This window comes from Lygodium microphyllum, chromosome 21 (genome assembly GCF_053477565.2).
Source record: "Lygodium microphyllum isolate KBCC chromosome 21, Lygodium_microphyllum_v1.1.10, whole genome shotgun sequence".
Lineage (NCBI taxonomy): Eukaryota > Viridiplantae > Streptophyta > Polypodiopsida > Schizaeales > Lygodiaceae > Lygodium > Lygodium microphyllum.
This window is the reverse complement of record NC_141155.1, coordinates 55,309,699-55,381,787: the sequence shown is the minus strand read 5'-3', so window position 1 is coordinate 55,381,787 and position 72,089 is coordinate 55,309,699. Positions and strand designations below refer to the sequence as shown.

Below are 72,089 nucleotides of genomic sequence, written 5' to 3'. Positions count from 1 at the left end.
TCTTCATCTTTATGTTTATGTGCACCCTTTTATCAATACATCAACAAAATTTGTTTCTCTCTACTTTCAATTTGTTAACTAGGAGTAATCATAACCAAAGTATAAATCACCCAAACTCTACTAGAAAATGCCTCTACAAACTCATCAACAATAAGATCTCTTTCCACATTTCTAAAAATAATCACTTCATTAGCTAGTTGCATATCTTGAATGAATCTTAATGTTCCATTTTCTTGGGAACTATGAACCATCTATTAGATTAAAGAGCTGAGGAAGGTGTTGAGATGGCAATCTCAATGCTTTGCAGACATTGATGATGGACCGTGTGCTTAGATGAATGGTCATTATGATCCTCAAATGGCCATTGAGTTATCACTTATTATATTTGGTTTATTGTATCTATTAACAAATGGGCATATTTATAGTGCTAGTCAATTAGTATGATAAATCATGCACTATTTAACTTAGTAGTCCACTTTCCTTTATGTTGTATCTTACATGTACCTTGTAGATACACACTTGAAATCTCGTTAGAGGGATGAGCATAGCTCAGGTTTGGGTTTACAAGGCTTGCTTTTTTTTAAAATGGCTTTTACGATCTTTCTTCTTTCGTGGGTAGGGAAATTGATAACGATCTTCTTTCAAGTGGAAAATAGACTATGTGTGACAGTCTGGTTGCTAGAAATCAACTCTGCCAAAGTGCAGGTGTGAACAGAGACCTATTGAAATTGTGAAACAAGTTCAAGGTAAACTCAGTGTGAACACCCAATATGGAGGAGAAGGTTAAAGATTGAGATTTTAAAGCTTTAAGAAAGCTTAGAACTTTAAGCTTTTAAAAAGCTTAAGATTTTTTTTGGGATTTCATTGAGGACGATGGCATGTATTGGCCGCAATCACCACTGTTTAGTGCATACTGCCACCGTCGACGATTGAATCTTGGAGCTTAAGCTTTATAAGCTTAAAGCTTAAGCTTTGACTGATATAAGACTTAACAGTTTTTGTCTGAGAGAGAGGGAAAAAAAAATATCATTATAAAGGAGCTTCCTGAGTGATCCTCCGCGTCTTAGGAGTGGTTCTTCGCAATCTGACAATGCAACAGGGGGTTCTTCACCACCAGGAACATGCTAGTATTGGTAGCTCGTCACAAGACTACCTGTAGAGCCCGTTCATTCTAGGAGCTTCACCCTCACACAAGATGGTAAGCGATTGGAAGCCCTTGATCTCAGCTTCACTCTGATACCACTGGTGTGCAAATCGAATGCTATATGCACACGTAGTGAATGTTGGAAGGTCCCCAATAACAAAGAAATCTACCAAATTTAGCTCATAAAGCAAGAAGAAAGTTTGCACAATATGAGACCAAAAAGACCAATTGGGTACAATCTCCCCCCATACCTTGTGTGAGCGCTTCACAAGGCATGTATTTATAAATTTATTAATCTCCAAGCTCAAAAATATCCCAAATTACAATTAGCATGCTTTTCGCTTTTGTGTTTGCTTTTTCCCAAATAAAGAATAAAGCGGTTGGGTGTCTCAAAAGTCAGACTATGCCCAAATACAATGTCTAATAATGAAATATTTAAACCGAGCACCTATGCACATACAAAATAATAAATATTTGTCAATAAGTGCTTTAATAAATAAGTGCACCTAAATAAATATTGATGCCACGCCTTTAGTGATAAGATGTGCGCCCTTCAAAAATGATAATTTCTTCTAGATAATCTGAATACATGCCATCGCCCAGTGCTTCCCAATGCCACCGCTATCTGCTCTATACATCAACTAAAGCATTCACAATTGATAGAAAATAATAAGATAAAACCCACAAAAGTGAATACCTAGCAGTCTTCAGGTACAAAATAAATAAATAAGTTGGAACTATGTCCTAACCTTAATTTAATACGAGTGCACTCTAAACTCATAAAATTCTATTAATTTAAATATGTATTTTGCGGAATCACCCGCTGTGGAATCACATGTTAGATATGATCAATGCCCCACCCTCATTAGGTGCTACCAATGATCCATGGTGCTCAAAGTTGTAAGGCCCCCATTATGAGGAGAAGCCAAATGTGAGCCCGGACATTGGTTGAGTCCTGACTTGTATATCAGATGAGGTCTATGTGACCGGATGGCAAAAAGGTGACTGTTGTGGGTCTAATCTTTGGGTTAGATGGAGTGGTTAAGCTGGTAGCAACTCGAGGCACATTGCATTGAGTTCCCTGGAATATTCCCTGGCCGACTAGTGGAGGCTCATATGGTAGGTCGGTCAGCAGGCCGACCTAACGACCTTCGCGGGCTATAAAAGCTAAACCCCTTCGCAGCCATCATACACTCGTCTTTCACCCGGTCAGAGTTGTTGTTCCAGCTAGCCTTAAGCTCTTCACCTATCTTCTGTCTAGATCGCCATCTAAGCTTCATTTAGTGGAAGCGCACGGGTGGACAGAGCCATCTTTGTATCAGTTGTTTGGAGTTAAAGAATTTTACTGATTCTCCTCTTATCTATTGTGTACTCTCTATCTCTTTCTCAGATTCTGTTCGCTGCGCCGTGTAATATTTTACATGGTATCAGAGCCCAGGGGGCTCTAGAGATCGGAGAGCGTGCAAGAGGCAAAGGCTTCAACAGCAAAGAGAAACGATGTCGACTCCGGGAAGCAGTTCTGGCGCATCAGGAAGCGGTGCAGAAGGTGGTGCTGTTGTACCGGCTATTCAAACACTGAGGATTCGTCCACCAACCTTCAGCGAAGGCAAGTTAGATGGTACAAACTACACCTTGTGGAAGTTCAAAATTACAACTATCCTTGATTCTTATGAGCTTCTAGAGACTGTGCTGGGGACTGACGCAGAACCACAGCCTACCCCCGACCCATCAAATCCTAGTGTGATGATTCCTCCGAATGCAGATCTTGTACGAGCTTGGAAATGAAGGAATGCAGATGCATTGTATGCCTTAGTTACAAGCTGTTCTGACAGTGTTTTGACTCTGATTCAGCATACAACCAAAGCGTCAGAGGCTTGGAATGTACTAAGGAGTCAGTACGAAACACGAAACCAAACAAGGATTCAAAACTTGGAGAATCAACTAGCAGCAGAGAAGTTTGCTGAAGGAGAGATGGTTGAAGCATTCATCACTCGAATTAAGAATCTGCGCGACTAGATGGCTAGCGCTGGGATACAAAAGACTAGCGAAGAGCTAGCTCGGAGGTGTCTTCGGATTTATCCACAAAAGTTTGATGGACTAGTAACTGCCCTTAATACTCAGGTGAGACCTCAAGCTTTGACTTTTGAGGAGTTTTGTGCATTATTAATGGAGGAGGAGTTGAGGCTGAAAGCCCGAGAAGGAAGCAACAATGGAGATGCTGCATGTCAAGATTGTGGGAGAGAAGGAAGGAGTCTCGCTTGAAGCTTTCTTGCTTGCACAATGGGGGAAGACACACAAGGGTGGAGGCTGAAAACAGTTTTCCTCTTCTTAGTTGTGTAAGCCAAAAAGAACTCTCTTACAAAGAAATAGAAGAACCCTAAATATGGGTCTCAAACCAAACTCAACTAACTAAGGTGGCATACTAACTGAGCCACGAACTAGAGTAGATAAGGATAGCTATCATGTAACTATTATTCATGGGCGGTGTACCAACCGCGTCTGCAACTGACAAGTCGGTGACATAAATACACAGCGGTCACCCTGACGTATCACGAGTGGAGCTCGATATCTCAACACTCCCCCTCGAGCTCAATCCCAATTCCTGCACACCAAGCAGGTCTCTGAACTTGCGCAGCTTCTCTGCGCCCAATGCCTTCGTGAATATGTCAGCTACCTGATCCTCTGTGCTGACATAAACTAGATCAATAAGACCTAGTAAAACCCTCTCTCGCACATAGTGATAATGCACCTCAATGTGCTTTGTTCTAGCATGATAGACTGGGTTATTTGCCAAGTGTATACTACTCATGTTGTCACAATAAATGACAACTGGCCCATCTGTAGACTGATGCATATCATAAAGTAGCTTATGCAACCAAGCTACCTCACATGCAGCCATTGCTGCACCCCTGTACTCAGCCTCTGTGCTCGACAAGGCAACTGTAGGCTGTTTCTTGCTGCTCCAAGTGACTGCAGCACTCCCAAAAGAGAACACATATCCACTGGTAGATCGTCTATCAGAAATACTACCAGCCCAATCAGCATCAGTGTATCCATGCAACTGTATCTGAACCCCAGTCTCATAAAATAGTCCATACTGCAATGTGGACTTCACATACCTGAGTATGCGTCTAGCCGCATCCAAATGTGGTTTCCTTGGAGCCTGCATAAACTGACTTACCAATCCAACAGCATAGCTCAAATTTGGCCTGGTAATAGTCATATAAATCAAGCTTCCTACTATGCATCTGTACATAGTAGGGTCTTCCAGAAGCTCACCTGCATCTGTGCTCAGCTTCACATTCTGCTCCAAAGGAGCTGAAATAGGCTTACAGCCTGTCATCCCATATTTGGACAGCATGTCCAATCCATACTGCCTCTGCAAGAGCTGTATCCCACTTGGTGATCTAATCACCTCAATGCCCAAGAAATAGCGCAGCTCTCCCAAATCCTTCATCTCAAACTTCTGCTTCAATAGCATTTTCACATGAAGGATATCTTCATCACTGTCACCTGTCATAATCAAATCATCAACATAAATGACAAGTAGCATAATACCTTTCTCTGTTTTCCTCACATAAAGTGAGAAATCTGCCTTGGAAATCTGAAAGCCAATAGTGACAAGATACTGTCCTATCTTGTCAGACCATGCTCTAGGTGCTTGCTTTAAGCCATACAAGGCTTTCTTCAACCTGCAAACAAACTCAGGATGAACAGCATGCACATAACCTGGCGGCTGCTCCATATATACCTCTTCTTGCAAATCACCATGCAAGAAGGCATTCTTTACATCCATCTGATGTAAAGACCATCCCTTTGATGTAGCCATAGCAATGACCGCTCTTACGGTTGCCATCCTTGCAACCGGACTGAATGTTTCTTCATAGTCAATACCATATGTCTGTGCATACCCCTTGACTACTAATCTTGCCTTGTATCTGTTCACAGAACCATCTGCATTGTGCTTCACCTTATAAACCCACTTACAGCCAATTGCATTTTTACCTTTAGGCAAAGGTACCAATTCCCATGTAGCATTAGCTTCCAAGGCATCCATTTCTTCATCCATGGCTTTCTCCCATTTTTCTTTTCCCATGGCTTCCTCAAAAGAAGTGGGTTCTGGTTCCTGTATTACTTTAACCATATATGCATAGTGAATGGCTGTAAATCCATCATATTTCAGCCTATCCACAGGATACCTAGCTCTCGTAGACCTGCGCAAAGTAGGTTCACTCCCAGGTGCTCTCAAAACATCCCTGGTCTTCCTTACTCCAGGTGTAACAATAGAAGGAATACCCAACTCATCATCAATGCTCTGTTCTGAGCCACTGGATTCACCATCCACATAAGAGTGACCTGCATTCACATCAAACATGGGCTGATCAACCTTCTCTTTTCCTTTTCGTGATACCTGCATACCACTATCTGCATTACTTTGAGAAGATTCTCCTGATCTCAATCTGCCTGTCCATGGCGAAGAATGTGAACCACTACTAGAGGATGCTCCAGGTCCACTAATATTTTGTGACTGCTGCTGTGAATTTTGTGCAGCATTACCATTTTGTGCATCTACATCATCAATCACATTTACTGGTTTATACCAGCTACTCATCTCATCAAAAACAACATCTCTGCTCACTGTAAACTTACGAGTAGAAGGGTTATAGCATCTATACCCTTTTTGCTGCAGAGAGTAACCAATAAAGATGCACTTCTCAGCTTTTGGATCCAGCTTGGATCTCAGCTCATCTGGCACATGTACATAGGCAATGCAACCAAAAATTTTCAAATGAGAAATATCTGGTTTCCTACCAGTATACCTCTCCTCTGGAGTCATTCCATGTATTGCTGCAGTGGGTGTCCTGTTCATTATGTAGACTGCTGTAGCAACTGCTTCAGCCCAATAAAAATCTGGCAAGTCTTTTTCATTTAGCATGGCACGAGATACCTCTCCAATATGCCTGTTTTTTCTTTCTGCAATTCCATTTTGTTGTGGGGTATGACTGCATGAATATTGCTGCTTTATGCCATGCTCCTGCAGGAACCTTGCAAACTCATTTGAGAGGTACTCTCCCCCTCCATCTGACCTTAGGCATTTTATTTGCAGGCCTGTTTCTTTTTCAACCATCGCTTTAAGAGTTTTGAAATGCCCAAAAACTTCACTTTTCTTTTTCATAAAATACACCCAAACTTTTCTGCTATAGTCATCAATAAAACTGACAAAATAATGACAGCCTCCAAGAGATGCAGCTTTAGTTGTCCACACATCAGAGTGGATTAATTCCAATGGCTTCTCACTCTCTTGAACATGTCTAGGAAATGGTTTCCTTGCCTGTTTTCCAAACTGACAGGCTTCACATACCTTATGCATTTCTGCAACCTTGAATTTTGGCAAACCTGCAACAATATTTTGGGCCTGCATTGATTTAAGTCACTGTACATTAACATGACCAATGCGTTTATGCCAGATATCAATATCTGCAACTACACCGGTCCCATGTGCAAACATTGCTGCACTCAATTCAGGCATGTTTGCATCCAATGTAAACATTCTGCCCTTCTTCTTTCCTTTTGCTATCAAGCGACCTTTATTTTTCATATCCTCAACAAAGCATCCATGAGGATTAAATCTGACCTGCAAGCCCTGTTCAACTATTTGACCAACAGAAACCAGATTCTTGGTGATATTCGGGACATGAAATACATCGGACAGGTATTTCTTTTTCCCATCCTGCATAGACAAGGGAATTTTTCCAATCTGCACAATAGGATGTGCAGTATCATCACCAGTCTCCACAAATCCTGGTTTTTCCATTTTCCTTGCATCCTCCATCCATTCTGCATGACCTGTCATGTGGTTTGATGCACCTGAGTCAACATACCATACATCATTGCTTTCTTCTGCACTTGTCATAGAATTGTTCATGTGCTGCACCATAAACAAGTGCTCATTTCTGTCATCACCCTGTCTACTAGAAGATGCATAATTCCCTTGTTGCAGTTTTCCATTCATGATGTCATTCTGCTTTTTATAGCAGTCTTTAGCCATATGACCCATTTTACCACAATAGTAGCATTCAACATTATTGTTTGCATTTTGGCCTCTTTGCCATCCACCACGACCTCTTTGGCTCCCCCTGCCTCTAGAGTTACCACGTCCTCCTCCATAGGACTGGTTTTCTTGAGTCTGCTGCATATTCTGATTTCTGCCACGGCCTCCAAATCGGCCTCCTCTACCTCTGCCTCTACCTCTTCCAGCATTTGAGTAGAAGACAGCTTCTTTTGAAGTTCCTCCTGAAGAAGATGCACCACCATTTCTCTGTTCCTCAGAAATTAGAAGAGCAATCAACTCCTCAAAATCAGGAAATCTTTCACGAACTGAAATGGATGTCCGAAACTGTGCATAATCCTTTCCTAGACCATTCAAGGTCACAGAAACTAAATCATCATCTTCCACTGGCGACCCAATGGAAGCAAGTGCATCTGCAATCTTCTTCACCTTCATGTGGTAGTCGTTGATGCTCATATTTTCTCTTTGCACATTGTGCAACTCTTGCTTGAGCTGCATTTTCCTGGCTTGCGTATTTGTGCTATACATTTTTGACAAAGTATCCCATGCCTCCTTTGGCATACTTGCATCCTGAATATGCACAATCATAGAGTCTGAAATGCTGATAGACAGCCAGTACATAACTTTCCTGGCTCTCTCATGCCATGTTTTAAATGTCTGCATTTGTTGTTGATTGGGAACATCAGGAAGAACTAGTTCTTCTTCATTTCCTGCAACAAATTCCCAATATCCTTTTCCCATAAGGAAATTCGTCATTCTAAACTTCCATGCCTGGAAGTTGTTCTTGTCAAGCTTTTCAGTGACAATCTGTGAGAGAGAATCAGACGCCATTACAGAATACTGCAAGAAATTCTGTCACTGCAAAAAACACAGCTTCACCCTCACAAGGGCAAATCTGCAAAACTGGCGAAAGTGGTATTTGACCACACAGTCACTTCCTAGTGACGATTTTGCATAAACAGGAACCACGGATGATTCTGAAACTCCCAATGTCTCTGCGCACAAGCATACGATGCATTTTCTACAGTAACTTTTCACCGACCTGTAGAACAGTGGCTGCACAGCATAAAACTGAGCCTTTTCCTGAGTGCGTGCAGAAAACTTCCGTCTGCAAAACAGGCCCCGAAATGGCCTCAAATCAAAAAAACAAGGTCGCCAAGGGCTAAACCCCTTTCCCGCAGCATATACTGCCCTCTTGCTTCACCGCGAAGGGCGTCTCAACCTGAGACAATGCACTCCTGCAATTTCCGGCTGTGCTACCTACAGAGATCTGCTCCCAAAACAGAAAATGAAAGCAACACTGCTCCTCTTACCAGACCACCGCGAGCTTGGCTTGCTTTCTTGAGCTCCTTACCACGAACAAGGCTCTGATACCATGTCAAGATTGTGGGAGAGAAGGAAGGAGTCTCGCTTGAAGCTTTCTTGCTTGCACAATGGGGGAAGACACACAAGGGTGGAGGCTGAAAACAGTTTTCCTCTTCTTAGTTGTGTAAGCCAAAAAGAACTCTCTTACAAAGAAATAGAACAACCCTAAATATGGGTCTCAAACCAAACTCAACTAACTAAGGTGGCATACTAACTGAGCCACGAACTAGAGTAGATAAGGATAGCTATCATGTAGCTATTATTCATGGGCGGTGTACCAACCGCGTCTGCAACTGACAAGTCGGTGACATAAATACACAACGGTCACCCTGACGTATCATGAGTGGAGCTCGATATCTCAACACTGCATTCTCTGCCAATGCAAAAGGCAAAGGTGTTTCCTCCACCAAAAATGATGGTGACAAAAAGAAGAAGGGCGGAAAAAAGAAGTTTCAAGGAGAGTGCTTCTACTGTAAGAAGAAAGGACATGCAATTGCAGATTGTCGTGTCAAGAAGGCAGATGAAAAGAATGGTACCCTTAAAAGTAAAGGGAAAGAGACAGCCAATACGGCTGAAGCAGAGTTGGAATTATTCATGGCGACCATTGAGGAAGTGTGCTCCTCGGTGCAAGAAGAATCTACCACTGAATCTTGGGTGTTGGATAGTGGGGCCATCCGTCACATGACCAACAAGAAAGGTCTATACAGTTCTATGCAGCCTCTACAAGAATCCATCACTGTGACGGTTGGAAATGATGCTAAATGCCCTGCTGCGGGCACAGGTACTATTTCTTTTGTTGCTGCAAATGGTGAAGTCAAAAAGCTTTCAAATGTGTTGTATGTTCCCGAAATCAGGAGAAATCTCTTATCAGTTGCTGCCATAACTGATCTTGGTCATGAAGTGAGGTTCAAGAAGACAGGTGCAGAAATTATTGATAGTGCTGGCACAATTGTTGGCAAAGGAGAAAGAAGGAATAACCTGTATGAGCTAAGTGCTCTTATAGCCACCGCTGGAGTGGGCACAAGTAAGCTTTGGCATGAAAGGTTTGGACACATCGGATTTGCAATATTGAAGGAGATGCAAAAGCAAGGTATGGTTGCTCACCTACCTACAATAACTGAATTGAAGGAACCATGTGAAGCTTGTATGATGGGCAAGCAACAAAGAAAGGCATTTCCACAAGAAAGCAAGAATAGAGCACAGGCTCCTCTAGAGTTGGTGCATGCTGACTTGTGTGGTAAGATGCCTACACAGGCCTTGGGGGGATCTTCTTATTTTATGTTGATTGTCGACGACTATAGTAGAAAGATGTGGGTGTACTTCCTTCGTGATAAGGCTCAAGCTTTTGGTAAGTTTAAAGAATGGCTAATACTTGTTGAGAATGAAACAGGGAAAAGTGTGAAGAAATTTAGAACAGATGGTGGTGGTGAGTTCAACTCAAAGGAGTTTGAAGAATTTTGCAAGAGCAAAGGCATCAAGCGTCAATTGACGACGCCTCACACACCTCAGCAAAACGGTGTTGTGGAACGCAGGAATCGCACCATTGTGGAGATGGCAAGATGCATGCTAAAGGGCAAGGGATTGCCTAACCATTTTTGGACTGAAGCTGTTAATATTGCAATCTACATTCTAAATCGGAGCTATACAAAGGCTCTCAAGGGAAAAACACCTCATGAGGCTTACACTGGTAAGAAACCATATGTCTCACATTTCAGAATTTTTGGATGTGAATGTTATGCACATGTTCCACATGAGAAGAGAAACAAGTTACAACCAAAAAGCTGAAAATGTATCTTCTTGGGTTATAGTGATGAGCAGAAGACTTACAAATTATATGACCAAGAGGCAAAGAAGATCATCGCGAGCCGTGATGTGGTGTTCAAGGAGGAGCCGCATACAGTGGAGGAGGAGAAGGCAAGTTCTTCCACTTTATCATCAAGCGAAGAAGTAGTCCACTATGAACCTGTCCTGAGAGCTATCCCTATCCTTAAGGAGGAGGAAGCATCATCTTCAGATGATGAAGAAAAAGTTCACCAACCTGGCATCACCCCATCGGAAAAGCCATTGCCGCGATGGGTGAAGCAGCTCTATGACCACAATAATCCTATGCCTGCATCTGTTGAGGAGAAGGCAGACGGACCAAGGAGGTCTCAGAGAATAGAGGAGCAAAGGAGGGCTTCTGCTCACATAGTCAATATGGCCTTGATGGTTGAGATTATGAGAGAAGTAAAGTAGCCAACTGACTTAGAAGAAGCACTTGCAGATCCATCATGGAAGGCTGCTATGCAGGCGGAGTATGACAGCATAATGAAGAATGACACTTGGGAGCTAGTGGATCGACCAGCAAAGCGGAAGGTTATTGGCACCAAGTGGATCTGGAAGGTAAAGTACAAGGCTGATGGTACCTTAGAAAAGTACAAAGCTAGACTGGTTGCCCAAGGTTTTTCACAAGTTGAAGGGTTTGATTTTCAAGAGTCATTTGCCCCAACTGCCAGAATGACCACTATTCGCACGGTACTTGCAGTGGCTGCCCATAAGAAGTGGCCAGTGTACCAAATGGATGTTAAGTCAGCGTTCTTAAATGGTGACCTCAAGGAGGAGGTGTACGTGGCTCAGCCACCAGGGTTTGAGGCCCCCCATTCTGAGAACAAAGTGTGTAAACTGAAGAAGGCATTGTATGGGTTGAAACAAGCCCCCAGAGCATGGTACCAGCGGATAGATAGGTTCTTTTTAAACCTAAACTTCAAAAGATGTGCCTCAGATGCTAACTTGTATGTTTACAGGGATGGTAAAAAGTCTGTAGTGATTGTCCTATATGTGGACGACCTTCTTATTACAGGTGACTATGAAGATTTGATCAACCAAACTCGAAAGGCTTTGAGTTCTGAGTTTGAAATGACAGACTTGGGCTTGCTACACTATTGTTTGGGGATTGAAGTCTGGCAAGAGCCAGGAAAGATCTTCATCTCTCAGAAGAAGTATGCATGGGAGATCTTAAAGGCATTTGGCATGACCGAGTGCAAGGAGATAGCTACACCTATGGAGATGAATGCAAAGTTATCCGTCGAGGATACATCAGCACTAGCAGACATTGGGAGGTATAGGAGGTTGGTCGGCAGTCTGATCTACTTGTGTAACACCAGACCAGATATCAGTTTTGTTGTTGGTGTTTTGAGCAGGTTCTCAAACAAACCTCATGAGAGTCATTGGAAGGCTGGGATGCGGGTGCTCAGATACTTGAAGAAAACTCTTAACTATGGTATCACATACAGTTTCGGAACTTCTCTTGTGGGAAACTGTGACTCAGATTGGGCAGGAGACATTGATTCCAGGAAGTCAGTTTCTGGTTATTGTTTCTCTTTGGGTTCAAGAATTTTCTCTTGGATTAGTAAGAAGCAACCAACAGTGGCATTGTCTTCTACCGAAGCAGAGTACAAGGTAGCTTGTTTTGCTGCATGTGAGGCCGTATGGTTGAGAAGGATTCTATGGCATATGGGAGTGCAGGATGAAGAACCAACTGTGCTGAGATGTGACAATCAGAGTTGCATCGCCATTGCCAAAAATCCAGTGTTTCATGCACGCACCAAACATATAGAGATCCAGTATCACTATGTGCGTGATTTGATGGAGGATGGGATAGTGGAATTGGTCTACTATCCAACAGAGGAGAATGGAGCAGATATCTTCACCAAAGCACTTACGAAGGATCTGCTTCAAGTTCATCTTCAGAGACTCGGCATTGGGCCGAGGAGATAGTTCACCTATGGGTGGACATTGAGGGGGGGTGTTAGATATGATCAATGCCCCACCCTCATTAGGTGCTACCAATGATCCATGGTGCTCAAAGTTGTAAGGCCCCCATTATGAGGAGAAGCCAAATGTGAGCCCGAACATTGGTTGAGTCTTGACTTGTATATCAGATGAGGTCTATGTGACCAGATGGCAAAAAGGTGACTGTTGTGGGTCTAATCTTTGGGTTAGATGGAGTGGTTAAGCTGGTAGCAACTCGAGGCACATTGCATTGAGTTGCGTGGTAAGGGAGTTAAAAGGGGCCCCTATTGTGGGGTCCGGGGGCCGCGAAAGTGGCCCCTGGCTGGGGGGTCCCAGGGGGGCCAGCGGCCCCCCTGGCGGGGGTCCGGGGGCAGCGCCCCCGGCCCGATGGTAAAGGGAATATTCCCTGGAATATTCCCTGGCCGACTAGTGGAGGCTCATATGGTAGGTCGGTCAGCAGGCCGACCTAACGACCTTCACGGGCTATAAAAGCTAAACCCCTTCGCAGCCATCATACACTCATCTTTCACCCAGTCAGAGTTGTTGTTCCAGCTAGCCTTAAGCTCTTCACCTATCTTCTGTCTAGATCGCCATCTAAGCTTCATTTAGTGGAAGCGCACGGGTGGACAGAGCCATCTTTGTATCAGTTGTTTGGAGTTAAAGAATTTTACTGATTCTCCTCTTATCTGTTGTGTACTCTCTATCTCTTTCTCAGATTCTGTTCGTTGCGCCGTGTAATATTTTACATCACCCACGTGCACATTAAATTAATCTAACACCTGAAAAGGATAGGCATCCCCATCAACTTCTCGCACAAGGAATCCACCTTGTATACGAGCCCTAAAAAATACATATAGTTTTATGGAATCCACCGTAAAACCTCACAAAATCCACCATGGAATATGCTTGTAGTTTTATAGAATCCACCACAAAAACATCACGGAATCCACCGTGGAATATGTCTCCTGGCATCAAGAGAAGAAGAGAGGTGAAGAAGTAGGAAAAGGTAGGAGGAGAAGTAAAGAAGAGAGAGTGAAAGAAGAAAACAAGAGTGAGAAAAAGAAGAGGAAGGGGAGGTCATCATCAACAACCCCAAGGCGCATTTCTTTGGTCTACAATAATTCCACCGTATTATGTTTTTCCAACTCGTAAGGAACCCCCATAGCTATTCAAGACTCCTAATCAAGACCACGTCAAAGTTCAAAGCTAATACACATAGACTTCCTACTTACAATGGCCCCGAAGAGGCAATATTCTGGAGCAGAAAGTGTGGGAGCTACGAATGCAATCACGAACAAGCAACGTAAAACCAGGTTCTTTCGTAGATTAATGAGCATTTATAAATACATGAAGAGTAACCTAAGTAAAATAGTTTTATTATTTGATGAAGAAGTTATAGTTTAACAAAAATGGGAATTCAACAAGAAAGAAATGTTAGAATAAGTAGGAGTTATTAATCTAGACTTTTGAATGTTGAACAATAGAATAAACTAACATGATGGGCACTTGCCCCTTGTATGTGTGCAAGTGTGTGGGTACTCTGAGTGTAGTAATACATGGGAAGCCTACGCATAGGTGCTTTTACCCCCAATAAGTCTATAATAGGCTTTATTGCGTTTATGAGAATATGGATTCCTTCATTTTTCAAGAAGTATGTTATTGCTACATACGAAGGGACCTTTCCAATTTCAATGTGTGTTGCATGCAAAAGACCTCTCTCTCTCTCTCTCTCTCTCTCTCTCTCTCTCTCTCTCTCTCTCAAGCTTTTATGATTAATTCTTCCATCTTTAATGTTTCATCTTCTACATCACTAGAGTCTATCTAGAAGATGACATTAGCATATTATGACATGATTATATTTTGAAAAAGTGGCTAGAAAGTATTTCTAACAATATATCATGGTTTATTTAAATGATTCTTTGATATATATTTTAATGGTTTTTTGGCACTTGTTGTGATACTTAGTTGAATGACGCATTTTGACCACCAAAAACTATCATTGAAATGGAAGTAATGTACATAAGTGTTGGGGTTGTAATCTAGTCCTATAGGACAATAATATGATTCTTTGATATATATTTTAATGGTTTTTTGGCACTTGTTGTGATACTTAGTTGAATGACGCATTTTCACTACCAAAAATGATCATTGAAATGGAAGCATTGTATATAAGTGTTGGGGTTGAAATCTTGTCCTATAGGACAATAATAGTCAAAAGTCAACAACAACCTAAATAGCTTTGGAGTTTAATCTCCAACTAAGCATTTTGTAGCTTACACACATATTCTTTCTTGTAACTTAGACTTGTCTCTCCAACTTGCACACATATTCTTTCTTGTAGTAATGTCCCGATGGGTCCACCTTGGAATTTGTGTATAGTACATGGATTTATCAATGGGGTTTTCCATTCCATGTTTTATGAGATGCCAATCTCACAATAACTTTTTAAGTTATAATGAAGAGAAGCAATGAGAACTTTGTACTAATGGATCACCCATGAATTTTGTTTGCAATATGGAAATTGAGATTTTAAGTGAATCTACCGACACTAGCATGAAGTATATGCATTAAATGTAATTGAAAACTTCACATGCATTATATACGAGTAAAAATTCATAATGCTTACTTTTGATTTCTCTTCAACGTGGATGTTCATCGTCCAAAGGTCTATAAGAGTTGTAAGGGAACCATACACTTTGCATGATGAGAGGAGCTTAAATTTTTGTGGTCACACGGAAATGGATATGGTGTATGCATGTGTTACATTGGCATCCATTCATGGAATATCTCTATTTCAAGTTCACCAAAAACTTCATTGGCAAATTAGGATAAAGAGTTTTACTTGCTAATAGTGCTTTATATTAGGGAAGCCCTACCATACATTATTGATTGCTATCACTACCATATGATTCATGCACAATAAAATATTCTTAGAAAAGGGAGTACATGGTTTGGGAAAATGTAAAATACTACATAAGAGTGTTCTATGCTTATGCAAAAGTTATCATGGTGCTTCAACATGGTGGATTAATGTCATGCCCAAACTAGACCTTTCAAAAGTCCACCACTCCATGGAAGTGAGGAGAAATTATTAACGTAATGTGAAGCCGTTTGATGTTGGGCAAGACTTAAACTTGTTGATTTTCTAGTCTTAATGGCCAAATGATGACTCAATAAGAGTTGGGTCACATGGGGTGCTTGCACAAAGTCAGGGGGTAGGTCTCATTAGAGTCACTAATAAAAACTACCAATATCGCATATGGTCAAATCTCAATGTACAAACCCCTTATATATATTCAAAGGCAATTTTTACAAGAAATTATTGTAGAAAAATATGCTTTTTACCAAGGGGTCTTTATATGCATACTTGTCCATCTTTGGATTGCGCTACCATGAATGTAGGAGAAGGTTCTAGTTGCATCTCCTTGGTATGTGTAAGGTGCAAAAAACCAAAATTATCTCATTGATAACTTATATGATAGCCTCGACTGACTCATTATGTGTCAACCTTATGTATCACATGCATTCAATGCCTATTTATTAAATGGCTTATCCATGAATCTCTCTTTGATACAATATCATTTGTTATTTCATAAATTTGCAATCTTTATAAAAATCCTAAAAATCATGTTCTTCAATCCACACATTGTAGTAAATTCCACAAATTTGTAAGTTGATTCTCTCAAACTCAAGTGATAGACTAATACATTATCGGGTGGCATCCAATCGTGCGCTTGTCACAATAAGAAGTGACTCCTCAAACCACATTGTCACCTTGTCACACACGCACTAAAGGTGAGGGTAGTTGAAAGTGCTAACAAATGAAATCTCAAAAGCGGTGTGAAGACAACTAAGAAAAAGATACATTGGCGAGCTTTGTCGTTGATGTGGTGAGGCTTGCCAAATAGCGACCCCTAGTATTAAGCATTGTTAACCCTCGGTGAACAAGGTTGTGGGTTAGAGGAACATATGCAGGTTTAAATAATGGGGATGAGGGCAGCCTTTTGGAAGAGAGGCTCACGTCTTCATGTGCAACCACTGTTGAAAAATATGAAAGCACTAGCCGCGCCGCAGGAAAAGGCTCTAATCGTGGAGGGCTGCGAGAAAAATGATATGGCACTGCCGACGCGTCACGCTGGTGTACCAGCTCTCGACAATATGACATCAGCTGACGTCCGCGGGAGATCGACACGGCAGGCGCGCTGACTTTGAACGTCGAAAAACCGGGGCGGTGATCTTATTTCATACGCCCCAGTCACGGCAGCAAGGCAAAGCTGATCAGCGCCAGGCTTGACCGCTGGATAGGATCATCAATGATGCATCCTACGCCTACCACGCATGATCAATACTATACAAAAAGAAGCTTAGCCGATCATGTTCCTCGTCTCGGTTTCAGAGATTAGTATTTCGTAAGCCCTGCCATTGTTCTCCTCCTCTTGTTACCCCTCGGCCTCCCCCGTCTTCTAACTCGACTTAGTCTAATCTCCTCTTCTCTCCTGAAAATTTCCTGCAGGTGCAGTATCGTTCTTGTCATGCCAATCGGCCATGGCCCCGGACTGCATCGCTTTCGATGGTGATCACCACGGCCACCATTACGTGCATCGACGCTGCGAGAGGCATGCAGCCCTCGACGACGATGATGACAGTGAGCTAAATATCACGAACAACCTACTGCAGGGTAGTATGGTGCTGACCTCGAGCTTTAGCCAGCTCACGCCCGATGATTTCTTGTGCCCGATCTCGCTGGAGCTCATGACGGACCCGGTCATACTCCCGACAGGGATCTCTTACGAGAGGGCGAACATAATGCGGTGGCTGGAGTCAGGAAGGAGGACGTGTCCGGTGACGAATCAGCCGGTGCGGAACGAGGACGTGCTACCTAACGTGGTTCTGAGGAGGCTGATCGAGCAGCATCGGCGACTAAGGGAGCTGCACGAGATGGAGGTGATTAGGGATGCGGGGGACGCGGCGCGGAGGCTGACAGAGGGGCTGGGACTGCTTATGGCTTCGAGGGAAGACGACGGGCATGTGCAGGAAGAAGCCATGTGCGAGGTGCTGGCCTTTGTAGCGGCCGTGTTTTCTTCCGAGGCGTCTTTCCGGTCAGCCACCCTGTGCGCCGTCCCGAGCCTACTCGACACCCTCATCCGCGTCGTTCTCCGGCCCCCCAGCCTGTCCCTCAGGCTCGTCGCGCCCGCCATCGCCGCGCTTTCTGCCCTCTTCTCCCACTCCGAACTCCGCTTCAAGGCCCTCCGCCTTGACTACACCTCTTCTGCCATCGCTCGCCTCCTCAATACTGCAGCTCCCCAAGACTTCGAGGCCGCCCTCCACCTCATCCAACTCTTGCTCCTCTCCCCCAACCACCATCATCATCATCCCAGCCTCGTACTAGGCCGCCTCCGATACTCAGCTGCAGCGCCCGCCGCGCCTGCCACCACCCCTGACGTCAACCGGCTCCGCCATGCCCTCGCCCTCACCCCTCCCGTCGTCGCCGCCTTGATCCGACGCGTCTCCCCGCGCGCCACCCGCCTCTCTCTCCGCATCTTGTCCAATCTCTGCATCCTCGACCCCCAGCTTTGCTGTGAAGCTGTCCGTCATGGCGCCATCCAAAGCCTTCTCATCCTCCTCCAATCTCCTCACTGTTCCGAAGACCCCCGCATTAAGAGCAAGGCCTTGAAGCTTCTCCGACCTCTCTCTGCCCACTCTGAACGCCACGACCATTCAGTCGATCGAGTCTACTCCGCAATCAAATAGCGCGCACCATCAAAATGCGTTTCACATGTAAACATCTCATTGGTTTGTCAGAAAAAATTAAGCAAATCCTATACTGCCATTCTACTATCTATAAACAAGCCGGCCTTGCTAGATTTTACTTTCCTCGCTAGATGATTCTTTCCTAGATTATATGGAGATCCTAACTTCGAAAACAACATTCATGACCGTCTATAGTTACTAACTGTGCAAAGTTAAATAAACGGTTTTTGTGTGCTGTAAACAATACTTGTACACCTGTAAGTCTTCAGTGGGGAATCCTATTGCGAGGAACTCGCCTCTTTGCTACCATGGGAGCTAGATTTTCATGCTTGGCACCTCAAAGGCTTGAAAAATGAAAGCCAAACCAGGTCAAGTTCAAGGACATGCCATCTATTCTTTCACCCTTATTTTATCACTCCTCTTGTCAGTGGTTTTCAAAAATCTGGATGTATTCTTTAGAATACCCTTGCTTCATAACCCAAACATGTCAAATTCTGTAAAAGTTTATTGAGCTATGGTGGATTTGATTGCTCACTACCTAACGTGATTATTAATGCTAATGAGTATACTAGATTTCCCTTTTTGCTACAAATGGTGATGTATCAAAAAGCTTGCAAATGTATTGTATATTCCAGAGATTAAGTGAAAGCATTTGTTAGTTCTCTCCATATATAATATTTGCCATGCAGGGGGATCATCAGGGCACATGTAGAAACCGTTGATCGTGTTGGCAAAGGAGAAAAGAAGAACAATCTATATGAGCTAAGTGCTCTTATAGCCACTGCTAAAGTAAACATAAGTAAACTTTGCTATGAAAGATTTGGCCTCATTGGATTTGCAATGGTCAAGGAGATGCACAAGCAAGGTATGTTCTCTCATCTATATGCCACGATATACATGGTTCTTTTGTATGATGGAAAAATCAACAAAATGAAATGTATTTCTAGAAGAAAGGAAGAATAGAGCACATGCTTCTTTAGAGTTAGTACATGCTAACTTGTGTGGTAAGATTCCTATACAAGCCTTGGAGGGGTCTTCTTATTTCATGTTAATCTTCGAGAACTATAATAGGAAGATGTAGGTATACTTCCTTACTAATAAGGCTCAAGATTTGATATCTTTAAAGAATAGCTAAAGCTTGTTTAAAATGAAACATGGAAAGATGTGAATAAATTTAGAATAGATAATATGGGTTGATTCAACTCAAAGTACTTTAAAGACTTTTGCAGGACTAAAGAGATAAGTAGGCCTCACACACTTTAGTAGAACATATATTATAATTGAATGCTAGAATCACACCATTGTGGAAATGGCAAGGCACATGTTTAAGGACACTTAACCAATTTTGGAATGAAGCTGCTAATACTAGAGTATACATTCTCAATCTCAGGCCACATAAAGGTACTCAAGGGAAAACATTGTACCATGCCTATATTATTGGTAAGTGGTATCACATATGGTTTTAGAACTTCTTTGTTCAGAAACTATAATTAGATTAATCATTCTAGAAAATCATTTTTTTATTATTATTCTTATTTGTATTTAGAAATCTTTTCTTGGATTCTTGAGAAGCAACAAGAAGGTATTATATTCTACCAAAGCAGAGTACAAGGTAGCTTGTGTTGCTAGATGTAGAGTAGTCTAGCTAAGGAGCATCCTATGGCATATAGGAGAGGATCTAATGGTATATAGGAGTATAGGATAAAGACTCAACTGGGCTAAGATATGACAACCAAAGTTGCATCACTATATCCAAAATCTAATGTTCCATATGTACTTGAAATATATAGAGATTCAATATTACTAATTACATGATTTGATTGAAAATGGGATAGTAGAGCTAGTCTACTATTTCATAGAGTAGAATGGAGCATATATATTAACCAAAGCTCTTATGGATAATCTCCTTTGAGCTAGTCTTCAAATATGGCACCTTGGATCTAGACCATAGTTCATGTGCAAGTGGAGTACATTGAGGGGGATATTATATATATTCAATGACCCACCCTCAAAAGGTACCACTAATGATCCATGGTACTCAATCTTATAAGGCTCCTATTTTGAGGCAAAGCCATAATCAATCCTAGATAATGGTTGGATTCTGATTGATTTGTCATATATGATTTGGGTCTATATTAGTAGATAGAAAAAGGTGACCTTTCTCAGTCTAACTTGGGTTAGATAGAGTAGTTAAGATGGATATACATTGTGTCGAGTTATGAGGTGTGGAATTTATTAGGAATCCCAATTTTAGGTCTTTTGGATTGATAAAGGAAATATTTCTTGGCTAACTAGTGAAGGTTAATAGGTATATTGATCAGGCCTACTTAAACACCTTTGCAGGTCTAGAAAACCGAGACCCTTTTACAACCACTACAAGAGATTAGGGATATACTACGATATTTGAGACATAAAATATGTACAAAGTTGTTTCTAATGTTAGTCTCTACCATCGAGATAACTATTGGTAAAAGTGTTGGTTTGAGTACACTAATATATCTATTAATATAAGTATTGCAATATGCATCGGCATTGAAATTACTAATGTTATTTTTCACATTCGTAGAATATTTTCAAAGCGTACTCCAACTGAGTCTTACAAGAGTCACATCCCTATTATCCATGTATGCTATCCTATCAAATATAGAGTGTTGTATAACCATATATAAAGGCCATTGAAGTATGTAAAAAATATGATACTTATCGTAACAAAGTAAAACACTTTGTATAAGACAATGAACATAGTACTAAGCATCCAATGAAAGCAATTTAAAAATAGGAGTGATAATACAAGAAAAAATAAATATATTTAAATCATAATGATAGAAATACAAGTGATATAATTAAATCTATGTAGGATTAAAACTATCAATTCTAGCTAATGGTATAACTAAATGTTTAGTTGTATATAAAGCTAAAGTGAGGAGATCTTACAGATCTCAACCTGGGCGTAATTCCTCCTCTATCCAATGTTGCAAACAACAAGAAAGAGGTATGCATTGACTATGTACACTACGAGAGGATTGTAATAATTGTGCACGTGACATCACTTACGATAAGGATTACTATGCTATATCAAGGATTCATTGGATGTTATTAGGGTCCATGCAAGTCTTGAAACAATGTACACTACAAGGATACAGAGGCATAAAGACGGCGCTTTCCGACGCAAAATAGCGGCGTCACTATTAGCATCGCAGAATGCAACGCTAATAGCAATGGTGCTCAGACAAAAAAACGAGGGCCGAAACCCAAGCACATTATTTTGCGCAAACAAATGAAAGAGAGAGCAAAAGGGACAGCGAACTCCGTCTTGCATTTGAGGGGGAGAGGGAGAGAAAGAGAGAAAGAGGGAGAAGGAAAGCTTCTCATCACCGCCGCCACCGTTCGCGAAGAAGAGGAGAAAGTGTATAGAGGGTAAAGAGGAGCTGTCGTCATGAAGAGGAGCCGCCGAACCCATCCTCCAGCCTTTACGGTGAATGCATTGTTCCTTCTTGCTTTGTTTTTATTTTTTCTCTTTTTCTTTTACTTGTTTTTGTTAAAAATCATGTGTATTGAGAGAGGGAGAGAAAATGAGAGAGGGAGAGGAAGAGAGAAAAGGAAAGAAGGAACGAGAGAGAGAGGGAGAAAACATTAAATATAATAGGGAAAGAGAGAAAGAGAGGGAGAGGGAAAGGGAGGGAGAGAGACGAGTGAGAGGTTGTTGTTATTGTTGTTGTTGTTTTATTTCTTCTTTTCTTTTTTTATTGTTTGTTGTTGTTGTGGTAGTCGTGGTAGTGGTAGTGGTAGTAGTAGTTGTTGTTTAATTTTTATTTTCTTGTTTGTTATTTTTGTGATTGTCATAGTAGTGGTAGTGGTAGTGGTAGTGGTAGTGGTAGTGGTAGTGGTAGTGATAGTGGTATCAGTAGCGGTAGCGATAGTGGTAGTTATTGTTTAATTTCTTATTTTCTTGTTTGTTGTGGTTGTGGTAGTTGTAGTAGTAGTAGTGGTAGTTGTAGTGATAGTAGTAGTTGTTTAATTTCTTCTCTTCTAGTTTGTTATTTTGTGGTAGTTGTAGTCGTGGTCGTAGTCATCATAGTCGTGATTGTAGTAGTAGTACTAGTAGTAGTAATAGTAGTTTTCTTGTTTGTTGTAGTATTAGTAGTAGTAGTTTTTTTTCTTTTCTTACTTATTGTTGTTTGGTTTTCTTGTTTGTTTTTGTTGTTGTTGTAGTGGTAGTAGTAGTAGTAGTTTTTTCTTCTTTTCTTGTTTGTTGTTATTCTAGTAGTAGTAGTTATTGTTGTTGTTTCTTCTTTTCTTGTTTATTGTAGTGGTAGTGGTTTATTGTTGTGGTAGTCGTAGTCGTACTCGTGGTTGTGGTTGTAGTAGTAGTAGTAGTAGTAGTAGTAGTAGTAGTAGTAGTAGTAGTAGTAGTAGTAGTAGTCACTACAAGAGAAAGGCCCTATAGACGCACATTGTACACGCGCAAAAGCAGGCGCGTTTATAAGTGTATGTATCAGAGTGTCTATTTACGCTAGCATACAGAATGCGTCTATATATCCTCATTTATAAACGCGCCTATAGATGCGAAAATAAACGTACATATTTTTCATTTCTCATAAAGTCCCTAAATATGACGAAACCTCTTAACAGCTAGTATTTGTTTGAATACATTACCAACTTTACTTCTTTCTGAGTATTACAAATATACATCCAATCATTCAAAGCTAATTATATATGTGTGATTTCATGCCCTATATACATCCAATCATGCCCTATACAAATGTGATTGGATAGGGCATGATTGGATGTATATACGACATAATTACACCTGGATCATAAGGACATGATATACATGTATATGATTATAAGGACGTGATATACATGTATATACGACATGATATACATGTATAGGGCATACATGTATATCATCCAATCATTCAAAGCTAATTATATATCTGTGATTTCATGCCCTATACAAATGTGATTGGATAGGGCATGATTGGATGTATATACGACATAATTATACCTGGATCATAAGGACATGATATACATGTATAGGATCATAAGGACATGATATATATGTATATACGACATGATATATATGTATAGGGCATACATGTATAGGACATGATATACATTACCAACTTACTTCTTTCTGAGTATTACAAATATACATGCAATCATTCAAAGCTAATTATATATATGTAATTTCATGCCCTATATACATCCAATCATGCCCTATACAAATGTGATTGGATAGGGCATGATGATTGGATGTATATACGACATAATTATCAGAGAAGTGATTGATACATGCACATGTTGCATCTATTGTGCACTTAACCTAGCCATGGCTAAAACTTATAGATCAAAGGTTGACTTGTGCATGTGCAATATATATGTATATATATATATATATAGAGAGAGAGAGAGAGAGAGAGAACTGATCAATACACTCACATGTCTCATTTGTTGCGCACTTAACCTAGCCATGCATAAACTTATAGATCAAAGCTTAATCGGTGATTCAAGGGAGTACCCTCACTTTTTAGGGTAGTCCCTTGATTCTCATTATTCTCGAGGAACATACATCACAATCAATACAATCAAAGCAAAAGCAAGACATACATGCCAATTCATAGCATGAGTAGATTGATGTAAATCAGTTGGCTTTGTGCATGTGCAAGCTATTCCAATCATGTCAAGGTGCACTTATAGCTCACATATAATTTTAGATAAGGTGGACCACATGTAGCCAATGTGCACATGTCCTCTTTTCATCATCTTTAGCCAGTGTGTCCACTTGTTGGTGACTAAAATAGATCACTGTAAGGATACTTTGCAATACCAACAAGACAACTACAAATCTCTTATCTATGAAATGTATAAGTAAATTAACTTGGTTAATTTGATGAGATCAAGTTTTCCTTCCATGGACAGTGTGGTTGGCTATCTACTTCAAGGTTATGGAAACTTGCAGAAGTCAATGGAGCATCCTAAAAATGACGATACTCTAATTACTATATCAAGTCACTTCATGTACATATCTTTGATTGATTGATGGATAATATGCCTTTCTCTATCTCTTTCATATACACCTTCATTGCATTATCTCTCTCTAGCTAAAAACCATTCGTTCTTTATCCACTATTGATACTTGCATGCAATTGCAAGTGGGATGGTCTAGTAAGTCACCACATATGTGCCAATTGACTTACCAATGTGTTATCTCTTATCCTCAAGCTTTGTTATATATGTCACCACATAGGTCAATTGATTTGCTAGTGTACTGTAAACGCCCCGAACAACGTAGTATGCTTAACAATTATGATATTCGCTTGTTTTCGAGATTTAATATAAAAGAGAATGAACATGTAAAGCTGAAAATAAAAATTACTCACAAAATTACAGCCATGAAAATGTAAAAGTAATGGAGACAAGATTGAGGGTTGAAGATGGGCAACCCCCCCCCCCCCCCCCCCCCCCCCGAAGGAATGTATTTCTGCTCAACCCAAGTCCCTTAGGGAAGAGCTCAGTTACAATCAACCTGAGAGTGAGAAGAAGTAATTCTCACTCTCACAAGATCATGCAAAGATGTACAAGCACACATGCATTATCTATTATGCAATGATAAGAACTCATTTCTTTACAGTATGAGAGAAGAAAAAGGGGAATTCAGCCTTTCTCCATCGTTGATCAGCAGTACATGGATAGGGCTTGCTTCTTGTAGCTAAAATGGAAGAAAGAGCTCGAGAAGGAGGTGCTGTAATGAATTTACAAGCTTGCTGTCTTGTAAAACAGCAGTGATAGAAGAGGGAATATGGAGGAATTTGATAATGGAGAAGTGGGGGATGATGATGGGGATGGATGGGGCCAGTTTCTGGCTATCTGTGGGTGCTGTACATGAGTTTACAGCAAAGAAAAATGATGTTGAATGAAGAAAAACGAGCTCTTATTTATAGGAGAGGGGAGAGCTAGTACAAAAGGGGAAAGTGGAGTAGCACAAGACAAGTGTCCAGCCACATGTCATGAGATGTGACAAGTGGTGGGACACTTGGAAACTTGTGTGACAAGTGTCTTGACACTTGTCTCTTCTCTATGGCCTTCCTTTTTGGGTTGAATACTGTCAAGAATAGAAACAACCAAATTTAGTAAGCACAGTCAGAGTAGAGAACTTACTATTTTTAGAATGACATCCCTATTTTTTAGGACTAGCATTTTTAGGCTAATTCGAGGCTCCTAAATTTTAGGGACCTCCTAAAATTTAGGGATCTCCTAAAATTTAGGGACCCCCCCAATATGGGTGTCATATGAAAGCTTTTTCCGTGTACATCGCAAAAATGGTATTTGAATCTTCATGTGACTTTCCTATGCAAAGAGATGTGCATTTCAAGCTTTCAGCCCACACATGCACATTATACAAGCATTTCATGATCATGCCATCTTGTTGATTGTAACTGTTTGTTCTGGTGGATCTAGCCCACACTTCAAGGCATCAATCCTTTCTGTGTGCGAGTCTAACCCTGATATGCGTGAGTTCTAGTCACAGGTGCCCAATCGGGTCATATAGGTGGAAGTGTGAACTATCTTTTCTCTAACCCACCACGTGGGTCCACCATAACCTGTGACCACTCATCAGTGGCCAGCTCCAATGCACTTTTCTTTATATCTAATTAGTGCAAAGGAAATAAATTTAATAAATCATTATATAGACAAATTAATGAAAAAGGATACAAATTCTGTTTCTATAGAGTTGTGACAGCCCTCTGGCTTTTATTCAGCTGTCCTCAGCTGAAAAGCTTGTTGATATTGCTGTAGAATATTTGGGTAATCCTTCATGAATCTTTCATCTACCCATTGTGCATCTGTTGTGGGTAGATTCTTGAATTTTAGTAAGAATTTTCGTGTCACAAGGCCACTTCTCGTGGTTCGATCCTTGAGAAACAAAATCTTTTCAGGTTCCAAGAGTTGCTCTGTTTCTTCAACTTCTGGGGGATCTTCAGTAATGGGTTCCTTTGGTTCTGGTCCTATGTAAGGTTTTAGCAAACTTACATGAAAAGCATTGTGTATTTTCCAATGAGCAGGAAGCTCAAGTCGATAAGAAACTTCATTTATTTTCTCAATCACTTTGAAGGGTCCAAAGTATCTACTGGAGAGCTTTGGAAAAGATGAATTTTGACCAGAACCTTGTTTGAGCCTGCTTTTATCAAACTTTAGCAAGACATATTGACCTTTTTCAAAAGCCAAAGGTCTTCTTCGTTTATCTGCTTGCTTCTTTTGTCGCTCTTGGGCAACTTTGATAGTGGCTCGAACTTGATCCATTGCGGTTTTTAAATCTGAAGCAAACTCATCAACAGCAAAAATCTTATCTTTAGTGCGAATAATTGGAGGAGGAATCACTTTACCCTGTACTATTTCATTTGGAGCTTTCCCTGTGGATGAGTGCACTGTATTGTTGTAAGCAAACTCCAATAATTGAAGATATTTCTCCCATTGTGACTTATGTTCACTAACATAAGCTTTCAACATATCCAAAAGAGTGAGATTCATCACCTCTGTTTGGCCGTCAGTTTGAGGATGAAAAGATGAGAACTTTAAAGTGGTTCCCAAATTCTCAAATAAAGCACGCCAAAAGTTACTTGTGAATTTGGAGTCTCTATCTGAAATGATCTCAGAAGGCATACCATGTAATCTAAAGATATGTTGAATGAAAAGTCTTGCAGCTTGTGCGGATTTCAATGTTTTATGACATGGAATAAAATGTGATTGTTCGCTGAATCTATCAATTATGACCCAAATCATATCATGACCTTGAGGTATTCTTGGAATACCTGAGATGAAATCCATTGTGATAGATTCCCATGGATCTTTGGGCACTGGAAGAGGTTGTAACAATCCTGGAATCTTCTGCCTATCATATTTGGATTTTTGGCATACCAGACAAGCCTCAATGAAGTTATGTGTATCTTTTCGTAATGTTGGCCAATAAAAGTAGCGCTCAATTGCACTTAGAGTGGCTGCCCTTCCTCTATGCCCTGCATAAGGGGGTTCATGACTTTCTTTAAGCACCTTTTGTCGAACAGGAAGAGTGACACAAAGGCGATTGTTCATGAGAAGGTAACCATCCTTGATGGAATAATCTGGATGAGAACCTCCTTGCTGTAAATTTGACCAAATTGCTACAAAATCAGTATCTTCATCATAAGTATTCTTCATCGTTTGAAAATCTTCATGATGAGCCACTGTAATAGTTGCAATGCGAGGCACTCTAGAAAGTGCGTCAGCAACTACATTTTGTTTCCCTGGAGTGTACATAATTTGAAAATGAAACATAGACAAGAAATTTTCCCATCTTGCATGTTTCTCCTGCAAATGCTTTTGAGTCTTGAAATACTTCAAGCTTTGATGATTGGTTTTAATAAGGAATTCATTGCCTAAAAGATAATGTTTCCATATCTTTAAAGCATGAACCACTGCTAAGAGCTCCTTTTCATAAATGTCATACCTTTTCTCCACATCATTTAGACGGCGGCTTTCAAAGGCTACGGCATGGCCTTCTTGATTTAGCACTGCACCAATACAATCACCGCAAGCATCTGCTTCCACCACAAATGGTTTTACCAGATCTGGAATGATAAGAATAGGTCCAGAAGTAAGAGCTATTTTCAGCCTTGTGAAGGCTGCCTTCTCTTTTTCCTTCCATTGGAAAGAGATCTTCTTCTTTGTAAGGTCATGAAGTGGAGAAGCCATATGTGCAAAATGCTTGATGAAGCGGCGGTAATAAGAACATAAGCCAAGAAACGATCGCACCTCATGTACATCACGAAGATGAGGCCATTCTTGGATTATCCTGATCTTTTCAGGATCCATCTGAATCCCTTCAGAAGAGATGACATGCCCAAGGTAATTTATTTTATGCATGAAAAATTCACTCTTTTTACCATTTACCAAGAGTTGATTTTGTTGTAGTAATTGTAGAACAATTTCCAAGTGTTGATGATGATCCTCTTCATTCTTGCTAAAGACAAGAATATCATCAAAGAAAGTACCGACATATTGTCGATGCTCTCTAAAGATGCGCTCCATCATTCGATTAAAGGTGGCTGGTGCATTGGTTAATCCGAAAGGAACCACCAAGAATTCATAAAGACCGTATGAAGTGCGGAAAGCAATTTTGTGTACATCTTGTGGTATTACCCTAATTTGATGATAACCACTCTTTAGATCAATGCGGCTAAAAACCTTTGAGCCTCCTAGACGATCCAAAATGTTGTCAATTCTGGGAATAGGAAACCGATTCTTCACAGTGATTTTGTTGAGGGCTCGATAATCAATGCACATCCTGAATGTGCCATCTTTCTTTTAAACAAGAAGAACCGGTGAACAAAATGGTGAGCTACTTGGCCTAATTAGCCCACGGTTGAGTAGGTCTTCGACTTGCTTTCTGATTTCTTCTTGTTGAGGACGGCTCACACGGTATGGTGCTATATTAGGAGGAGAACTGCCCGGAATAATATCAATATGATGGTCTTCTGGCCTTTCTGGGGGAAGTTGATAAGGAAGATCTTCCGAAAAACAATCTTTATACTTTTCCAAGAGCTGAAGTCGCTCTTGGTTTTCAGCATTCATATTATCTTTTACATCAGTGACATAAAGCAGACAACATTGAACACAATCCTTAATTGCTCTAGAGACTTGCATATGGCTTACCATAGGTATGGTGTCTCCAGAAACTCCAGCTTGGATCTCATACTTCTTGCCTTTGTTGGTGAGTTCTACCTTCTTTTTCTGAGAGAAGATGGTTGAATCTACTCTATGATTCCAGGGCATGCCAAGAATCACATCGCAACCATCAAGGTCTCCGATACAGAAGGTATCTTCGTCACTGTAGCCTTGAATTTGAAACTTGAGCTTGCCAATGTAGGGTATCACAGTCTTCACTGTGTCACCTTCATCAGCATTTAAAGCTTGGCGAACTTCTGCTGGAGTGTCCATCTCTTCATTCTTTAATCCAAGCTCTTTAGCTAATTGCAAGGAAATGATATTTTCATTCGCCCCAAGATCTATCAAGAATAGTGCTTGCTTACCTTGCAACTGTCCCCAAGCTTTTAATAATTTGCGCGTCTCTGGAGTGTGAGTTGTGTTTGCAACTACATCACTGATAGCATTGATTTTCACTGGCGACTTAGGCTTGTTGTCAGAAACCTTGCTTTGTCCCTTGTTTGGACATTGCTTCGCTATGTGGCCTGTTTGTCCACATTTAAAGCACTTCCCTTCTTTCATGAAGCGTTGCTTTTCTTCTTCGGAAAATTGCTTTGCTTGTGGGTATAGATTGGAGCGAAATTGAGGAGCATTAGGAGGTGCATAGGGCTTCATCTTCTTTTGATTTGATGGCTGCTTTTGCCACTGTTTTTGTCCTTCATTTGGGGCTGAATACTCCTCATCATCAGCTACTCTCTTCTTATCATTCTTTTGGAATGATTTGTTGCCATTATGCTCCATTTCCCATGTCTCAGCATGGTCAATGAGTTCCCTGAGACTAGAACAATGATAATGATTAAGAGCAGTACGAAGTTTAAAATGCAAACCTCCTTGAAACTTCCTAAGCTTTTCCGAACTGCTGATCTTCTTGAAATGTTGGACCTTCAAAAGTAGCTCCCAAAATCTCTTGGTATAGTCACCAAGTGACTCATTTTTCCTTTACCAAAGCCGATCCCATTCCATTTTTACATCTCTTTTGAAATGAACAGGAAGAAATTGGCTTTGTATCAGGCGAACAAAGGACCGCCATGATTTTGGGGCAGCATGATCATATTCCAACCCCGTCCACTAAGTATGGGCTAAGTCGGTTAAATGTAAAGCTGCAAACTTAATCTTTTCTTTTTCTTTATACTTGTCACGACCATACAAAATTTGAAATTGACGAATAAACTTCAGAAGAAGATCAGGATTTCGGGAACCATCATACATATTGAACTTGATCTTCTTTTCAAGTTGAGATAGTGACTTAGTCTTCTTCTTCTTCTTATGCCTTCGTCCATGCTCGGATCTTGAGGTTGAAGATGATGAAGTGCTTGATGGGGATGAAGATGGAGACGAGGGTGAAGAATGTTGATGCCTTTGACGATGATGAGGTCTTCCACGAGAAGGGTGTGACTCTTCATTACTAGAAGAGGATCCATCAGAATAGGCGCCAAATGACTTTGAAGAAGAGGATGAGCTTCGACGCGATCTCTTTCTTTGTATTGAAGTAGAATGGGACTGCCTCTTAGAAGTAGTTGGACTTCTTGATCGGCTCCTTTCATTGGTATGGCTTTGTCTCCTTGAAGTAGATGGGCTTCTTTCCTTGAATTCTTTGGGATTCTCAACTTTTTCTAGTTTGAGAAGTTGCTCACGAATTTGCTGATTCTCCTCTCTAAGACTTTGAATGGCTTGAAGGATAGCACTCGATTGATCCATTGAGACTAAAGAAAAAAAATATGCTCAAGCACTCAATGCAAGGGCTAAAACAAACAAACTTATAGTTGTAAGCACTACCAGTGTTGGGGGTGAGGACCGAGCCAAAGCTCTGATACCACTGTAAACACCCCGAACAACGTAGTATGCTTAACAATTATGATATTCGCTTGTTTTCGAGATTTAATATAAAAGAGAATGAACACGTAAAGCTGAAAATGAAAATTACTCACAAAATTACAGCCATGAAAATGTAAAAGTAATGGAGACAAGATTGAGGGTTGAAGATGGGCAACCCCCCCCCCCCCCCCGAAGGAATGTATTTCTGCTCAACCCAAGTCCCTTAGGGAAGAGCTCAGTTACAATCAACCTGAGAGTGAGAAGAAGTAATTCTCACTCTCACAAGATCATGCAAAGATGTACAAACACACATGCATTATCTATTATGCAATGATAATAACTGATTTCTTTACAGTATGAGAGAAGAAAAAGGGGAATTCAGCCTTTCTCCATCGTTGATCAGCAGTACATGGATAGGGCTTGCTTCTTGTAGCTAAAATGGAAGAAAGAGCTCGAGAAGGAGGTGCTGTAATGAATTTACAAGCTTGATGTCTTGTAAAATAGTAGTGATAGAAGAGGGAATATGGAGGAATTTGATAATGGAGAAGTGGGGGATGATGATGGGGATGGATGGGGCCAGTTTCTGGCTATCTGTGGGTGCTGTACATGAGTTTACAGCAAAGAAAAATAATGTTGAATGAAGAAAAACGAGCTCTTATTTATAGGAGAGGGGAGAGCTAGTACAAAAGGGGAAAGTGGAGTAGCACAAGACAAGTGTCCAGCCACATGTCATGAGATGTGACAAGTGGTGGGACACTTGGAAACTTGTGTGACAAGTGTCTTGACACTTGTCTCTTCTCTATGGCCTTCCTTTTTGGGTTGAATACTGTCAAGAATAGAAACAACCAAATTTAGTAAGCACAGTCAGAGTACAGAACTTACTATTTTTAGAATGACATCCCTATTTTTTAGGACTAGCATTTTTAGGCTAATTCGAGGCTCCTAAATTTTAGGGACCTCCTAAAATTTAGGGATCTCCTAAAATTTAGGGACCCCCCCAATATGGGTGTCATATGAAAGCTTTTTCCGTGTACATCGCAAAAATGGTATTCGAATCTTCATGTGACTTTCCTATGCAAAAAGCTGTGCATTTCAAGCTTTCAGCCCACACATGCACATTATACAAGCATTTCATGATCATGCCATCTTGTTGATTGTAACTGTTTGTTCTGGTGGATCTAGCCCACACTTCAAGGCATCAATCCTTTCTGTGTGCGAGTCTAACCCTGATATGTGTGAGTTCTAGTCACAAGTGCCCAATCGGGTCATATAGGTGGAAGTGTGAACTATCTTTTCTCTAACCCACCGCGTGGGTCCACCATAACCTGTGACCACTCATCAGTGGCCAGCTCCAATGCACTTTTCTTTATATCTAATTAGTGCAAATGAAATAAATTTAATAAATCATTATATAGACAAATTAATGAAAAAGGATACAAATTCTGTTTCTATAGAGTTGTGACATGTACCATCTCTTATCTCAAGATTTTCTATATATTTCACCAGTATTCTCAATCAAAAACATCATATCAAGCATATCTTGCATTAATTAAGCAGATTGGCCAACCCAACATAAATGAAATTGTATGAATAGCAATGTAGATCAAGATCTTAGCTTAAATAAATGACACCTTTTTGCACAATATAAACTATTAGAGTTTAACTACAATATATAATGCCTGCAAATAAGAAAGAGGCTTGATTTGTTAGACCACTATGCACATACAATCTATATATGTCATATTCCCTAAATGCATGCATTGATACTTACAACATGGAGGGAAACATTTTGATATTGAAAGACTAGGAAAGTCATGTCATGTTGATCCAAAAACAACCAAAAGCTAGCATCTAATCAGTTTAATTATTCCTGCGCGTCTGTCAGCGCGTGTAATAGGTATTATCTGCGCATATACATGCGCAATTACACACACTTACAGACGCGCTATGCAAATATTAAAAAAATAAAAAAAGTTGTGGCTTTCTTTTCAAACCTGTGCTTTCCTGCATTTTTTGCGCATTTTTTGCAGTTCGAGCTCGACATCACTACTCATGTCTATCTATCACTTCATGAAGACAATGAGGGAAGGAAATAAGAGGAAAAAGAGGACAGGAGGAAAGAAGAGCCAAAGAGTAAAGAACAAGAGCCAAACAGCAAGGAAGAGAAGAAGATTCAAGCAACTTACCAAGGGAAGGGAGAAGGAGGACAAGGAGCTTGCAACCTAGCCACCACCCGTTGGAACAAGCAAAGAAGGTGAGTTCTTCTTCTCTCTCTCAATCTTGTTTTCTTTCTCTGTCTGTTTCTCTCTCTCTCTCTCTCTCTCTCTCTCTCTCTCTCTCTCTCTCTCTCTCTCTTTACATGCTATAGATTGTCATCTATGGAGGTTTTTTTGCACGTTTTTTAACCAAGTTTGAAAAAAATGATCCGATTGTGCACATCTGTCAACACGTCCAAATGATAGTGTGGACGCAGGTATAGACGCGGAAATAGACGCGCTGACAGACGCACACAGAGATGTCAGATATAGACGCAACATATAATATATTTTATCTGCACAGGGTAATATGATTTTTCTTGTGTAGATGTGGAATCCTGGATCCTCCAGCACTGATCCTGAGTTGGAATGCATGAACAACACCTTAGCGGAGTTTTCTAGACGTGTTAGTAGCTTTTTTAGAGGTTTTACAAACAATGAGCAATTCATGGGGGGGATGACCAATTATCTTGGTTGCCCTCCCACTGCAGATGAGGTTTTTAGTGTGATGTCTGGGACACCTATCACATCTTTGCCTAGCATTGCTGCACAAGCATCAAACCTTGGCACACCTCTACTAACAGGTACTCCACACACTATGCATACACACAGATCAGCTGATACACAGGGATCAGCTAAAGTACATGGATCGGTCGAAGCACGTGCATCTACAGAAGCACGTGCATCGAGTGAGGTAGAGGGTAGTGCCCGTCGAGGGAGGAGGGAGAGTTGTGCGAGAGGACGAGGAGGTCGAGGGCTTTGTGGGGGTTGCCTAGGAGGTGGCTCTCGATCACCCTCACTGGGAAATGAGGGAGGTGAGTCTCCACAAATGTACTACTCTGTCACTGATGTTGGTGATATCTTGCATGACTCTGAGGGAAGGGAAGTGATAGCCTACTTGAGGAGTGTTGTGCATGTCACATACAAAGATTGCATGATTCCCTTTAAGCACCAAAAAAATGGTTTGTGGCAAGAGGTGCTGTAGGTAGTACATAGAAGGTACCCTAATCTCGAGAATTCATAATTCTCAGATAATTGGGGACGGTCAAAGGTGAGAGACGCGCTTCATAACAAGAGGTCTCACCTTATGACGCGTGCCAAAGAGTCATTGCGGAGACAAGAGCAGGGGCGCCCTGGATATGGCCAACCACCCAATTGCCACTGCAGGGAGTGGAAAGAGGCCAAGAAGAGAGCAGCATAGAAAATGGCAAGTCACCAGCACGCAAAGGCGCGACGTATCTAGATGGCAACCATGGGATCATCGCATTATGGATCGGGTGGCAAGGGAGTCATGGGAGGCTGAGTTTGTAAGTATTATTTGATTTTTTTAAAATTAAATTTTGTAATTTGTTTCACTTCATTATGTAGTGTGTTCTAATACATTGTATGTTCAAATTGTTTTGTAGTATCATATCGTTGGTAGGATGCCTACTCCTAGAGAGGTAGGCTACCATCGAGGTCATAACCAGGCATCCACTTGGCAGCATTTCTACGAGAAGGGACTCATCACGGAGGAGCAATATAATCGTGCCATGAGGACTCCACCACCAGAAGAGGTATGCATTATTTTTTACATGAAAAGTATAGGTAACTCTAATTTTTTGTTTGTAATGGTATTTATATACCTTAATCCTTTGTGTAGGCGAACCCTAATGCAGTTGAGGATAGCAAAGGGGGAACTAGCAGTAGCGGTGGCGGCAACGGCAACGGCACAAGCAGCAGTGGTGGTAGTGATGATGATGCCTCTTCTGAGGAGATATAGAGGAGCCCCATACATGCATGCCTCCCCTTGGCTTGTAATTTTCATTTTTGATATGTATTACTTTCAGTAGTGCTTGGGACCATGACCATGCTTGAGGCCACAAGCACTAGAACTCATCATGTAAAAACGTTTCATCTATATATATGAAATTTCGTGTTCTACATACATTGTTTTATTTTAAGTACAAAAATCTTCGAAATAATCTTTCTTTGTTTTTCCTAAGCATACAATTTGATGTTGATGGGGGAAAAAAAACCAGAGAGTATGTGCTCTCTAGTTTTTTTTTCATACCTCTATTTTACGCGTCTATCAGCGCGTCTAAATTGCAAGATAAATGTGCGTCTATTCTCGTCAAAAACTTGCAGAGTAAACGCTTTTTTAGACGCGTTGTCGTAGAGTTCACGCAAGGGCTGCAGAACACGGGGTTCAAGGTACAGCTGGAAGAGACTAACAAGAAGAACTCAAATTTTTGATGTCAAAGTTCACTATATTGCTTGTCAAATGAGTTACAATAAATTCATGTTCAGAATAATCCGAAGTATCTCATAAACTGTTTACATTCAGGTGTATGTTGACAGTTGCAGTAGGAAGGGAAACACTCTTCACATCAGCATGTTCATTTCGTAACTTGGCAGTTGCTAGATCAGTAGAGAATTTCAGAAACTCCAGAAGAACATCTCTATAATGAGGTCAAGTCCATCATTATTTGCTGAAAAGATATCAGCAAGTCTTTACAACTTCCATCTTTTGTTGATTGGATTCATGGCTAAAGAAGAGGGCAGTGTCACAACTAAAAGTTCAAGACATTGGCACTTAGACTTGAAGAGCTCAGCTGGGCAGCAATCCCTGTGTTTAATTCTTTGAAATCCATACATACAGTGCCAATACATTGAAGAGTTCTGTAAGCAATTAGAATAACATACAAAACTGCATTCCCTCAGGCCTGTGATATCTTCTGCTGCATTGCCTTAAGCTCTTCCTTCAAGTCTACTTTCTTATTCTTCTGAAGCATTCTATCTCCCACAAGCATGTCAATCTCTGTGGAATCACCTTCAGATGCAAGGACAATAGCTTCCTGAAAGCTTGAGCATCTCCAGACCCAATATTCTCAACAAGGTAAGGGTACAGGGTCAGGTTGCCTTCTATCAATACACCACTTTCACAAGGACTCTCAGGTACTCTAGTTTTTCTCACACTCTTTGTTTCCTTTACATACTTCTCCTTCTCACTGTGAGGATTGACAGCAGGTTCCTCCAGTTCATTACCAAGTAAAATCTCATCTTCTCCAGAAGATCCATCACTCTCGGAGGTGCTCTCTTCTGGTGACTTAATAGGTCGCTGAATGACACCCCCTTGGAAGGACCCAGATAAATCTGTTCAACCACCAGTTTCATTCAATTGTAGTCACGTAAAACAATTTGAGTGGAAATTCATTCTCTGCCGTGCTGCAATGTTTCAGCTGTTGATTTCTGAAGGATTAGCAGAGGGGGGGAGGTCAGGAGCATGCGATTGCTGCTGCAAGACGGCTGTCAGGTTGCGCCTGGTAAGATGTTCCAACACTGTAACTTCAATTGGCATGCCATTCATAACCCTTCCTCCTGCTTACAACAGCAAACATCCCATGGCCTCAATTCCATTGGGCCTCCCAGTAGAGAGCTTCACAAAACAACATGATCAATTAGTCCACGAGGAGTGGAGATGCAGAGCATTCGCCAATTTCAACCCCTCCAACCGCAGTTATCAAACTGTACGGGCCTACAGACACCAAAAGAACAAGTACCTCAGCGCCTCAAGCGGCTACAATACCAAGCCAGCCTCTGAAGGCACTTGCTGTCGTACTACAGACCTCGGAAGAATCTGTGACTGCCAGACGACGCACAAAAACAACAGAACACCAGAAGCTCTCCCTCAGAACACCTAGGACATGATCCGCACGCTTCAAGAAACTCAGATAGAGCTAATATAACAGCAGCATCATAGGGAGAAGAACAAAGACGAGACGGATCTCAGAAGCAATGATGGCCTCAGTCACAAAGATTGGTGGTCGTCTTCTATCATTTAGCATTATCAGAGTGGTGCACGATGACAGTGTCTCATCACAGGCCATCATTAGTCACCGCAGAGCCGACGTAGCAGAAAGAAAATCGATGTTGAGAAAGAGATGGACTTCTTGAAGCAGATCTTCTGCTCCTCTCAATGAGCTTTGCTAAGATTGAAGGCAGGATCGCTTGGAGCTGCTAGACGATGTCCGAACTGATCACAGGCGCCATCTTCCCCTCAGCTTCGTCTTCTGCAGCTTTGTCATCACCTTAAAGCATCGTCTCCTCGTTTTTCATCGATTATGCCTCCTCGTTCCTCATCGATTATGCCTCTTGTCACACACAGCAAAGCGCCCGAGAGGCAGGTACTGAAAGAAGGTTTCCACAGTCATGGCTTGGTGGAGATCATCTTCACAAACACAGCATTGCCGTTCTTCAGGAACTTCGGCTTCTTCTCGAGCTCCTTGCCAGACTGCCGTCGATCTTGGTCAAGATCTCTGAATTTGACCGCAATGTGCGAGGTATGGCCATCCAGCACAGGAGCGTAGCCATTGCCGATCTGCTCTGGGTTCTTCCATGCACCCCAGAGATACTGACATTCCTTTGAAGCATATCACGTCTTATCTTCCCCTCTGTCCCAGCTTGCTTACCCCCTTTGGTTCGTTTTCCCTCCATCCATTCGAATTCTCTCCCAAATTAGTCTCTTTTCCCCTTCCTTTTCTCCTCTATTTTTAGTTTTTCTTTTTCTTGTTCACATGTCAAAATTAGGCAAGCGACCTTCCTCATTCCAGCACTTTTATAAAAGTCTGACATGAGCATAATTTTTGTCAAAGCATTGCTGTCAAAGCATTGCTGTGCTAGCAATATGTCACCATGCCTTTTGCATTAATTTAACATTGACATCCAAGCAACCAAGATTATTTGCAAGAGGCATATCTTGCAGCAACTCTGCTACCTCCTTTAAATGTCCCTCTTGTAGCATATCTTCAAAACACTTGGACCAAGGCTGTCATGTTGGAGCAAACTTTGACTGCAGAAACAAAAGTAACTTCATTTGGTTGTTTGAAAACAGTAACCTTTTTCCTCAACCCTGAAGTTCCTGGTTTTTGACCTTCATACCGAGATGTATAGCATGTGGTGATCTTAAAGACTGTCATTGCACATAGAGCTAGAACAAATAGCAGCAGGACAAAGATCCTTTGGCATCAGTTTTTCATATTTTTCTAATACACGCACATCGTGCATCCAAACAAAATCATGCGCATGCACTAAGGGAATATATACATTGGATGCGGATTATTAAAATGCATCACACAAACAATGAATCACACGCGGAAATTAACACAAATGCACAACAAAAGAAATGGAGGTGTATACGACTCGGATGCGCAGCAACACGACAGCGTAGATACATGCGTGTATAGACGCATAATATGAATATATCCACTTTTTTATAAATATGATTATATATTTACGTAGTGCGTCAATACGCGCGTCTATATGCGCATCTATATGGGCGTGTAACTCTGACTGTAAGCGCGCTTTAGACGCGAAATTGTAGATACAGCAGTAGACGTGGTAATAAACACGCCCGACATTTTTTATCACAGTTCAAATATTGTGTCTACAAGCGCATCTATGGAGCCTTTTTGTTGTAGTAAGTAGTAGTAGTAGTAATGGTGGTGGTTTTCTTGTTTGTTGTTGTAGTAGTAGTAGTAGTAGTAGTAGTATTTTTTCTTTTCTTGTTTATTATTGTTTAGTTTTCTTGTTTGTTGTTGTTGTAGTAGTGGTAGTAATAGTAGTTTTTTCTTCTTTTCTTGTTTGTTGTTGTAATAGTAGTTGTTGTTGTTGTTGTTGATTTTTCTTCTATTCTTGTTTATTGTAGTGTTAGTGGTAGTAGTAGAGAGAGAGAGAGTTGTTGTGGTAATCGTAGTCGTAGTCATAATCGTCGTAGTCGTGATTGTAGTAGTAGTACTAGTAGTAGTAATAGTAGTTTTCTTGTTTGTAGTAGTAGTAGTAGTAGTAGTAGTAGTAGTAGTAGTAGTAGTAGTAGTAGTAGTAGTAGTAGTTTTTTTTCTTTTCTTGTTTTTTGTTATTTAGTTTTCTTGTTTGTAGTAGTAGTAGTAGTAGTAGTAGTAGTAGTAGTAGTAGTAGTAGTAGTAGTAGTAGTTTTTTCTTCTCTTCTTGTTTGTTGTTATTGTAGTAGTAGTTGTTGTTGTTGTTGTTGTTGTTGTTGTTGTTGTTGTTGTTGTTGTTGTTGTTGTTGTTTTTTTGTTTTTGTTTTGTTTTGTTTTCTTATTTATTATCGTGGTAGTGTTAGTGGTAGTGGTAGTGGTAGTGGTAGTGGTAGCGGTAGTGGTAGTGGTAATCGTCGTCATCGTAGTCGTGGTTGTAGTAGTAGTGGTGGTTTTCTTGTTTGTTGTTATTATTGTTATTATGGCAGTAGTAATAGTTTTTTTTGTTTTCTTGTTTATTGTTGTTTAGTTTTATTGTTTATTGTTGTTATTGTAGTAGTGGTAGTAGTAGTAGTTTTTTCTTCTTTTCTTGTTTGTAGTTGTTGTAGCAGTAGTAGTTGTTGTTGTTGTTATTTTTTCTTCCCTTCTTGTTTTTTGTAGTGGTAGTGGTAGTGGTAGTGGTAGAGAGAGAGAGAGATGTTTTGTTAAAGGAAATTGATAGTAGAGAGAGAAATATGTTTTGTTAAAGGAAATGAGAGAGGGGGAGGAAGAGAAAAAGGAAGAAGGAACGAGAGAGAGGGAATAAACATACAACATAATAAAGAAAGAGAAAAAGAGAGAGAGATGGAAGGAGAGGAGAGAATGAATGGATAAAAAACGGTCCGGTGAGGTTCGGTGCAATACCACGAGATGGGAAACACTCTGACATACATTAATTTGTGGGTGGGTGGAGACTTTACATATGTTAACTTTTGCTGAGTTATAAGAGAAGAAATCCCTTCTCAAACAATTTAAGAAAGAAAAAAAAATGATAACAAAAACAAATTGTTTGTCATAATGTAGACAAAATGGAAAACGATGAAGGTCGTGATGTTCAAGATCACAAGGCAGATCTTAATCAGCATGTCCCATGTCCTTGCTCTCAATGTAAGATGGCAATTAGATGAAAACGTCAATTGTCTATCCAATATGTACGACGCTTTGGTGAGTTTCAATCTGAGATCATTGATCAGGCGATCTTAGATTTTGAGCAAATGGTAAGAAAATTTTATATCAATCATGCATTGTATTCGCAAGCTAATTGAATACCATATACAAAAAGATTAGGTGTAGCTAGCAAATTTTCTATCCAGGGAGGTGATGTCTCGTCCCAAGGAGGAGTGCACCCTTTGCAGCTAGTTAGGAGAGTTCGTGGGCGTGTGATGGATGGAGTGCCTGAGCCAATCCACCACTTGAAAGGTACTACCCAATCTATACCATTAATACCAGAGGAGACAGGCAGCCTTCAAGACTTACCTACAATCTTGGAGCCTAAGATGGAGGCAATGATCGATGCATTGATGCCCATGGATGTCGAGACTTTTGATCCCCTTAGAGAGGAAGCATCCATATCATTATATGATGGGTATCGAGTATCTCACCTGAAGACACTGCTAGCACTCCTAAGTGTGCAAGCAAAATACAGGTGGAGCGATGCGAGTGTGACCGAGTCTCATGTGGACGATGCATGACTTTCTAGGATTCGGAGAGTGCTCAGGTTAGTAGGCTTCCGTTCTCGTTGGTAATATCTATCATAGCTCGTTCAAGTTTGTATTGATCACTAGATAGAGGTTTTGGGATAGGTCTAGTTACCTCATGTTATCATGCATATCCATTGTGCAGGCCATAGTTAAACTCCCGAAGGTCATGAACCATGAAGAAGATGGTATATCAAGGACATGCCGCTTTCTTGCCATAGGGTCATGAACTCAGTGAAGGTTTTCTTTGACAACCTCCAACACGTATGAATGCCCAAAGCTGGTACGAGCTGAAAATGGTCCACACGAAGTCATATCCAAACGGAAGTGACGGTTCCATTAGGGGAGTTTTGAGGTCTCAAAAATGCCTTTTAAGATGTGGAGAGAGAGTGCTCTAGACCAATAAGAGCAAAGCCTCCATAACGGAACTTCTATTTTAAAAAATTTAAAAAATTATTTTACAAAAATATATAAATATGATAATATTACAAATTTGTATTTTTATTATGTATTTTTAGTCTCTTATATTCGTGATTATGACATATTTTGCATTAATGGCATAGAGTCTCGGCTACTTTTATTTAATGATGTTTCTAGATTAATGATAATGACTGATGTAATCGAAATTCAAATTGGTAAAAAGCATGGCGCTCAGTTTTTTCCCTCCTTTCTTTTATTCCTCTATTGTTTTTCCCTCCGTTATGATAGCCTAGTCCTCTCTCTCTCTCTCTCTCTCTCTCTCTCTCTCTCTCTCTCTCTCTCTCTCTGCATGTATCTCTCTCTTCTACCATGGATACAGAAATTCGACCTTCAACAAGGAGTCCAAGCTCCCAAATCACATCCATATCAGTGTTTAACTCATTCCAAACTGATGGAAGATGGATTCCTACTATCATTAGCAAAGGTAGTTGGATCACCATGCAACAAGCAAAACGTGGAAAAAGGAAAAGACATGAGAGCTCATTTATCTCTGCTTGGAAGGGCAGAATCCGAGATTTTAAGATTGGAGCAAATAAGAATAGTATCAAAGAGGTACTAGTGCAACATGTGTTCATGCATAGAGAGCTGTGTTTGAAACCTGGATTTTCAAAGCTTCCAATGCATAGACCAAATTGTAAGAATTTGATTCTTAAAGTTTTTCCTTTCTTAAACATGGTTTAGGTTTTTCCATTATAATATTTATTTGTCTTGTAGATGTCTATCCCTCTAATCTTGAGGAATGGCAACCAGTGGAATCTATTATTGATGTTATTGATGTTATACATGGTTCAATTGGAGAAGAAATGTATAGAGGTAGAAAGAAGACAGAGCTTGCAGAGAATGGAATATTCTTTTATGACCATTCTTATGTTATTCCTATGCGGCGTTGCCAATGGGGATCAATAAAACTCCTTCCTTTGCCAGATTTTTCAAGCTTTAAGTGTCCTTTGCCAAGTCCAGCTACTAGTGAGGGCTATAGGTGTAAGATATTTTCTGAGATCCAGAAAGCACTAAAATCTAATATCTCAAGTAGGCTAAGCAAAGTTACTTTATTTATGCCTATTAATATATTTATTGATTTCTTCTCTAATATGGAGATAAGAATAACAAAAACCATGCTTTCAGTGAAGAGACTAACATATTATCATATCATACAATTTGTTGATGAAGGATGGGATACAAGGACAGAAGGAAAAATTATATGTAAGATAGATCAAGACTCTATAGCTTGTAAATATATGATTGCTACTCAAAATTTTATCCTTAGCTTTTACTATAGTCGATGGCATTTTGTTGGGAGTAGTCTAGTTGCTTTAGACCAGAATATTAATGATTTCAGCAAGGATCCTATTGTGGATCTTGATATTTGGTTCAATGAGGATATTATTGCAATCTTAAAGATCAGAAAATCATGTACGCTACATCAAGTGAGGATGGATTTACAAAATGAAGACATTGAACTACCATGCTCCTTTGTATTCCAACTTGACAAGAAACGAGTAAGTTTTCACATCATATTATATCTACTTAGATGTATATCAAGATCTCACTTTCTAACTAACAAACATTTGTAATTTATTTTTTGCAGATATCAAAAAGGAGAGAAAATAAAATACACTACAATGACATTCAAGAAAAGATATCTTTACTATCAATATAAAATACATGTACAAATTTTGTAGCAGATGTCTATCTGCCATCTCTATGAGATATACAAGGGCTGAAGGGCAAATTTCTATATATGAAGGCCTACAAGGCGATATGGCAAAGCTATTTCTTTTTTTGAGAACTATCCTTTCTAGGAGTCCTTTTTCCTTTCTTTGATGTCTTGGGTATAGAAGGTGTTGAAGCTGTGGATTTGCCTTCCGTGGTTATAGGCACCGCATCTCCTTCATGGTGCAAATCCCCACCAATCTCTATTGTTGGTTGTATACAATTGACCATCATATACTTCAAGAGCTTTGCTCTGATGTACCAAATATGCTCAGATGTATAGCAATCCTTCGAAAACTATCACACATTTATAGAAAAAAGAGTTTTAGTTCATTATTGTTCTTACAATAGACTATATTTTTATCATCAATGGACTATTTGCAATTAATATCTATCTTAAAGTTTAACATCTTTCATATTACCTTTACATGTTTATCATCATTAAGATAAACAAAGTTAACCATTCTTCTAACATTTGCAATCACCCTCCAGCCACAAGAATGGCTATCATCTTGATGGGGACACTGCAACCACCAACACAAAGTAAAACTATAAAGAGGACGAATGGTAGTTCATAGAATAAACTCATGTTTCAATTATTTTAATGAATAACTTACCGCAACTTGTCTATATTGCATTGTTGCAAGCAAATCAGATGGCATAGGGGGTCTTTTCTCTAGCTCTTCAATTAATCTTTTGGCACCTCTGTATATAAAATATGTTGAAATTTAGAGTACTTACAAAAAAAAGAATTGAAATATCAAGGAGCCCTTGGATAATATAACTTACAATTTAGCATTTCCATGGCTTCCTTTCATAGAGTTGATTAAAAAGCATTGCTTATCCACAAGGTCTATTGCAATCAAGCTCCAATGAGAACTAAAAGCAATCATATCTCAACAAATTAGTAGGATAAAATCTCAAAAACTCTAATAGAATATTGAATCACTTACTTTTCATTATATGGAATTATAAGCAGCTCCAAAGTATTGAAGTCAATCAAATTGAGCCAATGCTCAATAAAACTTGCATCAAGCTCATTCCTCATAAAGAATGAGATAGATGGATCAAAAACCTCAATTTTTTGTTGTATATCCAAAGGAAACTCATGCATTATACACCTAGAAAAGGCATAGAAATAGTGAGTATAAACAAGAAAAATCTTGTTGCTAAAAAAATATCAAAAAGTATAAGTAATTATGGATGGACATACCTTAGGCCAGCAAGAATAAGACTGTCATTTACTTCTCTTATTTTATCCTTAAGAATCTGAACACATGCAGCATCAAAGGAGATAACCTCAGTTCTTTTGCCTAAGTCACCAGGTAAGAAACAAAACACACTGAATCCTTTTGGATTAGTTGCTTCAAGAAGGGTGGCTAGCTCATTTTCAAAGGACTCTAGTTGCTCTATTTCCCTTTCTTCAACCCTTTGCCTCCTATACTCTCTCCATTTATCTGCTTGTTCCTCTTTAGCCTTCTCCTCTTTTTCATGTTGCCTTGTATCCTTCTCATGGGTGACATCCTCAACCCTGACACCAGAATCATCTTTCTTTCTTCTAGCTGGGGGCACATTAAGGATATTAAATGTCTTCATATCAGTGAGGGGAATTGGCTCAAGGACCTTTGAAAATCTATATCTTGGCCTCCTAAGAATTACCATGTCCTTGTCCATGAGTGTGAGCCTATGAGCATGAGCAGCACAAATGTAGGCATCTTGGAAAAACTCAATTAGAAAATCCTCTATGGCTTCTTGTATACAATTAAGAGCTGTTCTTGTCCATCTGAAACTATCCAAACTATATCTGTCACAAATTTCCCTGACAAGCCTCTGAAAAGACAACTTTGGAATTGCATTGTCAAGAGCATTTACTGCCTTCCTAATCTTCCTTAGACACCTGACATTTTGAGAAAACCTTCTCCTTGGCTTTGACTTTCTAGAGAGCTTCTGAGGCTTTGAAGACTGATGAATCTTTGATGCTAAATCCCTAGGATCAATCTTCTCTTTTCTTGCTATTGCCTTAGTCCTAGCCATCTGCCAAAAAAACATATGTTACTTCTTCTCCAGCATGTAAAGCAAAACGCGAGTCCCAGACAAGAGTTATCTATGCTGCATGGCGTTTTCTCGTATCAGCTGATTTTTTCTCGAGCTGTCTAGTAAAACGCGAGTGTCAAGCAAGGCGCCAAGCAAGGCGCCTCCTTGCAGCTGCTTCTTTTCGTGTTTCACCGGACTTGTTGTCCATTGTGTCTAGTGAAACGCGAATTTAAGCCAGGAAACCTACTTGAAGTACCTTATTTTCGCGTTTCACCGGACAGCTCATGAATAGTATAAAAATTGACAAAACCAAGAAAAAAGAGCTTTGATCCAAGGAAAGCTTTTAAGATTACTTAAAATATCCATAGAATTAGGGAGGAAATTTGAAGATTTCCTTAAATATCCACAATATTAAGGAATGCTTTCACTGTGGAAAAAATTCTTTTGTAGTGGTCATGAGCTAATAATAACATAAAGGATTAAGGAAAAATATCAAAACAATGCATTGAATGGAGCTTGTTAATGAAAAGCAAGATGCAGAAACCATACCTTCTTTTTAGCTTGTTCTTCACAATCTCAGCCTAAAGATGACAATATGCTTGAAGGTTTGCTTTGTTGGGGAAGCAGTGAAATGCTTGGAGATTGGAAGGAAATGCTTGGAGACTGGAAGGAACACCAAAAACAAAGATGGAGTAGCGATGAAATGCGATGAAAGCTAAAGGCGGTGAATTTGCATGGACTCAACGTTCTTCGCAAAGTGTTAATAACACACGTGTGACGTACTCTCGCTTATCGGAATTTTTTATTTACTTGGAAAAGGGTTATTTAACACACGTGTAACGTATTTTTGGAAAAAGAAAATGCGCACGTCTTCTAAGGAGTTTATTACGCTGTGTTAAGTCAGACATGTGTACACGTATTTTTCCATTATTACACAAACTTTTTCGTTGGAACTATCACCACATGCTTAACGGTCGATATAAAAGCATTTCAAACCCATTTCTCCGACATTGTCTTCTTCTCTGCCAAAATTTCGTCTTGACTTCCCTTCAAGGTCCTTGCATCCTGTGTGGAGAGCAGTTCAACAATCTTTGATAGGTAATAATTTTTTTTATTACAAGCATTTTAACAAAACAAATTTGATTAATATAGAAAGAATATTTTATAACACTTAAACAATTAAAGATGTTATGTGCTTTCTATCTTTCAAAAGCAGCATAACTTTTCCAAAAATGATTATATCATCAATTTGTGTGTTTCCATAGAATTTATTTATTGTTCATGTTTATTTTCTTCATTTTCAATTTTTGACAAGTAAAACGCGAGACAATGTCTCTGTTGATGATATTTTTCTTAGTATCGCGTTTCACCGGCCACATATTAGAATAATTTTTGTCTTCAAGCTAGTGTCCGATGAAACGCGATTCCTTCACAGGCATTTGCCTTACACACTTGAATTTTCACGTTTCACCAGTCAACTAAAAAAATTCTCCTGTTTTGATTTTTTTGTCTTGGAAAATCAATGTTGGGGCCTCTTTCCATGATATCATCTTGTTTTATTGGATATTGGTTCTTTTGTGCTTTTTTTTTCAGGGATAAATATTTTTCTGGTCAAAATGACAAAGAGGAAGCTATCTCTGGAAGGAATGGATGAGGAGGAGATAATTGAGACATTTGATGATAGGCTCTTTGATTTTTTACACACCACTGGAAATTCTTCCAAGTTTTGCTATATCAGGGAAATTTTCAATGTTCCTTTTGATTTGAAGGAGTTATTGGAGGATCTTGATGATAAACTTAAGGAGTACAGATGTTTTTATGATAGACATGTGCAAGGTTTGGAAGTCAATGGATTTGTTCATTATAGTGATGTCATGGGAGCCACCAATACATCCAGGTCAACTTTGCTCGGCAGGTTCAACCTCATTGATGAGGAATTCAGAAAGAAAGAAACATGTTGCCCTTTCCACAGGTACCAACACCAATGCCTTCTAATCCACAAGGACGTTGGATTTATTGTGTATCTTCAGTACATGGAAAATTCTTCTCCAGATATAGACCAACAGAGAAAGCTAGAGGATATTGCAAGTATGGATAAGGAGGTCGAAGAGAAGGAGGAGATGTTCCAAGAAGATGTTGAGAATCAACTTGTCCAAGGTTTTGATGTAGGTTTATTCAAGAGTGACAATATCACAATGGTGGAAGAAAAGGAGATTGAGCCAAGTGCACAGGTTGATGAAGAAGGTCCTCTTGCCTGTGTTCCAACATTTCCCACTTATCTTATCAACAAGAAGAGATATGTGTTGCTAAATGATATTCAACATCTTTTTGATCTTAGAAAAGATTATTGCTTAGCAATCCTTGCAGGTTGGGGCAAAAATGACATGAATTTTATAGGTTATGAACAAGAACCACTAGCAAGTCTTGATGTTGAGGGAGAGAATTTCCAAGATAGCTCTATAGCCTTACATACATGTATTAATCAGATCATAGAATACGAAAAGGGGGGGCTACCTACAGAAGAAGAGTTCTTGCAGGTCCAGAAGAAACTTCATATTGATGATGTAGGGTATGAAGAGAGATTGAAGTCTCCATCAGATGAGAAGCCCAAGAGTTCAATAAATCTTTATGATGATAGTCTTCTTGAAGAAGATGAATACCCTAAGGTATGAAATATAATTCGAAGTTACCCATTGAGTTTATGTTAGACTTTATTATGCATTATAGATAAATATATTATATCTTGTACTGTTGTGGTTTGTTCTATAGATTGAGATTGAAGATCTGGACAACTTTCTTGGAAGGGCCAAGGGCTCTAGGCCAATGAAGCTTGGAAAAAATCAAAGCCTTGGCCATTATATTGGAAACTTAAACAATCAAACAATTGTAATATATCATAGTAGATTGTCAAGCTCTCCAAGTCTACCAATGATGGCTTTGAGAGCTATCTCAAAGGTTATTGGATCTCAAGTTTTCAGCAAAGGTTTGGACAAGATCATTTTGGTGGAGAAGGAAGAAGCCATAAGAGTTTTTGGCTTTATGCCTGGATACAGTGGATCTAGAGCTGGATATTTTGGAGTTCTTGGCTCCTATTTGCTCTCTTATGCAGGAGATAGTAAGAATTTGAAGCTTCTTCCAGGCTATCGAAAACAAGAGTTTTTGAAATACAGAGGTCTTATTGAGTGGGATGAAACAAAAGATTCCTTTAGAGGCCTTGTCGAGCTACCTGAAACCAAGGACTCCACTGAAGGCCCTGTTGAGGTGCCTGAAACTAAGGACTCTTCTGCAACACAATCAGACTAGAAGATGCCAAAGATTAAGGGTTTCTTGAAACCCATCTTTTCCCAACTCTTTGTTTGGTTTGTAACCATTCTGTAAATCTTTGCTTTGCGCAAGAATTTAAATATCTATATTTTCTTCTTTGGGTAACAATTTGTATAGTCCTTGCTAAAGATGATGTATTGCTTGATGTGGTTGTATCTTTAAGCTTGAATTTATGCCAAATTTGTCGATAGAACCATTGAAAGACCTCTAATAAACTGTTGCCTTTGTGTCTTCCACTTCCATGTCTTGTATGTCTGAAATATTTTGTTCTTGCTTGATAATGTGATTTTTCCATACCTTGGGTTGACCAGATAGATAGAGATCCATATTGTTTAATAAAGTATGGAGCATGGTTGTATAGAATATGCTGCATAGTCAACAAATAAGGAAAGTTATTAAAAAACATTATATGAGTTCGACAATGAAAAAACAAACATATACAAACTTCTTACCATATAGTGAGTAAAGTGTTGACCACCCCAAGCTTCTGTCATCGCCTTTTTGAAAAGGTTCAATTGGTTTTTAAAGTCTTTGAGATCATCATCATTCCATTCAGTCTTATCACAATAAAAAAACACTTTGTCTAGTGTTTCCCAAACTTTAGCTTTTCTATTTCGAGCTTGTCCATTATCAGTGTGATCCTTAACTGCATTATGTAGGGATTTCCACTGATTAAATTTAATAGTTGAGCCACCATTTCTCGAGTTTATCTTGCCAAGTCTCCCATGAAAGCCTAGAAACCTTCTAGCCTTCACTCCACCAATAGATGGTTTTTTTGGGACACAATTACCATCCTTAGACTTTTGAAGATCTGGTTCAATAACAACATTGCCACCATGCAAACCAATTGCAGAGAGAACTTTTTCAACCTTTGTTATAGCATATGTTCTAGTTGATAATGGCTTCAACTTCCATGCAAATCCTATATAGAGATGAACAAGCTTTTCGATTATCCTGCAAAGTGCATGAAGTGTACAAATATGGGCATTCGCTAAAGGAATGTCCAAGACTGGTTTAAACTGTGGATCCTTATTGTGCCTAGAGGGAGCTCTATTCCAATTGCTTGAGTTTAACTCTACAGCTGGTGACATGCAGTATAAGCAAGGAGATCTTGAGTTAGCTCCCTTTGATACATTATACATACATTTGAGTGTCTTTAGGTCACCAGCTATGTGCCACTCAATCCTGTAGTTCCCTAATCCTTCAACAAATAGCTCTTCTCCTGCTTGTTGCCTTTGAATAACATTAGGTATTGATGTTTGATGAAAAACCCAATATAGTATATCAAAATTCTCAGTATCTACCTCAAATGCTCCTAGCCACCAGATGTTATATTCAGATTGAACACTAAATGATGTTGAGTGATTGCAATGACTTGACGAAAGTGCTCTATTCATCAAGGTGATAGAGATTCTCTCCAATTTTTTACATTTCAGAATCTCACTTTCATCAAGTTTAATCACAAATCTAGCCACTCCCTGTGCCTCTGCTACTGACAAGTCATAAAATTTGATCATTAAGCATTGTAGGGTGGGCAAGTCAAGGAAAATATTGTTAAATTCATTGAATGTAACCTCCTTTTTCTTGCCCTTGAAGCTATCCTTGATATGAAAAGGCTCACCTAGAATCTCCATCACTTTGTTATTAACTCTCTGTCTGATAGTCCTAACCACAAATGGTTTCGGAAGTATGCAATTGTGTACCTGTCCTTGCTTCATATTTGATTGTAAAAGTTGGAAAAGTTGCATATAAGTATCTCAACTGATACCAATACTATCCAGTGTCTTCTGTACTAACTCAGAATCCAAAGAATGATCCTTCACAAATGACTCCAAGCATTGTTTCTTTGCCTTTTTAAATTTCTTCTTCTCCAAAATATCCTTTGAAACCACTGAAGGAAGAAGATGATAATAAAACTGAGCTGCTTTTAAAGAATCTCTTTCACTTGCATTTGGTTGTAGAAGAGATCTAAGCAAAATTAACATCACAAATCAATGCAAGTAGTTTAAATAAAGCCATATTTAAGATTTTTCAAGTGAAAAAAAATATACATTGCTGCTTGGATTCTTTTACCACAGCCTCCTCCTCCTCGTTTGAGATTCTCAATATTTTTAAGAGCTCTTTGTCGATTTCGAAGGCCTAATAAAGTTTGCTTTTGTTGATAAGCTTTGATACGCTTTTCCAATGAATGAATTTTTTGTTGACAATCCTCTAGCTTCTGCAACAACTCTATATTGTGTTTCATCAAAAGATGATTCTCCAAGGATATCCTTTTCTGCAACAAGATTAAGTGTATAACCTAAAAATCCATTGTAGCCATCACCAATAAACCTCATTAATGACAAGCTATTATAGAAAGGAGGTGCTATTTCTGCTAGGATCTTTGGGATATAGCTTTCCATCTAACCAAAGATCAATATTCTTCTTTCCTTCAAACCTCAGTATATGTTTCATAGACTCTGTAACCGTGATAGATTTTGTTCTCTTTCTTATCGGTTCATACTCACTGTCCAACTCAATATGAAGATGATAGAGAGGTCTTTTATGAGAGCTACAGAGATCATTAGATGATTGATCCATAGCTGAGTTACAGAGATCATTGGGTGATTGATCCATAGCTAAGGATATGATTAGAAGCAAGAACGAAAACAAAGAAGAGACTAATAAGGAGGAGAAAAAAAGAAGAGAGAAACGATGGAGAAACGATGGAGGGAGGCAATCGAGTATCCACCAAAATTCAAATTGAATATTACTTTTCACTTTAATGAGGAGAGGTAAGATCTTCATTATGACAACCTTGCCAACTTTATGGCGACCTAGATTTCTAGGTTTGATGTGACCACAAGAATATCACGACAATGACTTATTAACGAATTTTGATATTTTAACTTACCAAAATATAAACCTTTTAAAAATTCTATAAAATGATTTTATTTCGTAAATTGTTTTCTCTCTCTAGGATCTCTTACAGGGCATTTTTGAGACCTCAAAACTCCCCTAATGTCGGTTTTCTACGAGTTGCCATATCGGACCCACTTACAGATCAACCACTTGTTGGATCCCATGCATATTTTCAAAAACGTGGGCAGCTTGCTATGGGACCACATCAGAGGAAAGAGAGATACTATAGGGGCGCGAATGGATTTGAAGGAGGTAGGCAAGATGGAGGCGCTTTGGCCGCAGTCGAGTACTAATGGTCACTTGCAGCTACCTCGTGCTCCTTGGGTTTTGTCTACTAAAGAAGAGCACATTGTGAAGCAAATAGTCAAGTCTATCCCCACTCCGATAGGTATGATGTGTTCTCTCAAGTCTGCATTTTCTAAAGACGACTAATTATCAAGGCTAAAATCCCATGATTGACATAAGATACGTCAGGTTTTTACTATGAATGGATTGTAAGTGGCCTGCATATTTTGCTATTTGGAGTGTAGTCGTTGTTCATAATGCTTTCTCATTTGTGGCAATTTGTACTACCAATTGTGATCGCAGGATGCCTTACTCCAGAAATACTTGGGGCAATTTACAAGTTGTCAACTTTAGTGCAATGGATCTCACAAAAGGAGGTTAAGACATCCTCTATTGAATCTGCAAGGCGGGGAGTAGTGGAGACGGTCTGTCTCTTTGAGAAATACCTGCCTACCAGTATGCTCACGATACAAATCAATCTTCTTGTGCATCTTGTAGATGAAGTGGAGATTGTTGGACCTGTCCATACGTGATAGATGTTCTTCTTATAGCGCTTCATGAAAATCTTGAAAGGCTTTGTGCTACAACAAGCTCGGCCAGAAGGTAGCATGGCTGAAGGTTGGTTGGTGTCTGAGGCACTAGTGCATATTTCACAATGAACTACCAACGGTGGATTCAAACAACAGGTGGCTATGGGCACTGTGAAGGATGATGATAGACTGACCAGAGATGTGGTGGTTGAAAATGGGGTAGAAAAAAGAATGGATGCTGCAATGGAGGAGAAAGTGAATCACTTTTATATGTTGCACCATGTCTCTATGGAGACGTGGCTCGCTAGGTACCAGCAAGCTAGGAAAGATCAAGAGGAACTGCGATCTGAATTTCAACATAGTACGCGCCATCAACCGATTCGATATCCCGAGGGCATGGAGGAGATGTCATGGTTTATGTCAATGGGATGGTTGCATGGAGCTTTGACCGCAGCGTCTCGTGAAGGGGCAGAGGTCTCAACCAAGGAGTGGGAATTCTCGAGGAGATGTAGTCCAAAGGTAATGTCGTATTTAGGGTTTGTCGTATCTATATTTTATATGCGACAACTAATTGAGTGTTTCAATGTACAGTAAAAAATATACAGTGCAGCGTGGTCGCACGGACGGCATTTTCGCATGGAGCGTATTGACAAAATGCACTCCACAACAGATTGTGGTATCATGGCAAGGTTCGAGCAAGAGAGCCGACGACAAGCAACGGATCCAAACACGGTTATAGATGAGATGGAGTATTTTGGAAATTTGCAAAGTATTGTCACAGTGGATTAGCATAGCTTCTTCATGATCCTATTCGATGTGCAGTGGTTCAAAGTGGTACTTGAAGAAGCTCGAGCAACAGTTATATGAGGTCCATCTAGATTTCTCGAAATAGATTCTGAAAAAAAATGAACGGATTTGTGCGACACGTTTATGTTGCCGGCCCATTGTAAACAGGTGCATGAACTCATGTGTTTTTTAATTGTATTAAGACATGGTACATGTCACAATAGTTAAATCTCTCTTGTGCATGATTGTGAACATGTAATTTTCTATCCAAACCCTCGACAACCTCGATGGTGGTATTTTATACCTTCAGCTCCCCGAAGTGCAAGAGTATATGATCAAAGCGATGTTCCAAGCATAGATGAGGACAATATGCAAATAGAGGGGTTGATATTGCAAGGGGTGGAGGCCACTGAAATCTTGGAGTATGTAGAGGAGCCAACATCGGGTAACAATGATGGAAATACAGAAGTCCAAGAATTCTTTGAGAACGAGATGGACTCATCCTTTTGTGGTGACATGTCTATCGACCTTCCAGTGTATACGGAGTTGTGTCAGGAGATTGACATGGGACCATAGGATACTTCATACTTGGAGCATCCACCTACTCAATTCCTTGACAAATCGCTTATAAGGGTGCATAAGATATGCATTTTAAGTAAGATCGAGATTTATATTATCATGCTTTGGATGATTTATATTGATTGTGCTAACATCATTTTTTTTCTGTGCAGGTGATCTTTGTGGATATTTAGATCATCACGACGAGTCAAGGGATGAGTGATAAGGAGCTGCAGGAGATCTTCACACGTATGTCTCTAGATCAGATGGCGAGATTCAGAGACATGGCGGACCAAGAGCTGTCTCGAACACTATCAGGCCGCTCTATTAGATCTACTTCAGGGTAATCTGATGCTTAAGTTTCTAGTAGACAAGGATGCTCCAGACTTGGGCTAGACGGAGGGAGTGGTTCGGGGGGATGTTGCAGAGATCTAAATGCAGTGAGCCCACGGCGGTCGGCTCGGGATACAGGTGCTACTCCTCGTTGTCGTGGTGGTTCGAGAGAGTGTGGCTCAGGTGGTTACTATGGAGGCACGGATGTGATGTCTCCGTCTCATCATTCTGCTGGAGTTGCGTCACCTCCGAGATTTGTCACACTTGTGGAGATGTCTACTCCACCCACTCTAGCTTTTGCTCAGCCGTCCGCAGGTGGCACCCCTATGGGTGCTAATCCGATAGATACTACCTCAGTAGGTACACCAAATATACAGGGGTCTCAGGAGCCATCATCATGAATGATGAGGGGAGGAGGGTGATGGCTCGCATGAGAGAGTTGTGCTAACAAGTTTTTCGGCACAACGTCTTGGATCATTGGAAGAACATACCAGAGGGGAGCAAGGACTACATAGTAGCATCCTTGTATGAGGAGTTTCCGGTACCAGCCACAACAGATAGGTTTTCTACAGGCTGGATGATGAAGTACATGCATGCATATATGTCACACAGACGATTAGACGTATGCAAATCACTCAAGACCCGAGTGGCTAGACGCAGACAACTGGCGCCGACTCAGGGAGGAGGCTACAGATTCTCCAAGACGTTGGAGATAGCAGCGCGAGGTAGCGAGGGCACGACTAGAGGCCAGAGTGATCCATCATCTTGGGAGTGGCAGCCACATGACATATCTTGAGGACTTTGTAAGTTTTTCTTTTGTTTTGCTTGCTTATTTTTTTGCAATATCATTGGTACTGACAATCGTGTTTCTAACAGTTGTTTTTTGTTTTCTTTGTAGCACTCCATTACAAATCGCGATCCCATTGGCCTTGAGACTCGATATGTAGAGAGGCATGGTCTCACTGCATTGATCGAATGATTGTATGAACGTGGCAATCCTGTAAATCACTCATATTTCTTGTTCGTAGTTACCATGTTTAATTAGAATGCATTATTGTATGGTGGACTGATGTGTAGTTGTTTCTTTATTTGCAGAGTCCGTTCAATGCTCCTTTGCGGCGGGACGAGGTTTCGGATGGCGATGATCTATAGCTTGCCCTTGGATCCCTAGAGCTCACACACCCTTCTTTTTTAGTCATGTGATCTATGTAGACATTTTCTACGTAGTAGTAGTATCTTGCTATGATTGTACCAATCGCTTTCATTATGCGATCATGTATTTATTTCATGTATCAATGTTATGATTTAAGTACACTTTGTCTTTATTTACACGAGCATTGTACACATTTCTGAAAGTATTTTGTATGGCCCAAATAAAACACATAGTGCTATATGTTGTAGGGCAGCTTGCTGCCCTGCCACAAATTTTTTTTTTCCATGTTACCGTCGCTATTAGCGTCACAAATTTACTGCGCATGTTGCTATTAGAGTCGCAAAGCATCCTTATCAGTGTCGTTATTTGCATCAGTATCAGTGTTGCTGATAGCGACGCTAATACCAACTGTTCTACGACGTCGCCAATAACGTTGCTTATTGCGACGACAGGGGCAAATTTCTTTATGAACATTTTCGTCGCTTTTAACGTCGGTATAAGGCCTATATCTTGTAGTAGTATCTCCTCAGCTCTCACAAGAGCTCATGTTGATGAGTATAGTAGCTGCCTACACAAGCAAACAAATTAATATATTTATTTTTTTCCCTCTCTTTCTATTTACTTTGACAATATTAAGAATAAGACCTATAGTTTGAGATGACTTATAATAATTGACTATCATCCCAGTGATAAATCCTACACCCCATAATCATAAGTCTCTAGGTTCAATGTTGTGTGGCTATCATTCACTTTTATTATTATGACTAAAAAAAGTTGCAAGTTGCAACTATGGGGCAAGGGTTCTGTGTCCACATGGCACAATATTAACTAGAGTTAATACTTTCTAAAATCTCTTGTTCTTAGGAGAGTCACAAATCATATACTAAATGATCATTTTTTAGTCCATATTTTTCCTAATGGTATTCGACTTGAGCATAAATAGCCCATTTTTAGTCAAACCACAAGTGAAGTTCAAGAAACATTAATATATGTAGTTCAAACCTCCTATAACACAAACCATAATCCCTGATTATAAATGAATATTTCATTTAAATATAAATCAATAGAACATGGAAAAAATGTTACGATTAACTTATGTTGTTTATAGTTAACTAGTGTAATTATACCAAATAATATTTTTCGTAAATGACAATATTAACTAAACTTGTCATGTTATCTATAGCAAACAAAGATGATTGTACTAAATAATATTTTTTGTAATTTAATAGTATTAAATAGCCTTCTCAATGGATACTTGATAAAGACATTGATGTCGAATGCCTTTTGCTTTAGCTACCGCTATGCATAAGAACCTTGTCTCTAATAATATATGGCCTATGAGACATTTATATTTAGGTTTAAAAGACTTCACATCTCTCTCTCTCTCTACCAATCTCTCTCTATCTTGTTGTTGATTTCTTCTCCCTCCAATATCTTTTTTACTTAAGTTGCTGATCTCTCCCTCCCTCCCCCCTCTCTCTCTCTCTCTCTCTCTCTCTCTCTCTCTCTCTCTCTCTCTCTCTCTCTCTCTCTCTCTCTCTCTAGAAAACAAATAGGTCAAAAAAAGTAACCAAACTATACTTCGTCATCTCTTTCCATAAAGTAACAAAACCATAAATCTCATCTCTTTCTCTTTCTATCTCTTTATTATATACAAATTTCATGATTATGCAACTAAAAGTTAATAGAAATATCGAAATCCAGATTTCCCATGCATATATGTAAATATAACAAACCCTATCTTAAAGGCATGGCTTTTCTCGGATGACAATGTTGAGGATTGAGTGTCTATAAGATAAGTAAGGAAAGAAAAAATATATACATGAAAAATATTGAGGGAATGAGCTCTTACCATAGTATTTTTTTCTACCTTCATTCTTGTTTGATCTCATTACGCGTATTCATATAAAATGTATAGAGAAAAGAAAAGTTTCACCTGTAGAAAAATTTAAATGGCACCTATAATTTCAGGGTTATATAAGCTGCCACATTGTTAGAGATGGTTGTTTCTTGGTCTCTCTAAGGTCCAAAGTAAGGTTGACCGATCCCTCCACTTGTGTAGTGCTTTTATCTTATAGGATTCCTCCTTTACTACTAAGTCATGCCTACTTTAAGCAATGTATTTGCTTTACAAGACTAGGCACCCTTCTTTAGGCTTGAGTATGTCAAGAAAGCATACAAGTAGGATCCATATGTGACATTTGTAACATTTCCTCTGGTTACTTTGACAAAATGTTGGTCCATCTTTGTAAGTAGGTAAGTACTACAATCAATAGCTACCCCTTTTAACACCATCCTAGAAGTTGTGAAGAGTTCTTTGGACAAGTAATGGGATGGTGTTTTGGCAAGCATAAACCTATCTTGGAGAAATTGGCAGACTTACTTCCAAAGAGGATCAGTGATCATGGAAAAAGATACTCTTTAAGTGTTGATCACTTTCTTGACATCCAAAATTTCCTTGGTCTGCTTCTGTAACAGCTTGAAAATCTCATCGTTGGATAATAATTGTCTAGCTATAACAAAGGGCTCTCCTTTGTAGGGAAGAGACAAAGCCTTCCCTAACCCTCGAAGTGTCAATATCATGGAAGCACCATGAACCAGGCCCGATTTCTTGCTGTATGAGGCAAGGAATTAATCACACATGGATGGATCATCTGGAATCAAGGGGAATGAAGCAGCCACGAAAGTCGCAAGTTTTGCTTTCACTATAGGCTCAAAAGCCAATAGGGAAGAATAATCCCTACTGAAGCGGGACATACTGGATAGGAGGAGGAGCATGAGGTGCCATTCAGATGGAAAACACACACACCACAACACAGACAATCACAAAGAATGCCTGCAAAACAACCAAAGGTCTATCAAAAAGAAATCAATCAAAAAGAAGGACACACACACAGAGGTAGCTAACCAATTTACCACTCCAAACAACCCACATTCTAGAAAAAATTTGGCATGACCTCTACACATATGCGACCGAAAACTTCATGCGATGCAAAAACAGGCACCCAAAACCCCGTATCAGGCAAGAAAGAAAGAAAAAACTACAAACCGCACTTGTAATCGTAGCACATAAACAAACCGTAATACCATAAAAATGTAAATCAGGACCTGACCATAACCTTGACCATCAGTTTCAACTAAGAGAACTTTATGCGCCCATTCCACAAAACGAGTTTATTAAAAAGGGGAAAAAAAGTATAATGAGGGGGAATTTTTTTAATGAAGGATTCATTTTAAGAAATTATTAACAATGGGTGACATTTTATTAGGTTATGAACCTTAATAAGAAAACGGTGGTTCCTTCTTAAAATCTTAATTACAATTTATTAGGGTGAAACAGTGCTTAAACGAAACCCGGACTACGATTCCCAAACTGGGGTCTCTAAATGCAAATTCATTGATTAGAAATTAATAGTGATGTGGAGCGCTTTTTTGCCAGCGCATGCTTTTTGTGGCAGTTGGTTCATTTTTATTAAAATTTAAGGTGCCTCTTAAGCGCACGTAGCGCGTGGAAAGTGAACGGCTGGTTGATTTTAAAATTAAAAAATTGTGTGTTTAACGCGAATACGTGTGAAAAAGTGGGTGAATAAAGTTCATTTTAGCAATTAAATGTGGTTAAGGGATACTGAAAATAAATAAAGCTCACAAATAAATACCTAATAGGGGTGTGTATATAATAAACTGAAGATGTACAGAGTAGTCCCCCAAATGCAAGGAATCCACTCAAACAAAAACAACCACTAAATAGAAAAAAATATAGCACCTTAGTGTTTTTGTTTTATTTAGATTTGATTTTTATTTTTATTTTTTCTAAATTTTTTTGTTTATGGTTTTTTTTCATTTTTGAATTTTAGGTGTGTTTGTATTTTGTATATTATTTGGTTTGGTTTATTTGTTTTGCTATTTTTATTTTTTATATTAACACCATATTGGGGAATATGAGAATTTCCCATAAGTTTGGAGCATGTGGTCAAATCTTTGGATTTGTCATAACTTGAACACTATAGCTCTAAATCGAGCGCTCTATAGCTCAATAGATTCCATTTTTGAAGCGCTTTCCAATGATAGGTCACATCATATGGTTTTGAAAAACTTATGGGCATGTTGTCCAGGTGCCACCTTTTTAGTATTCAAAAAATGAAAACTGGGAGATTCCCAAACTCACTAATATTGTGTTTATTTTTTTTTTTAATAATTAAATCAGGATATATGACACATGAATATGTTATGAAATGTAAGAGTGAATTTTCAACCATCTAGCAAGTGTCAACAATGTATTGTAATTCATCCATGATTTTTCAACTAATTTTTAGAATTTAAAATAAATTTTTATAAAGTGAAGTATTAAAATTAGGATTTTTGGCTTCAAATAACATTTTGCCATTTATGAAAATATTTTTAATTAAAAAATTATTAGCAAAAAGGAAAAGGGGATTTGTGGAATTTTTGGAATTTTTTTGGATTTATTTCTAAATTTTTACTAATTTTTAATGAATATTACTCATTTTACATGTAATTTTGAAGGAATTTTCACATTTTTTAACTTTTTTTTAATTCATTTTTTTAAATTTCCACTTTAAAAATATTCCAAATGATTTCAATAATGTTGGTAAATTTTTTTGTAATTTTTTTGAATTTTTGAAATTTTTATGTATTTTTTGTTTATTTTTATGTATTTTGCAGGTTGGAAAATAAAAGGCAGTACTCGCGCTGCATGTGAATAGCGAAGGATGACTACATGTGAACGACTGACTGCAATACTCCACCGCACGGACAAGTGTTAAGCGCGTCCTTGCGCATAAACACCCGCTAGCACATCCGTACACAACGGGAAAACAATGGAAGGAAAAGGCAGGAACAGGGGCTAACTGAGTAGATTAAGTGAAGTGAGCTTAGTCTGAGAAAGTTGATTAAGTTAGTTTAGTGAGGTAAATTAATTAGGTTAGTTTGTTAAGTTAGGTTAGTTAGGTCAGTCTGGTTAATTAGGTTAAGTGAAGTAATGTTAGTTACTGTAAGTAATATAAGTTAACTAAGCTAGGGTTAGTCAAGTTAACTAGGTTAAGTAAGTCTAACTAGGGTTAGTTGGGTAACTAGGGTTAGGGTCATCTAACTGGGGGTAAGTTAAGTGAACTGGGGGTGAGGATAGGCTAACTAGAGGTGAGTTAGGCTAACTAGGGGTTAGTTTAGGTAACTATGGTTCCCTCTAAAGAAAACTTCCTTTTAGTTATCTTGATTACTCACAAAACCAAATCATGAAAACAACAATGTAAATTTTGGGGAAACAATATACCAATCCACATTTGCTCACATCTAGAATATTAAAGCAAGATTACTAGAAAATTTTAGTCAAACCCTTCATAGAAGTTATGACTACTCGATATTCTTTCAAGAACTCACTCTTGGCTTTAAAGTTTAGGCTTCTGATATATGACATGCTCACTAAAAAATTCTCAAAAAGGGTTCAATGTTATTTTCCTCCTCTTAAACCAAAAAACACAATAAACCAATCCACATTGTAAATTTAGGGACACAATATATCAATCAATATTGTCATCCCCCACACTTCTCCTTTCACATAGAAGATTATGGAAGAGATGGATTCTTCCCCACTGTTGGTCACTTGGGTGTTTTCAAAATATATGATAAGATTACCAAGAGCTTTCACTAGAAGGCTATGGAGGGATATCAAGGATTTTGTGACCAAATTTGTTCCATGCCAATAGAACAAGGACAACATGCTTAGGCCCGCTGGCCTCTTGCAACCCCTTCCTATTCCTAAAGGGAGATGGACACATATCACCATGGACTTCATCACATGCCACCCCATTACAAAAAAGGATGGATTAGTATATACGTGGTAGATGATTGCCTCACCAAAGCTACATCATTTATCCCTACTAAGACAGAATATACTATCTCTCAAGTGGCCACTTAGTTTATGGAGTATGTCTTCAAGTTGCATGGCTTACCACAAGTCATAGTGCATAATCGGGATGCTAAGTTGAGCAACATTTGGCAAACAGTTTTCATATCTATGGGCACCAAGATTGCTCCATCCACTGCATACCACCCCCAGATAGATGGCCAGATTGAAAGAGTAAATAAATGGCTTGAGATATACTTATGGCACTTTTGCCATGATGTACAACATAGTTGGGATATGTAGCTCCACTTGGCTGAGTTTTCTTATAACAACTCCACCCGCTCTAACATTGGGGCTTCTCCTTTTGAGGAATTATATAGGTATAAGGTTCCCCTCCCTTCAATCTTATTCAATGATAAGATCAACCCTTAGAGCAAAGACAAGTTGGATAGTATGCAAACCCTACTTCAACAATGTAAGGTGAATGTTGAAAAGGCACAAAATCACATGAAACTCTACGCTAATAAGAAAATAAGGCATTTGGAATTCCAAGAGGGGGAGCTAGTCCTTTTGAAAGTGCCTAAGCCACATTACTCCACTCTCAAAGAGGCCAGCAGTAACAAGCTGGCCCACCGCTTCTATAGCTCCTACCGGATCCTTAAAAGAGTTGGTTATTTGGCCTATTGATTGGAGCTTCCCCCTACCACCCAATATTCACAATGTGTTTCATGTCAACCAGCTAAAGCCCTCCATTAGCACCTCAGTGGACTATGTGGAAGAACTTTCCCCATAGATGAAGAATGTATCATTCAGTCTATCCCTAAGGCAATCATTGGACAATGAGATAAACACTTAAGATCTCAATCCATCAAGGATTACCTCATCAAATGGCAAGGCCTACCCCTAGAAGAAGCCTCATGGTGCCCATCCAGTATTGTCAATGAATTTCCTCATCTTCAAGATGCCCAAGGGGCTCAAGACTAGCCAATTATGCCCCCTTTTTACCACACCCTCCTTGTAGATTGCATACTATTTTAGAATAGTTTTGTACTTGCCCAAATCTCAGCAATATGCTTCCTACATCTGCTGAAAGTACACATCATAAACTCTCCATAAACTCCCTTTCGACATGCAGCATGCCCCATTTAGAGCAACCTATCAAAATTTATGACAATTTTACATCAATAAGCTTGTCATGGACAATATGTTGTCCCTAGTCTTGTCCCTAGTCTTTACCCACCCATTTTCATTGTTATGTGGCTCAAAGTAGTACTCTACACCCCACTCCTTAAGCCCATCTATCAATCCCCTCCACTTGTCTTTGTTTTTTAGGGCAAAAACTTTCAGGGTGGGGATGGATTGTAATAAGTTGGATACATAGGAACTAGGGGTTAGACACCTAGTCACACTAATTAGGGTATATAAGGTGTAAGAATCCTAAATTAGGGCAACCAATTATTATCAAGAACATACTATTCACCTTTATCTTGAGCTTCCGTCTTCCTTCTCTCTCCTCTCTCCTCCCTTCTCCCCTCTTTTCTATCTTTCTCTTTCCTCTTCTAGTCTTTCTTTCTCTTTTTCATTCTCTCTTTCTCTCTCTTTAGTTCATTCTCCTCCCTCCTCTCAGCTTCATTCATTACATCAACTTAGTCCTTGGCCATGGTTAGTTTTGATGGAAGAGAGGAGTTTGGGTCCACTAAATAATTGTCTTGTATATATTTAACTTTGTATACCTCTCCTAAACTCAGTAGATGTATGCTTGAAGATATTCTCTACATTGGAGCAAGTCATAAAAACTAATTTTTACAAAGTTAATGAGTATTCTTAAACTCTCCAACCACTATTGGTACTATCACTCTAACATGGCACCTCTTCCATCAGATATTAAATGGATTTTGGAGGATCAACAATATCTTCATAAGTCTCTTCAAGGAAGCTTGTAACAAGTGTACTAGCACTATAAGATAAAATAAAAACAAATGAGTTGCTGTAACAAAAAAGAATACTTTCACTAGGTGGGATAAGAACAACAATAAAGGGTAGTAGCACACGCTATACGTATTGGCTTGGGGGCTATGTATTCCAAAACAAGAATCTAATAAAATTGCTTGTATCACAAATATATCGATGTAAATCAAACTTTGATGCAACCTAGAAAGAAAGAAAATACTCCATAATTATTCAAAAAAGTTAAAAAAGTTAAAAATATTATAGGCTATAGGCTTTAAGACTCTAGTTATCTTTCAACACAAAGTAAGAAAATATGATACTTGGTCACACTATCATCTAAGGTTTAAAAAATCTAAAATTTTAGATCATCTCTTTGAAAAGCGGTCTAGTAAGAGGAGTGGGTAAACAACAAACATACTTTGAAAAGAGGTCTATTGAGAGGAGTGGTTCAACGACAAATATATTTTTTGAAATTTTAGGATTGAGAAAAGAAGCATATTCCCTACAAAAAAATCATGGATGAATATATCAACAACCCTTTCAAAGTAGATACATCTCCTTCCAAGATAAGGAGAGAGAGAAGGGTAAGCTTACTTTAGGGAGTAGAACACAAAATAATTGGATATTCCTCTTTTCTAGAATGCACTTATCCTTTGGAGATATAATGAGATATTCCTCTCTATCTGCAAGAAAAGACATTGATAACCATCTGACTAAAGACCTTCCCCATCTTGTCATAGTTTATTAGAGAAAGTTTGTTAACCTTCCCTTGATAAAACTGTTATTGTCCTTCAATTGACCCTTTATGATCATGTTGATAGAGATTTTTTTGCATAGTTGCAATCCTTGTGATGTATAATTGGGTGGCATCCTCACTCTCCATATCTTTCTACTCCTTCCTACACAATTTGAGGGAAACATTTAGGATTTGAAAGTCTTTGGAATCTAAAGTGAAAAAGGGCTGTAAAACCTTGTGAAACCTTATCTTAGCATGCTTACCATGAAAGAGTATTTGTCCATTAGAGTAACCCAATGTTCATATGCAACAATAATATATAAATAATTCATAATGTCAATGATAAAGGGTGTCAATCCCTTATATTTTGATAGTTTATCTTAGAGAACATAGCTACCATGTTTGATAAACTACAATCTCTCACCACAATTGGCAATTAGGAACTGTTTGAATTATGATATTGTTGTAAGACATACAAGAGTTGAAATCATAGGAATAGCTTCTTCAAAGAGCTCAGTAATATGCATGCAAGATAGTATACATGGATTTATGAGGAATTTAACTATTTCTGGGAAGTAATGCGTGTGTGGAAAATACAAGTGTTAGGCTTGTCACATAAAGAGGGTGAATCAATAAGTCATGCTAGAGCTTGAGATAAGTCAAGTATGCTTGTGACCTGAAGTAGGAGACTTAAGGAGGGACTTATATGGGATTCGGAAAAGCCTTATGTGGCTAAGTTTTTTACATGAAGGAGAAGTCTATTGCACTTGGGAAAATAGGTGCAAACTTGCTAATAGGACGCTATTTTGATTTATGAAGAAGGGGAGAGAAGACAAGATATTGAAGAGACAAGAGAGATACACCGAGAAAATTTCTATAAAAAGGGTGAGCCATATCTCTAATTTATATGAGGGTTTTATGGGCTAGGAAATAGTAGTTCATGGCTATAAATAGAATAAAATAAGGGCGACACAACTAGTATCCACAATAATTCAAAATTTGTAAGTTTTTTGTACTTATTCTCAAGTAATTTTATGTACTCGAGAAGAGGGTATTTGTAGATAGATTTGGAGATTTCTTTAACTACTACTATAGGTGATTGAAAGGGGACTTTTGAAGAGTCTACATCCTACTCTAAATAGGCTAAAATAGGGTTTGTTGTTGTAATAAGTTTTAGTATACTTATCTTGCTTATTGGTGTGCAAATCGGATGCTGGATGCCACAAGGGGGTTCACTCGTAGTAAAGAAGACATGTCACTTGCGTGCAAGGACTTCTAAAAAAACCCCTATTTATGAAGCTTGTAAGACTAATATATCCCTCTATTTAAGCTTATAAGATATATACATGTATGACTTTTTATATGTCCCCTTTCTTCAATGTAAGTCTTCATAGAACATTTACTAACTTTCTTTTTAAAAGTTGGAATTATCCTAAGCGATTAAAAGTATCAAAATAGTCATATCACAAAGTGATTTATGTAGCGGAACTTGGATACCATCGAAGTATGTGTTGCAATGTTTTTGAGTGCACGTGCCCCCTTACCACATGAGGAGAGAGAGTAAGGAATCGAACCCCTTTATACTTTAAATGACTATACCAAGCGGACACCGAGCTCTCTTTGGAAGAAGGGGAGTTGAATCTCTCTACCAAAACCATGGGAGAGTGCCAACTCCCCCCTCCCACACTATGATTAATTCAATAATCCTACTATGTGAGGATTTAGGGTTTAAACCTTACTTGTCGAGGTCTCTTGTATGCCATGGAGAAACCAATCTATGGAGAGAGGTGATCAAATGCATCCCCCCTTTCTTTTTTCCCTCTATCCCCTCCTTAAATTTAAGTTCAATATAGGAAATTAAGAGGGGTCTACCTCTAATGTATACGCTTAAGTGTCCCTTCCAAAAACCCCCCTCCCTTACACTCACGTGATACCATACAACATCTATAGTGAACCCCCCAGGTTGGATGCGTACGTAGCGAGTGCCAGAAGGTCCCCGAGAACAAAAGAACTCTGCTTAAGCTCAAAAAGAAAGAAGGAAGAGTTGCACGACATAAAGAAAATATACAAATTGGTACAATCTCCCCCCATGCCTTGTGTGAGCGCTTCACAAGGCATGTATTTATAAATTTATTCATCTCAAAGCTCAAAAATAGCCCAATTTTACAATTAGCATGCTTTGGCTTTTTTGTTTACTTTTGTCCAAATAAAGAATAAAGCAGGTGGACAGCCCAAAAGGTGGGTTGTGTCCAAATACAATGTCCAATAATGAAATATTTAAACCAAGTGCCCATGTATATACAAAATAATAAATATTTATCAAGCACATCAATAAATAAGCATGCCTAAATAAATGTTAGCTCCATGTCTTTAATGATAAGATGTGCATCCATCAAAAATGATAATTTCTTCTAGGTAATTTGAATACATATGATCGCCCAGTGCTTCCCAACACCACCGCTACATGCTCTACACATCAACTAAAGCATTCACAATTGTTAGAAAATAATAAAATTAAACTGATAAAAGTGAATACCTAACAGTTTTCAAGTATAAAATAAATAAATAGGTTGAAACTCTATCCGAACCTTAATTTAATACGAGTGCACTCTACGCCCAATGCCTTCGTAAATATGTCAGCTACCTGATCCTCTGTGCTGACATAAACTAGATCAATAAGACCTAGTAAAACCCTCTCCCGCACATAGTGATAATGCACCTCAATGTGCTTTGTTCTAGCATGATAGACTGGGTTATTTGCCAAGTGTATACTGCTCATGTTGTCACAATAAATGACAACTGGCCCATCTGTAGGCTGATGCATATCATAAAGTAGCTTATGCAACCAAGCTACCTCACATGCAGCCATTACTACACCCCTGTACTACTCAACCTCTGTGCTGAACAAGGCAACTGTAGGCTGTTTCTTGCTGCTCCAAGTGACTGCAGCACTTCCAAAAGAGAACACATATCCACTGGTAGATCGTCTATCAGAAATGCTACCAGCCGAATCAGCATCAGTGTATCCATGCAATTGTATCTGAACCCCAGTCTCATAAAATAGTCCATACTGCAATGTGGACTTCACATACCTGAGTATGCGTCTAGCCGCATCCAAATGCGGTTTCCTTGGAGCCTGCATAAACTGACTTACCAATCCAACAGCATAGCTCAAATCTGGCTTGGTAATAGTCATATAAATCAAGCTTCCTACTATGCGTCTGTACATAGTAGGGTCTTCCAGAAGCTCACATGCATCTGCGCTCAGCTTCACATTCTGCTCCAAAGGAACTGAAATAGGTTTACAGCCTGTCATCCCATATTTGGACAGCATGTCCAATCCATACTGCCTCTGCAAGAGCTGTATCCCACTTGGTGATCTAATCACCTCAATGCCCAAGAAATAACGCAGCTCTCCCAAATCCTTCATCTCAAACTTCTACTTCAATAGCATTTTCACATGAAGGATATCTTCATCACTGTCACCTGTCATAATCAAATCATCAACATAAATGACAAGTAGCATAATACCTTTCTCTGTTTTTCTCACATAAAGTGAGAAATCTGCCTTGGAAATCTGAAAGCCAATAGTGATAAGATATTGTCCTATCTTTTCAGACCATGCTCTAGGTGCTTGCTTCAAGCCATACAAGGCTTTCTTCAACCTGCAAACAAACTCAGGATGAATAGCATGCACATAACCTGGTGGCTGCTCCATATAGAGCTCTTCTTGCAAATCACCATGCAAGAAGGCATTCTTTACATCCATATGATGAAAAGACCATCCCTTTGATGCAGCCATAGCAATGACTGCTCTTACAGTTGCCATCCTTGCAACCGGACTGAATGTTTCTTCATAGTCAATGCCATATGTTTGTACATACCCCTTGACTACTAATCTTGCCTTGTATCTGTTCACAGAACCATCTACATTGTGCTTCACCTTATAAACCCACTTACAGCCAATTGCATTCTTACCTTTAGGCAAAGGTACCAATTCCCATGTAGCATTTGCTTCCAAGGCATCCATTTCTTCATCCATGGCTTTCTCCCATTTTTCTCAAAAGAAGTGGGTTCTGGTTCCTGTATCACTTTGACCATATATGCATAGTGAATGGTTGTAAATCCATCATATTTCAGCCTATCCACAGGATACCTAGCTCTTGTAGACCTGTGCAAAATAGATTCACTCCCAGGTGCTCTCAAAACATCCCTGGTCTTCCTTACTCCAGGTGTAACAATAGAAGGAATACCCAACTCATCATCAATGCTCTGTTCTGAGCCACTGGATTCACCATCCACATAAGAGTGACCTGCATTCACATCAAACATGGGCTGATCAACCTCTCTTTTTCTTTTCGTGATACGTGCATACCACTATCTGCATTGCTTTGAGAAGATTCTCCTGATCTCAATCTGCCTGTCCATGGCGAAGAATGTGAACCACTGCTAGAGGACGCTCCAGGTCCACTAATATTTTGTGACTGCTGCTGTGAATTCTGTGCAGTATTACCATTTTGTGCATCTACATCATCAATCACATTTACTGATTTATACCAGCTACTCATCTCATCAAAAACAACATCTCTGCTCACTGTAAACTTACGAGTAGAAGGGTTATAGCATATATACCCTTTTTGCTGCAGAGAGTAACCGATAAAGATGCACTTCTCAGCTTTTGGATCCAACTTGGATCTCAACTCATCTGGCACATATACATAGGCAATGCAACCAAAAATTTTCAAATGAGAAATATTTGGTTTCCTACCAGTATACCTCTCCTCTCGAGTCATTCCATGTATTGCTGCAGTGGGAGTCCTGTTCATTATATAGACTGTTGTAGCAACTGCTTCAGCCCAGTAAAAATCTGGCAAGTCTTTTTCGTTGAGCATGGCACGAGATACCTCTCCAATATGCCGGTTTTTCCTTTCTGCAATTCCATTTTGTTGTGGGGTATGACTGCATGAATATTGCTGCTTTATGCCATGCTCCTGCAGGAATCTTGCAAACTCATTTGAGAGGTACTCTCCCCCTCCATCTGACCTTAGGCATTCTATTTGCAAGCCTGTTTCTTTTTCAACCATAGCTTTAAGAGTTTTGAAATGCCCAAAAACTTCACTTTTCTTTTTCATAAAATACACCCAAACTTTTTTTCTATAGTCATCAATAAAAGTGACAAAATAATGACAGCCTCCAAGAGATGCAGCTTTACTAGTCCACACATCAGAGTGGATTAATTCCAATCGCTTCTCACTCTCTTGAACATGTCTAGGAAATGGTTTCCTTGCCTATTTTCCAAACTGACAGGCTTCACATACCTTATGCATTCTGCAACCTTGAATTTAGCCAATCCTGCAACAATATTTTGGGCCTGCATTGATTTAAGTCATTGTACATTAACATGACCAATGCGTTTATGCCAGATATCAATATCTGCAACTACACCGGTCCCATTGCTGCACTCAATTCAGACATGTCTGCATCCAATGTAAACATTCTGCCCTTCTTCTTTCCTTTTGCTATCAAGCGACCTTTATTTTTCATATCCTCAACAAAGTATCCATGAGGATTAAATCTGACCTGCAAGCCCTGCTCAACCATTTGACCAACAGAAACCAGATTCTTGGTGATATTCGAGACATGAAATACATCGGACAGATATTTCTTTTTCCCATCCTGCATAGACAAAGGAATTTTTCCAATCTGCACAATAGGATGTGCAGTATCATCACCAGTCTCCACAAATCCTGGTTTTTCCATTTTCCTTGCATCCTCCATCCATTCGGCATGACCTATCATGTGGTTTGATGCACCTGAGTCAACATACCATACATCATCGCTTTCTTCTGCACTTGTCACATAATTATTCATGTGCTGCACCATAAACAAATACTCATTTCTGTCATCACCCTGTCTACTAGAAGATACATAATTCCCTTGTTGCAGTTTTTCATTCATGATGTCATTCTGCTTTTTATAGCAGTCTTTAGCCATATGACCCATTTTACCACAGTAGTAGCATTCAACATTACTGTTTGCATTTTGGCCTCTTTGCCATCCACCACGACCTCTTTGGCTCCCCCTGCCTCTAGAGTTACCACATCCTCCTCCATAGGACTGGTTTTCTTGAGTTTGCTGTATATTCTGATTTCTACCACAGCCTCCAAATCGGCCTCCTCTACCTCTGCCTCTACCTCTTCCAGCATTTGAGTAGAAGACAGCTTCTTTTGAAGTTCCTCCTGAAGAAGATGCACCACCATTTCTCTGCTCCTCAGAAATTAGAAGAGCAATCAACTCCTCAAAATCAGGAAATCTTTCACGGATGGAAATGGATGTTCGGAACTGTGCATAATCCTTTCCTAGACCATTCAAGGTCACAGAAACTAAATCATCATCTTCCACTGGTGACCCAATGGAAGCAAGTGCATCTGCAATCTTCTTCACCTTCATGTGGTAGTCATTGATGCTCATATTTTCTCTTTGCACATTATGCAACTCTTGCTTGAGCTGCATTTTTCTGGCTTGCGTATTTGTGCTATACATTTTTGACAAAGTATCCCATGCCTCCTTTGGCATACTTGCATCCTGAATATGCACAATCATAGAGTCTGAAATACTGATAGACAACCAGTACATAACTTTCCTGGCTCTCTCATGCCATGCTTTAAATGCCTGCATTTGCTGTTGATTGGGAACATCAGGAAGAACTGGTTCTTCTTCATTTCCTGCAACAAATTCCCAATATCCTTTTCCCATAAGGAAATTCGTCATTCTAAACTTCCATGCTTGGAAGTTGTTCTTGTCAAGCTTTTCAGTGACAATCTGTGAAAGAGAATCAGACGCCATTACAAAACACTGCAAAAAATTCTGTCACTGCAAAGAACACAGCTTCAGCCTCACAAGGGCAAATCTGCAAAACTGGCGAAAGTGGTATTTGACCACACAGTCACTTCCTAGTGACAATTTTGCATATACAGGAACCAAGGATGATTCTGTAACTCCCAATGTCTCTGCACACGGGCATATGATGCAATTTCTATAGTAATTTTTCACCGACCTGTAGAACAGTGGTCGCACAACATAAAATAGGGTCTTTTCCTGAGTGCGTGCAGAAAACTTCCGCCTCCAAAACAGGCCCCGAAATGGTCTCAAATCAAAAAAACAGAGTCGGCGAGGGCTAAAGCCCACACCCGTAGTATATACTGCCCTCTTGCTTCACCACGAAGGGCGTCTCAACCTGAGACAATGCACTCTTGCAATTTCCGGTTGTGCTACCTGCAGAGATCTGCTCCCAAAACAGAAAATGAAAGCAACACTACTCCTCTTACCAGAACACCGCGAGCTTGGCTTGCTTTCTTGAGCTCCTTACCACGAACAAGGCTCTGATACCATTTCAAGATTGTGGGAGAGAAGGAAGGAGTCTCACTTGTAGCTTTCTTGCTTGCACAATGGGGGAATACACACAATGGTGGAGGCTGAAAACATTTTTCCTCTTCTTAGTTGTGTAAGCCAAAAAAGAACTATCATACAAAGAAATAGAAGAACCCTATATATGGGTCTCAAACCAAACTCAACTAACTAAGGTGGCATACTAACTGAGCCACGAACTAGAGTAGATAAGGATAGCTATCATGTAGCTATTATTCATGGGCGGTGTACCAATCGCATCTGCAACTGACACGTCGGTGACATAAATGCACAACGGTCACCCTGGCATATCACGAGTGGAGCTTGATATCTCAACACCTGCATCCATTGGGCCTCTTCAATAGGATGATTTTTAAACTTAACCAAATATCTAGAATACCTATGGTCAATTCTAGTGGTCATAAAATCCGTATCTAGAATAGTTTTAGATTCAAGGATTTTTGTTTCTTCTTCTAACAAAGGAGGGTTTTCATAGACAAGATGAATAGGTAATTGGCCTTAGAGGTCGTAACAAACTAATATGAAAAGTATTGTGGATTTTCCAGTGTTGGGGTAGTCCTAATTTGAATGCATTGTCATTGATTTTGTGAATGATCTTGAAAGGTCCATAAAATCTAGGGGCTAATTTAACAACAGGGTGTTTCTCAACGCTTTGTAATCTTCGTTTTTCAATGCATAACCAAACATAATCATCAACTTTGAAATTCATAGCTTTTCTTTTCTTGTTAGCTTGTTTAGTATATGATTGCTGGGCTTTCGCAATCATGTCTTTAACTTTAGCAAAAATAGTAGTATGCATATTGGCAATATCATCAGTAGCTTTAACTTTGTTTGATAATGATATAACAGGTGTAGACAATCTATGTCCATAAATGATTTCAAAAGGTGCTTTCTGTGTAGCTGTGTGCAGTGTATTATTTTATGCAAACTAAAGTAAATGCAAGTGTGTATCTCATGTTTATGGTTTTGAAATTGTGTATACACGCAAAAGATCTAATATTGTACTGTTAGTAGCTTTTGTTTGCCTATTAGTTTCAGGATGAAATGCAAATGAAAAATAAATCTTTCTACCTAGATTAGCAAACAAAGTACTCCAAAAGTTATTGCAAAATCTAGAATCATGATCAATAATAATAATTTTTGGTAAACCATGGTTAGTGAAAACTATTCTCAAAAACAATTGAGCAACTTGAGATGCAATTAATGTTTTCTTGCATGGAATTAAATATTCTTGTTTGCTAAATCGATCTACAATAGTCCAAATCATATCATGATTAGCTTGGGTATTAGGCAAACTAGTTATAAAATCCATTGAAATATATTCCCATAGTCGTTCAAGAATTGGTAAAGACATTAACAAACCATATTTCTTACCATGGTGTCCCTTAACTCTTTGACAAATTAAACATTCAGATACAAAGTTAGAAACATCAGATTCCATCTATGGCCAGTAAAAATCTTCAACCAATGTACGCAAAGTAGAAATAATACCTCTATGGCCTTGATATGGGGGACAATGAATTTTGTGCAACACAAATGATCTAAATGTAACGGTTGCACACAAATTTTTCTCATAAAACGTAAATCCTTCAAAATAAGCCAATGAATC

At 39.4% G+C, this 72,089-nt stretch overlaps 1 protein-coding gene across 7 annotated transcripts; it reads left to right on the top strand.

Moving 5' to 3' along the window:
* The first annotated feature begins 16,608 nt into the window (after positions 1 to 16,608).
* LOC148018021 (uncharacterized) lies at positions 16,609 to 34,792 on the top strand. Of its 7 annotated transcripts, XR_015687698.1 has the most exons (7): positions 16,609 to 18,128; positions 18,791 to 18,966; positions 21,038 to 21,093; positions 21,202 to 21,576; positions 32,690 to 34,221; positions 34,321 to 34,470; positions 34,557 to 34,792. XR_015687698.1 is itself a non-coding variant. In XM_087661790.1 (2 exons), exon 1 carries the CDS (start codon positions 16,896 to 16,898, stop codon positions 18,099 to 18,101), a length of 1,206 nt encoding a protein of 401 aa, XP_087517916.1. In that variant the 5' UTR covers positions 16,609 to 16,895; the 3' UTR covers positions 18,102 to 18,128; positions 18,791 to 21,744. The 7 variants fall into 7 exon arrangements, 1 of the variants encoding a protein (XP_087517916.1); XR_015687700.1 differs by having other exon boundaries at positions 18,791 to 21,576; positions 32,690 to 32,913; positions 33,946 to 34,221; XR_015687697.1 differs by having other exon boundaries at positions 18,791 to 21,576; positions 32,690 to 32,913; positions 33,243 to 34,221.
* Positions 34,793 to 72,089: the final 37,297 nt, after the last annotated feature.

Excerpts from the sequence above, each read along its gene's own strand:
- LOC148018021 (XM_087661790.1), top strand. The coding sequence starts at position 16,896 with ATGGCCCCGGACTGCATCGCTTTCGATGGTGATCACCACGGCCACCAT.